At 41.2% G+C, this 65,058-nt stretch overlaps 4 protein-coding genes and 1 non-coding gene across 5 annotated transcripts; 4 read left to right on the top strand and 1 right to left on the bottom strand.

The window, feature by feature from the left end:
• Window positions 1–4,391: 4,391 nt before the first annotated feature.
• Window positions 4,392–8,820, top strand: LOC134284654 (uncharacterized; the record flags this gene model as incomplete). The annotated part of the gene is made up of 3 exons (XM_062843664.1): window positions 4,392–4,664; window positions 6,618–7,540; window positions 8,646–8,820. Coding segments are annotated over 3 exons (1,371 nt in total), but the record flags the coding sequence as incomplete, so codon positions are not given.
• A 6,643-nt stretch (window positions 8,821–15,463) lies between these two features.
• Window positions 15,464–23,100, top strand: LOC115267895 (sterol regulatory element-binding protein cleavage-activating protein). Its single transcript, XM_062843663.1, has 8 exons — window positions 15,464–15,870; window positions 15,972–16,146; window positions 16,318–17,106; window positions 17,335–19,110; window positions 19,175–19,343; window positions 22,166–22,495; window positions 22,556–22,762; window positions 22,897–23,100. Exons 1-8 carry the CDS (start codon window positions 15,479–15,481, stop codon window positions 23,076–23,078), a joined length of 4,020 nt encoding a protein of 1,339 aa, XP_062699647.1. The 5' UTR covers window positions 15,464–15,478; the 3' UTR covers window positions 23,079–23,100.
• Window positions 23,101–24,643: 1,543 nt separating this feature from the next.
• Window positions 24,644–25,389, bottom strand: LOC109408984 (UPF0587 protein GA18326). Its single transcript, XM_029854205.2, has 2 exons — window positions 25,049–25,389; window positions 24,644–24,983 (listed from the first exon to the last, which is right to left on the bottom strand). Exons 1-2 carry the CDS (start codon window positions 25,299–25,301, stop codon window positions 24,745–24,747), a joined length of 492 nt encoding a protein of 163 aa, XP_029710065.2. The 5' UTR covers window positions 25,302–25,389; the 3' UTR covers window positions 24,644–24,744.
• A 104-nt stretch (window positions 25,390–25,493) lies between these two features.
• Window positions 25,494–36,071, top strand: LOC109426484 (GDP-fucose protein O-fucosyltransferase 1). Its single transcript, XM_029854222.2, has 2 exons — window positions 25,494–25,724; window positions 34,691–36,071. The coding sequence occupies exons 1-2, from the start codon at window positions 25,616–25,618 to the stop codon at window positions 35,797–35,799; spliced, it is 1,218 nt and encodes a 405-aa protein (XP_029710082.2). The 5' UTR covers window positions 25,494–25,615; the 3' UTR covers window positions 35,800–36,071.
• Window positions 34,544–34,615, top strand: Trnae-uuc (transfer RNA glutamic acid (anticodon UUC)). The gene has a single exon. It is a non-coding gene; the product is annotated as a tRNA-Glu (tRNA).
• Window positions 36,072–65,058: the final 28,987 nt, after the last annotated feature.

Raw genomic sequence — 65,058 nt, 5'->3', positions numbered from 1 at the left:
AAGTACACAGCAAAAAATAATGCAACCCGTCCGCTGTAACTCAATCCGATGTACTAAATAATCAATGTAATCACGATTCCTATGTACGATTACTTCGTTTTGATGTAAAATCTTTTGTTCTTATGTGTACATCGTCCTGTGTAATATTCATGCAACCGACGGATTGATCTGGTTGCAGCAGTGCAGATGTAATATTACACAACAGTTTTTTCTGTGTAGTCAGAATTTTTGAAGTAATCCCGGGAGGAGCTCCTAGAAAAATCTCGGAGAAGTTTTTGGAGGAATGCCGAAAGAAGTTCTTGTAGGAATTCTGGAAGCATCTCAGAAAGAATTCCTTAAGAAATCCAAGAAAGAACTCCGGGAGGAATCTCGCATGAAATTCCTGAAAGGATCCCAGTCGGAATTTTGCAAACAGCTGAAGGAACCTCAAAAACAATTTCAGCTGGAGCTCCCTAAGAAAACGCAAAAGAGCATCCCAGAGTCCAAGAATCCTAGAGTCCTTCCTATAAATTTTCCGGAAGAAATTCCCGGAGTAGTCTCAGGAAACATTTCTGGGGTTGTCCTTGAAGGAATTCCTGGAGCAATCTTGGAAATAATGTCTAGATAAATTTCGGAAGAAGTTTTAAAGGAATTTGAGAATTCCTAAAGTACAGGGCTGTTACAAGTGGTGCGGTTTTTGCGTTTCGCGCGGATTTCGCGCGTTTTTACTAATTTTGGAGCGGATTTTGCGGAAATGGTTTATAAATCTACTTACATCAAACATTTGGGGACGAAGTTCAACACAATCAGAAAAAAACGAACATTTTCAAATTAGAATTATGGAATTTCGTGTTTGGGCAAAAACAATGTTTATAGTCAATAGCATGGAGTGATAGTTAAGTTGCATCGCACTAGAAGCTCAATTTGTTGAAACTTAGAAGATCATATTCTGAATTTCTTAGTCAAACTTTTGAAGTCATTTCTGCCTAAATCCTGAGATCAGTTTTTGGCTAAATTTTGGATGGAACTTACCTATAGAGCAATGCCTGACGTTCGAAAAAAAAAAAAAACACTGAAATGGCAAGATTCCTAAAATAGGTGTTTCTGAAAGCTTTTTTGTGGAATTTGAAAGAAAGACGTCTATCGGAAATTTTGAAGAAACATTTGGTTGAATTTTGTAGTCAAATCAAGAGTCAAATGTTACAGAATTCCATCAAGAAAACCATTTGTTTTGTAGACTGTGTGTATCGTAAGCAATCAATCTGATAGAATCTGATTGGTTTTCCGACACAAAATGTCCTGAGGACATTCTTGCTGAAATCTTCACTGAGGATGTGGTGTGCCCAGAAACATTTATCATAAATTTCTTATGATTTAATACTTTTCTGCATATCTTTTGTCTTAATGTTTAGAAAAGTTGCCAGGAAATACTTTTTTTTATAAATATCTTCCTTAGGAATAAAATTTACTGGTGATGTAATCAATAAATTGTTCTAGTAATTAGTTTATGCTAGTGTCGCACCTTGTATTACTGTGAATATTCAACAAAATAAGTTTCTGCAGAAAGTAATCCATGAAGTTTTCAAAAAGATTCTAAAATTTTTATTTCGGTCCCAAAACTTAGGTCAGATTACTTTTCAGGATTTCTACCATAATGTTGGTTATAAATTAAAATTATTTCAAAAGTTTCGCCAAGAATGCTCCTTTTTTGGGACTGCTTCAGAGAACAGGAACTTCCATTTTCGTAAAATAGCAGACACCCTGATTGATAAGCAACCAAAGAACTATTGATCCGAAACTTTATATTCCAATTAAAAAAAAAAAACTAGTCTGTTTTCAACATGTTCAAACTCTTGTTTGATGTATAAGTTGTCAATTAAATTCATGGTTTTGTATTGGTTAAAAATTGATTTATCAATAGAAAAGCTCTTCTTCTAAAGTGCAACAAAAGTCATGAATAGTTCATTTTATTTGGATCTTCTCTGAAAAATTCTGCCTTTTTAGAGTTTGAGTCATCAAAACCACATGTTTTTGCACTGGCGCGAATTTGATGACCTCGGCGCGGATTTCAAATTGCTTGGCGCGGATTTTGCGGTTTCCAAATCGACCCTTTTGTAACAGCCCTGAAAGTAGTTACAGAAGGTATTTCTTAAAAAATCCCAGAGAAAATCTCTGGACGAAACTTCCTGGAGGAATCCTGACAAGAGCTCTTGAAGGAATTCCAGGCGGAACCTTTTTAGGAATCTCAGTAGAAACTCCTAGAAGAACTCCAGGGGGAACTTCTTAAGGAATCCTAAATAAACTCCCGGAAGAATTTCATCAAGAACTCCCTGGGAAGGAGCCCTGAAACAAATTTGTAGGAAAAACCGCGAAGGATTTCTTGGAGAAATTTAAGATGGAATTATTAAGTTCGAATCGTGAACCTAGTTGTCGAAACGCCAAAGATTATCTTAGCAATTGCGACATGCAGTACTTGCGTTGGAATGGATGAAACATTTCGTTTCTAGTTTACCGTTTGGGTTTACCCTAGACACAAAGTCCAGTAAAAATTCAAGTTTTTCGCCACTTTTCTCCATGCTTGCAGGACTGTCCGTCATGAAAACTACTGATCTTGATCCGGTGGCGATGTTGTTCTTTTTCCAGCAATCTTTCTTCATGTGGTCGTATTTGCCACAGGCATGACATTTTGCGTTAAACTTGTTGCTTCATCCGATGGTCCCGATGGTCACAAGCACATGTAATAAGGGTTTCTTCGTAACTATGCATCCGATTCAACAGTTCTGATTCGTCGCTCAAAAACCGGGTTTTCATGAGCTCGTAGGTCAGTTCATTTTCTGGCAAGTAGGGTTTCGTAAGAGTCACACTCAATGCTGCAATAACATCGCTTTGTTCTAGTCTTGAACAAGTTACTCGGAGCTGTCGAATGAGGTACTCGATCTTCAGGAGGTGGGCGCGCATTGATGTTCATTTCTTAAACTGAAGACGCGCAATCTGCTCCCCGATCACAGTTTCCTTCCCGGCCAGCCTCTTAGCTTAGCAAATGTATTTTCCAGAACTTTCCTTATTTCCTTGGTCGTAGACCTGTCGTGGACACATCCAAGATGTTCGTCTGAAATGAGGCTCACCAACTACCTTGACCTTTCTGCTTCAACTTCGGTAGTTGGAACATCCTTTACCACTTCGTCCTAAACTTTCGATGCTTCGAGGTAAACTTGTACGCGGAAATATCGTAACCGCTTGCAGAGAATTGAGGAATTCCGTGGACGGATATTTCGTTTAAAATACATGAAAAGACACGATGGATGTTCTTATAAAAATATATCAATAGTATGAAACGAGCTCACCAAAATATCTTCTTCAATGTTTATTGATGATGTTTCAGTTTTTCTCGTTATTTTGTTAGAAACACTTTCCGCAGGTTTTTAAAATTAGTTTTAAGATTGATTTTGACTTTCAAGGAACAAAAAGAAGGCCAAAACGAACTTATTCAACATCTGTTGACGATATAAGTAGTGATTAAACGGGTGATGATATGATAATCCTAACATGGATACCACTATGACCAACTAGCGATTTAAAATGCAAAGTATCAAAGAGTTCTACAAATGAGCAGAGCCATCAAAATCAACAAAAGCAATGTGATTTGTGCATCTGAAATGTTTATGTAAATTTGTCATTGGATTCAATGATTCTCATTTAGGAATTATCAGTTTCGCCAGTTTCAAACCGATGAAGCCGTGATTGCATGAAGTTTTGTGAAGGCATTGTTTCACAAAAAAATCGGCCTTGCTGACTTTATTCAACCAGAGAAGAGAATTGTCGGACAAAAGTGGCACAAAACAAGCAACAGAGAATGTGCAGCGATTACTCTTTATCAAGGATGGGAGCACTCACTTGCAAAGACTTACACTCATTTGCTATTTCCTCAGCTTAGAAGCGTGTGAAAGAGAGAAAGTGCATTAAAGAACCCCTTGGAATTTTCTTGAAAGCAGTTTATTTTCTCGTTAGTTTTTGTTTTGAATATCTGGCAACAATGCTGTAACGAAAAATCAGAATAAAGTTAAACCTCGTAAACGGTTGTGTTCGATTCTTTCCTCTCGCGAAAACCATCCATTCTTCGGCTCGTGTTGAGCCAACTGAGCTATCGAAAAAACATTTTGGTCCGTTCTCCCGGATACCCGGAAGAATTGCGATGGTTATTGCGATCGAGCGGAAATTAGTGAGATTTGGTACCGAGTACCGAAATTGGCGCAAGGCCGAATAAAAGACGAAAGTGCGGAGCCCAAGGCTACTCGACCAGCGATTGCGGTGTGTCCGTGGCACGAGCAATTCGACGCCATTTTGTGAAATTGTTGGACACACGGAACGGAGATGGGCGGTACACTGTTCGTTTTCCGTTCAACGAATTTCAGCACACGCTAGGTGATTCGTACGAAACCGCAAGCAAATGTCTGGATAAGTTATTAATCGCATTGACGAAGGATCCACTGAAGAGAGAACAGTATTTCAGCTTCATGTCTGAATACCGTTCGTTGGGCCACATGGAAGAAGTGAGTGAGGACGACCGAAGCGGATACTACATTCCCCACCATGCCGTATACAAGGTCACGAGCTCCACCACGAAGATTCGCGTCGTCTTCGATGCTTCAGCAAGGACGACAACGGGAGTAGCATTGAACGACATCGTTTGTGTCGGACCGACAGTCCAGAGCGACTTGCAATCCATAATTTTGCGGTTTTGCTCTCATCCGATTGTCCTGACGGCGGACATACACTGCCGTTCAAAAGTTTGGGGTCACCGCCTCAAAAACATGTCATTTTTTTAGGCCCATATCTCCGCCAATTTGCGTCAGATTTCAAAACCCTAGGTTTCATTCAAAAGATAATAAGTCAAATAAGCTTTGAACATGATTTAAAAGAAACTTTTTCAAAAAAAATTTGTATGTAAACTTAACCCAAAGTTGTCAAATGTTCTAAAAAATGAATATAAACTTACGGCAGTGTCGCTGGGAATTGGGTCGACCAAATTTTAAGATGAGAGCGGTAATATGACCCATTTTCTATTAGCTTTCAACTGCTTTTTACAGAATTTAGCTAAAAAATCTAGAAAAAAAGTTATTAAGTAAATTAATCCTTGATGTCATCGACCAAAAGTTTGGGGTCACCCCTCAATATAATGTATCGGCCAAAAGTTTGGGGTCACTTTCGTAAAACATGGAAAAGTGATTTGGTGATATCTTCGTCATCTATAGTTCAATTTTAATTATTTTTGGCTCATTTCAAAGATAATTAACTAAATTTACGTTTGATGTCTTAAACTTAACGTATTTAACGATTTTTGTATATAAAAATGTTATGTAAAGTTAGCACATTTCACCACGCTTCAAAAATGAGGCAACTTTACGTTAAGTTTTACTATGTAAATTTCAACAAATATGTGTGGTTCAATGTCTATGCAGTAAGTATCATTCATTTTGTTCCAAATAAGCCAAGAAGAATTAAAATTGAATGAAAGTTGACAAAGATATCAACAAATCACTTTTCCATGTTTTACGAAAGTGACCCCAAACTTTTGGCCGATACATCATTTTGAGGGGTGACCCCAAACTTTTGGTCGATGACATCAAGGATTAATTTACTTAAAGACCGGTCCAGAAAGTATGGACGCAGAAAGAAAATACTCGCGTTTAAAAATTATTAATAACTAGTTATTTTTGAAGGCTGCATCCTGTTGATCAACCTATTCTCTCCACATTTGTGCGGCGGTTTATTCGATTCCAACAGTTTGTTTCAAAATACATAAACTTTCAGAGGAATACCGTCGAAAAAATGTGCACAAATGATGTACAGGGCTAAAAATGTCACTTTGGAAATGAGGAAAATATGGAGGGAATAAGTGAGAAAACCACGCAAGCAAGAATCAGGAAGCATGGTATGAAGAATATATTTTAGCATAAGCTAAAAAATTGAGTCAAAAACAAAGATCCTGTTAATCCTCGTTTGGGTATACGTATAATGAAGGCATTTGATCACAAGAAAAAACCTTCTAACTTACACAGAGTGGAATATGATAAAAAATGTTACCATTTAGAATTCCAATGTTCTTCGTGGCAAAGAACTTTTGAATGTTCCAACCCAAAGTAAGCAGAAACGGCCGAAACAAAGCCCAAAACAAGAAACATCGATCAGACCCAGACATCTGAAGACTAGGTGCGTCCATACTTTCTGGGGCAGTCTTTAATAACTTTTTTCTAGATTTTTTAGCTAAGTTCTGTAAAAAGCATTTGAAAGCTAATAGAAAATGGGTTATATTACCGCTCTCATCTTAAAATTTGGTCGACCCAATTTCCAGCGACACTGCCGTAAGTTTATATTCATTTTTTAGAAAATTTGGCAACTTTAGGTTAAGTTTACATACAAAATTTTTTGAAAAAGTTTCTTTTAAATCATGTTCAAAGTTTCTTTGACTTATTATCTTTTGAATGAAACCTAGGGTTTTGAAATCGGACGCAAATTGGCGGAGATATGGGCCTAAAAAAATTACATGTTTTTGAGGGGGTGACCCCAAACTTTTGAACGGGAGTGTACCTAAAATGTACCGCCAAATATTGCTTCACAAAGACGACCACAATTTTCAGAAAATACTCTGGGTGGATGACAGTGGCGTGCGCACGGTGTACAAATTGAGTACGGTGTCGTACGGAGTGGCTAGCTCCCCTTATCATGCAACGAGAACATTGATCCAGTTAGCAACAGACGAAGGCAAGACCTTTCCGCTCGCCGAGCAGGTGATTCGGCATGATAGCTATGTCGATGACTTTTTAACTGGGGGAAAAACTGTGAATGAAGTCGTCTCCATCTACAAGGAATTGTCAACGTTGCTGCAACTCGGTGGTTTTGGTGTCCACAAATTTTGCTCAAACGATCCGGCTGTACTGAGCGAAATTCCAGAAGAATTGCAAGAAACGTGCGTCAGTTTTGAGGACACAGGGATCAACAACACCATTCGAACACTTGGCTTGATTTGGAATCCACTGGAGGATTACTTCACGTTTTGTGTTCAGACAATCAACGATGAAATCTCGACTACGAAGCGAAAAGTCCTATCCGACATCGGACGATTGTTCGATCCTCTTGGGTTCCTTGGACCGATCATTACAGCAGCCAAGTTGGTGATGCAGGACATCTGGCGTGTTGGTTTGAACTGGGATGACGAGCTGCCAGAAGAAATTCAGCAGAAATGGATTCAGTTCCGGCGTCAGCTGCCGGTAGTGAACGAAATGCGCAAGCCACGATGTGTTATTCCCGGTGATGCGATCCGCATTAAACTACACGGTTATTCGGACGCCTCTAAACGAGCCTATGGAGCGGTCGTATATGCTAGATGCATCGCTGCAGACGGATCAATCAGTGTGAAACTGGTCGCGAGCAAGTCACGAGTTACCCCAATCAAACCGGTAACGATTCCTCGATTAGAATTGTGTGGCGCCAAGTTACTAGCAAAACTCGTGGAGAAAATCACCTCGACAATGAACGTCAAGTTCGACGACGTGACATTATGGTGCGACAGTTCAATTGGCTTCTTTAGCGCTTTTGAGATAATTATATATTCTAAATCTGCATGCCAAACTGAGCCGAAATCCAAATTTTCATGAATTTTGGTGCCCGGGAACCTATTTTAAAATCAGTTTGAAGTTTGTATGGGAGCGATTCGTCGATTCACCACTCGTCGCATTTTGTACTGGGCGGAGCTGTCAAACAGTTGCCCAGCTGTCAAAAGGTGATTTCAAAAAATCTCTTTGCAATTGATTTTAGGTACCAAAATAGTGTTCTAAATATCTGAAAAAAAATCATGGTGGCTCAGAAAAAGGCGCTCTTTCATATAAAATCTAAAAATCTATACATTTTTTTAAATTAAAAAACCCAATTGTTCTTTGCTGGCTCAAGAAGTCACCGTCGGCATTGAACCAATTTGTATCGAATCGAGTAGCAGCGGTCATCGAGATGACTTCAGGATATCGGTGGCAGTATGTTCAATCAGCAAACAACCCAGCCGATGTGATTTCAAGAGGAGCGTCACCTGTGGAACTGCTGAGCAACGAACTGTGGTGAAATGGTGCACCTAATCTTCAGCAAGCATCGCCAAGACCAGATGAATCTGAAACAATAGAAGAAATTCCGGAAATGAAAACTGCGACAGTGTTAACAACCGTAGAAAAACCAGCCTCCATAAGTCTGGATCGTGTAAGCAACTATCGGAAACTTCAGAGAGCCTGGGCCTACGTCCTAAGATTTATCGACTTGACTAAACACTAAAGGCGTGACGTCACTTCTATCAAGGCAGTCGAGATGACCAATGCAGAACGAGCGATATTTCTAGTGATTACACAGCAAGCGTTCGGCGACTTGAAGAAAAACCTACAGTCAGGATCATCAAAACGGCATAGTTATTCGAACTTGGCTCCGTTTATTGGACTCGATGGGCTCATCCGTGTAGGAGGACGATTGAAGTATTCAGCTATTCCCTACAACGGGAAGCATCAGGTATTACTACCGGAGCGACACTATGTAACAGAGGCATTAATCCGCAGACTACACGAAGAACATCACCATGTCGGTCAAGGAGGATTATTAGCGATTGTTCGTGAACGTTATTGACCTCTTAGGGCCAAATCAGCCATCAAACGGATCCTCTCGGGCTGCCAGATCTGTGCCAAACGTCGACCTACTTTCGGCAAGCAGATTATGGGCGACCTTCCGGAGCATCGTGTCACACCGGCACCCGTATTCTCGAAGGTTGGAGTAGACTATGCTGGACCCTTTCTACTGAAGCCTGAGTAAAGGCAATTAATTTTGAATTGGTGTCGAACCTGACTTCAGAAAACTTCATCGCTGCATTGCACCGTTTTCAAGCAGGCGTGGCATTCCGTCCGACATATTTTCTGACAATGGGACTTCATTTGTCGGGGCCAGCCATGAGCTGGCCGCTTTCAATAGCTTGTTCAATGATCAATTGCATCAGGGCAAGCTGGGTGAATTTTGCGCGACAAGGGGAATTACGTGGAGCTTCATCCCTCCAAGAAGTCCTCACTTCGGGGGCATATGGGAGGCAGGAGTCAAATCGCTCAAATATCACATGAAACGAATTATCGGCGAAACTCGATTGACGACGGAAGAAATGAACACTTTTCTGGCCCAAACTGAAGCGATTTTGAATTCTCGTCCTTTGAGTGCGATGTCAGAGGATCCTAGCGATATGGGAATTTTGACGCCTTCCAACTTCCTAATTGGGCGATCGGCGGTCGCCATTCCAGAACCATCATATGCCACCGAGAAGGTCAGTCGACTAAGTCGATGGCAGCATATCCAATTTATGCAACAGCACTTCTGGAACAGGTGGTCAAAGGAGTATTTGCACCACTTGCAGACTCGTCAAAAATGGCACGGTGAAGTTAAGCGGTTTGACATCGGAGCGTTGGTACTCTTGGTCGACGAAAACGTTCCCCCTCAGCAGTGGCGACGCGGAAGAATTGTGGCCACTCACCCAGGAAACGACGAAGCGGTACGAGTGGTTACTGTTCGGACGGCTACTGGCGAGTTCAAGCGAGCGGTTACTAAGATTGCTTTACTTCCATCTGTTGAGCCGTCTGCCTCAACGGGGGGTGTATGAAGGAGAGAAAGTGCATTGAAGAACCCCTTTGGAATTTTCTTGAAAGCAGTTTATTTTCTCGTTAGTTTTTGTTTTGAATATCTGGCAACAATGCTGTAACAAAAAATCAGGATAAAGTTAAACCTTGTAAACGACGGTTGTGTTCGATTCTTTTCTCTCGCGAAAACCATCCATTCTTCGGCTCGTGTTGAGCCAACTGAGCTATCGAAAAAACAGCGTGCTATCAAGGAATGATATATGGACGACTTTTAACTTGTGGTTTTGTTCAAAAATCAAAAAAAAAAACTCAAGTGAGTATTCTTATCCATGCTCTTTATCCCAACTGGTAACAGATAAAAACATTATCTCAAAAATATTTGTTGAAAACTCTTTGATGGTAGATCTTCAATAGTGTTGCAGTGTTTAGCGACACGAAGTTACCGCTCGAATATCACAATGCAAGGCTTAAAATTTCTTAAACTCGTGTTGTACGATCTTTATCCAATTCTGTTCAAGTTGGGAAAACCCTAGGTCACATTGGGTGGATTGTCACAACAAACACAGATTAAGGCATTGTCATTATTGTTGCGCGAAGGTTGAAATTTAATTCAGTGTATTCAACACTCTGATGGTAATAAAATAAGGAACTGCAGAAACTATATTTTTATCAATTGTCTCCCTCTTGTCTAGCAAATGAGTTGACACAAAACTTGAAGCATTATATTCAGTATATTGTTAACTGTGATTTTGCAAGCTATATACCATGTTTATCCTAATTATAATATGTATGCTAAACGTCCAATCATATTCAGAACTGACACTTATGTTCTAATTGAAATGCACACAATAGTCATATGGTTTCTGACGAATGATTCTCAGAAGACTCGCAGTCTATCAAAAATGTTGGCATTAAAACTACATACATGTGTGTCACAAGTATAGAAGAACAATACTTTCGCCTTGCAGCTTCTACTGCTTCATATTACCACATCCGAGGAGTTCAAATTGCATCAACCAGAACTCAAAGACCGGCCCGTACGGCCAAACGACTCATTGACCGTCTTTCGCTTGTTCGTTATCACTTATCGGTCACTTATATTTATAAGACACACTCACCAGTAAGGTAGCAAATCGCCACACCGGTGTGCGCAATCGTCCATACCTAGCGCGAGCAACCGCCTCGCTATAAGTATACAAAACAGACATAGCTTAGGGGTAAACATTCGAGTGAAATGCAATTTTGCGCGCATTCGAGACCAAATCCAAATAAGCTTTGCCGTCAGTAAAACGAGAGAGTATACGTAGTAGACGTAAAAAAGGGCTCGCGAGTGTGGCTTGTGTTTACAATGTTCAATAGATTTCATATATGTACGTCAAGAGGGTGTCGTAAATGTCATCAGTGCACAGTGCACAATGGTCCGAAAAGGAGAAACAAGTGTTTTCAGCCCCAACATTAAATTGTTTTTTTTATGCGCTGTCCAACTACGTGGACTCATTTTTGGCCATTTCAGACCCCCCTCCCCTTTGTAGGCTTTTGTCCATAACAAAAATTTTGAAAATTGTATGGACCGTAGACTAATAACACACTTATTGCTCTCCTAAGAGGAGTCTCCTTAGGCTATTAGTACATCCACAGACAAACAGACGTCTCACTCTACCCACTACCTGTTTCCTTTTTTAACGGACTTTTCAAATATTATATACTTCGCATATCTCTCGCTCATGGCGCTCGCATCGTTTTTGCTCCTGTTTGACGTTAGCCTACTATCGCCATCTACTCAGTGAGTTTGCGAAACACAGCGTAATTAGCATTGGGTGATTATACTTTGTTGCAAGTGATACGCCTGTTTGTCTGTGGTAGGGGTAGGCGGGGCAATATGGACACCCAGGGCAGAATGGACACCCTCAATATTTTGAAATATGCGAACTTTTTAGAACTTTTAATGAATGGAGAATATAGTCCATTTGTCTAAAACGTAGTTTCAGGAAAGAAACATTCGAAATTAAAATTATACTTGATTTTACACGAAAAAGTTGCGTCCTCCATTTTTTGTGCATGGAAATTATAATTTTCACACCATCTAAAATAAGATTTAGTAATTAATTTATTGCAGGTCGATTAAAACCTGATATTTTTAGAACACCTGCAAGTAGTTTTGCTGTATCTACATGCTTAACATGTTTATATTTTATTCTTTATATCAAAAATCAAGTTTGGAAATATCTTCTGCTGCCGGGGCAAAATGGACACTCACCTTTTTGAAAGAAGCGACAAGGGAAAAATATAACCTTAATCACAAACCAACCAAATTCTTCGATTTCAGTATATTTTCGGTTAAATGTTCTCTATAGTAGACATACGGTGAAACAAATTGGTCAAAAAACGACAGCAGGGGAAAATAGTTGTCCTAGGCACAGCTGTACATGCCGACAAAAACGAAGCTTTATCCAAAACAGCCTGAATTTAAATTAACTGAACAAAAATGAACTACTTCGGCATATTATTCATCCATGATAGTTGTTTTGTAACACACTTAAAATAAAGTACAGTATTCAGCTGTTCTATTTTCGGTAAAAGTTCAGATTACCGAATGTTCAGCAACATATTACCGAAGTTCGCCAAAAAATTACCGAACGTTCGGTAAACTCCACTGAATCATCGGTAATGTTTACCGAACGTTCGGTAAAAAAATAGCCGAACTTCGGTAAACTGTGCTGAACTTCGGTAATCCGAACTTTTACCGAAAATAGAACAGCCGAACAAGTGACTCTGAAATAAGTGTGAATGAAGTGACTTTACAGGTGTAAATAATGTACGAAATTCGTAAAAGCCTCATGGTGTCCATATTGCCCCATGGGGGTGTCCATTCTGCCCCGTATGCTTGAAGACGATCATGAAAAACTAACATTTTTCATAACATTTTTTGAAGTGGATAAATCATTTTTCTTCGTGAGCATTCTTATGCAATAGATGCTAAATAGACTTTAAAAGAATACATGTATCAAAAAACTAAACTTTTTTGACATCTTGCCAGGTAAAGTTGGCAAAAACCTTAGGGTGTCCATATTGCCCCGCCTACCCCTACATTATTTTCGTAACTTTGCTTTCTGGACCAATGTACCCTGCATCAAGGATGGGAACACTCACTTGCAAAGAGTTACACTCACTTGTATTTTTCTCAGCTCAGAAGCGTGCAATCAAAAAACGAAGTATGGACGACTTTTGCCCTGTGATTTTGTCTAAAAGTTTGCCGAATAGAGTAGAGGTCGCACACGCATACCGATTTCGTGATTGAACTGCGATGGCAACTCTCCGCGAGGTGAATGTAATTTACACTCACCTTGTGGAGAGTCGCTTTCACAGTTCTGTCACGACTTTGGGATTCGTGAGCGACCTTTACTCTATTCGACAAAATTTGAGACCAAACCACAAGGCAAAAGTCGTCCATACATCGTTTTTTGATTGCTCGCTTCTGAGCTGAGAAAATAGCAAGTGAGTGTAATTCTTTGCAAGTGAGTGTTCCCATCCCTGCCCTGCATAAGCCGCATGCACTGCGCATCAAATCTGGTTAAATCGTCGAGACTGGAGATAGACAGCCCCATCCTATATTAGGGAACTTGTCTATCAAGTACGATATAAGGAAGGAATACACAAGTGGGAAACTCACTATCGAATTACGATAAATGATCATTTTCCAACACAAATTGCAGTAATGCAACCTCCATAGCTCCATGCCTAGTAGTAGTAACACAACAAATCTTCTACAATCAACTCGTAAGTGGCATGCACGTACGCCAAAAAGTAATTCAAGATGTATATGGGGATCAACAGACCGACAGGTTTCTGCGGGATGTGTGAATGTTTGCCTTACTTCTGGCTCGTACCCACTTACCCACATTCCTGAAGTCCATACAATGTCGTCTCTATTCTATAATGGTTTTATTAAGTCAAGTTGATCATCGAAACTGGTTTTTGACGCGCATTATTTATTTGCATCTCAACCTGCTGAGCTCGGGTGACGAGACGGTCTCTGAAGTATGGTGGAACTGATAGTTTTTCTGGTCGTATTTGCCTCTTGATTACGCTTACTCATTAGAGCTGACTCGTGGGGGCTTTTCTGGCTGATACGTAATATTGTTGCACCAACTACATCCCGTGAGGCAGATTACTCATTTATAATGGTTGAATGGTTCCTGGAAATTTTCATTACATTTACTAGTGCGGAAGTGTTCTAAGTTCCGAGACAAAGATGGTCTCTTTTTATCCTTTTTTAAAGATATTTTTTGTCCAGGGCTAGTTTATCTCGGGACCCACGGTATTCCTTTACTCCCCGAAAGAAGAACTCACATTGTGTGAGTATGTATATCGAGAGTGGGATTCGAACAGGGGCCCCAGGTGTGATAATCACGGGCTTTAACTTCTTCACCAGGTCCGCTTCAGATATCCTTCAGAAGGTATTTGAATATTTCAAAGATGTTACATACTTGTTTACAGTTTTGCTACAGGATATATTCTTAAATCTTGGTGGGATATATCCTAGTAAAACTTATTCCGAAAGTGTGTCGTGCATCGTATGAAGAAACAAAGAGTTTCAGGCCTATCAGTTTGACGTCTTTTATCAAAAAATGGCTTAAAACGCATTGTTGATCGTCACATTCGTGATGTTCATATGGCCAACGTGCCTCTTCATGCTAGGTAACCTCCAAAAGATGTGCTTAATGGAGATGTCTGGAGCGTTCTCTCCAACTACCATGGTAGCGCTCGAAGTTCTCTTTGACGTTGCACATTCATCACACTTTATTATACTTGTTTACGTATCGTTCTCAAAGTATTTATTTTATTCAAAAAATAAAAATACGTCCCTAACCTTCAACGCACCTCTCGTTCGTTGTCCATCGTTTTTTCCGCCAAATTTTGCTGATTTCGAATAATGAACTTTCTTATCGCAAACTTCTACTATCTACTTCAACAAGCTATGCCGCTGCCGGTCGCTGGGCATTGCACGCGTCTTATCTCTGATAGTGAATTTGAATGTCAATGCCATGCCTCTCTAAGCCGTAAAATCGCGTTTTAGGGTGTTCTTGGTTCAATTGTTAGGAACGAGAATATGACAGACGTTCGCGTTCTGGGTTCGAGGTCAATTGAACGAAGGGTTCTGTATCCAAAAACACTGAACGTCATTTTTCTGAGTATATCCTTATTCCTTACTTAGGTCAATGCAATATAAGTTTAAAGGAATTCATAACTATATGATTTTTAGGGTGATTATACTTTCGAAAAAGAGTCAGTCAATGTTATAAGATGTAGAATATTTGATCACATTTATGAGAGCAGGTTTCATTCCAATTTGAAAGCATTGCCATGAGTAAAAAGAAGTCATGCTTCGAAACTCGGCTTTTGATCGTTTGTTTGCCCCATGATTCCCTAACACAGGTGTGCTTATCATAACGCGACGGTGATAAGGTTTAAGGTGTGAGGATCGTACTGATTTTTGTAGTGCTTCTGTCATGATGATTAAAGCTGTTATCCAACCTAACCAAATGAAAACGGTTTAAAACATATTCCAATGCAGAGTTTAAGCTTCAACTAAAATTTTTGTTCTTTCTGTAATTATAAACATTTTAAGACACATGTGATAAAACGAATACCTACATTGATTTTTTCTGGATTTTTTTTTATTAGTGAATTAAGACGTTTTTTTTAACTGCTCGGTATACATAATAAACCAATTCTGAAACCAACCCCAGTGTTTTGCTTATCTCATTTGTATTTTACCATTAATGATGATTCAACGGTTTCAAGTATGCTGAGTCACTCTGCCTTAGTTATGTTATATACAATATAGTATAATGCATAATCTCGTTTTCTGCTTTCATTCCAGTTTCCCTCTGCTGAACATTCCTCTTCCGGGAACGATTCCAACCAAAGTGATATTTCCCTACACTGAACAAATTGGCCATAATCTACACCTGACGAATATCAACGCCAGTGAATCCAGCTCATCGGATCTGTACAATCCTTTCAACTTCAATGGAAACAACTTATTCAACATTTACAACATCAGTCTGGAACCGCCATTTCCCTGGGCTCGAATAGATCCTTTGCTATACGTCCAGCAGATCATTATGCGTTCCAGCGTGGTCCCGTGGGAGGATGGTCTGCAGCTGATGGACGCCTATCGCGGGCCGCTGTACGAAGTATTCAAGCTGATTGAGATTATTCGGAATCACGAGGACGAAAGGTGAGACGTCGTCCGGCTGTTATCTCCTAACCGGTTATATGTGGTTGCTGTTGTGTAGAGGTGATAATTCGCAATCTTTTTTGGGTTCTTTTTTTTTTTAGCAAAACAACCTTGAGTCATCTGTGTTTGCACGTAGAGAATGTGAAACGCGCCTCGCAACAATTGCTATTTCCGGAGTACAACTGTTTGCTGCTGTCGCCTGCAAACCTGTGGCAACAGAATGTCCAAAATTTCAACAAGGATAGCAGTTTGCTGAATACGGTTTTCTTGAACCATGTAAGTGATGTGAGGCAGTATTAATGGATTCTAAAAATGCTTATGGTCTACTTAAGACAAGTTTTGTGCAGTATATTTTAGCTCATTTTACGTTTCTCTTCTTACATAATTCAACCTTTGTGATTAAGTCTTTCTCATGAGATCTTATTTTATTACTTCAACTCTTTATAGAATTTACAAAAATCAAAAGTATCCACATCTGAAATGCTGTTCGGGATAACGCTTCGAGACACCGGTGTCAAGCGGTATCCCACGCGAGTTCGCTCGCGGATCATCCAGTACGCCGTCACGTTAATCCTCCGTGAGAACAATCTCGCCTACATCAACTCTTTGAAGGAAAAACTTACCAAGACCTACCCACTGCATCAGCCAATTTCCCCTGAAGCGGAAACTCCCCAGCGAACGTCGCAAAATCCGCGGGATCAATCGTCCATCATGTACATATTCTATCCGGGAGAGTTCGATTGGAAGGAGTTCCTGCCGCAGTGCATTGCGATCGTGATGCTATTCTTGTACGTGTACTTCTCGGTGCGAAAGATAGACGAGATTCGATCGAGGATGGTGTTGGCATTCAGCGCTGTTTTCACCGTGTTGGGCAGTTTGACCATGTCTTTAGGAATGTGTTTCTTCTTTGGATTGACCATCAGTTTGCAGTCGAAGGGTGTCTATCCGTACTTGGTGATACTGGTGGGATTGGAGAACGTGTTGGTAATTACGAAGAGCGTTCTAACGACGGATAGCAATCTGGACGTGAAGATTCGCGTTGCACAGGGTCTCTCCCGAGAGGGATGGTCCATCACGAAGAATTTGTTGACAGAGATCACGATCCTGACGGTTGGCTTGTGCACGTTCGTTCCGGTGATCCAGGAGTTCTGCATTTTCGCGATAGTAGGATTGGTGTCGGATTTCTTCCTGCAGATGATGATTTTCTCTACGGTGTTGGCGTTGGATATTAAGCAGGTAAGATAAATTTTATCCACTTTTGCTAAATATTTGTCAAGTTGTTTTCATTTTTGTATGTATTTGAAACGCCTTAGCGTTACTCCGAATCATTTTCATCCGTCTTGTATTTTTAAGTAACTGATGGTTAATACTAGACATTATCTTCAGTAAAAAAAAAACATCAGAAAGATATAGATAATTAATCTTATGCGTTTTATTCTACACTTTTTTCCTAAAACGCATCAGGTGGAGTACAGTGCGGAGGTTCGACAGTTGCCGAAAATGTTATACTACAATAGTGACGCCCGTTTGAACGCAATGGAAGCCAAGCGAATCGGTGGACTAAGTCGATCGATGTCACACCCGAAACTGTCCGGACTGGATCAAGGTAGCGGTCACAAGAAGAACAGTCTGACTACGTCGGGTAACGGAAAAGACAAAAAAATACCAAAACGATTGAGGATCGTCAACTTCTGGGCACGGACTCGATTCTTCCAAAGGGGTTTCATGATTTGGATGGTTCTGTGGATATCGAATATCATCTACAATTCGGGTTTGATCGAGTTCATGATCGATAAGAATCTTTCGGCGCAACGTGCTGCCAGCGAGGCAAACAAAGTAGACATTCCAATGAATGACATGCATGATCTCAGATCGGCAGACGCCGCTCACATGAACTACAATCATTTCACCGAAGAAGAACTTCGCGGTGGCAACGATCGCATTTTGAACATAACCGAGCAGCTGAACCGACTGAAATATCCGGACTATGAAACCGTTTACCACCTGTCTAACTTTCATTGGTCGTCCATCCTGAAGCAGTACAATATATCTCTGTCGGGAAGGTACGTAACAGTGTTGCCATCGATCAAGTTGTCGCACGCAGTGAATCCTCAGGTCGCGTTGAAATTGCGAAATCCGGAGGAGAACACGCCCCATCACTTCCAATGGAAGGCACTAGCCGCCGCTTTGGACCCTCTGGATTTGAACGACGTTGACAATGGAGATACTCCTAGCATGAGTACCACGAATGCTCCCTTCTATCCCAAGACTCCGATGGAGATCCTTCTGAGTTGCATGCTTATCGCCGTCAGCATTTTCGTCGTGGCCTACACACTAATAATGTTGTACCGATGCATGTGCACACGGAACTATGCCGAATGGCGTGCCAGTTGGAACGAGAGTGAAACCGAAGAGCCCAAGCAAGAGCAACGCATCCTAGAGGGCGTTCCAATTCAGGTCAATGGCCACAAGCATCGTATCGAATGCGTAGTAACGGATGGCAATATGATAGCCAGTTCGTGCCTGCAGGGTCAAGTCAAAATCTGGGACGTAACCAATGGGGAACTGGTGGCCGAAATTCATCGTGTCAGCAATTTGGACATGCAGTGCAAGGAGCAGCGAACCTCCCCAAATTCATCGGTTATCGTACGAAGTGAACCAACCAGTGCAAACATTACCGGAGTCCAGGAAGTCTTCCCGGAACAACCACCAGCCAGTTCCGCACCCAAGCTGAAAAAGAAACTGCAGTTCAACTTTTCCAATCAGCATCAACTGATGGAGGCAGCTCTGTTCGACTTTGCCACCCAATATCAGCGACATTTCACCAGTGACCCCAGTGGCGGGCATCACCAGAAGCGGTTGAGCAATGGAGGATTGGATTTAAGTGACCATGGGTCGAAAGTGGACCTTCGGAATCGGTTCCAATCGAGCAACGCAGCCCAGTACTACGAGGCAGCGGTGAATCACCCCAGAAGCAATCGATCTCCTCCTCCTCCTCCGGCAGCTTCCAGTTATCAAAGGTCTCAAAGTGGCGAGGAGAATGACACTCGGAGAGACCTGCTGGTTTCGGAGTCACCAACAACGAGTGCCAGTGGTGTCGCAGGTGCCAGTGCAACCGTTCGGAAGAAAACCTATCAGCCGTCGCCGATATGGTGTTTAGACTTTTTGGATAATCTCATCGTGATTGGGTGCGCCGACGGGCGGCTGGAGTTTTGGGAGGGAACGACGGGTAATTTTAAGGTAGGAAGAGATGGGTATGCTCTGATCACTATGATGTATGATTGAACCTTTTTCTTTATTTCAGTGTATTTACGAAACAGAACATACCCTGAACAACGGGGTAACAAACATTAAACTAGCCGGAGATAAAGTGATTGCGGCGCGGTTGAGTGGTCGCATTGACTTCCTGCGGCTGGAAACGTATACCCAGGGTCGGCAGATCGACTGGGGATTTACGTCAGCGTATCGAAGAAGTAAGTTTTCCAGGTTCATTGACTTATAGCTACTTTTGAGGAAATTTTAGCAAATGTAAATGATTAGCTAAATGTTCTAACTAGTTTTGTGTTTCTTGAGTTTTCGGGAAATTGTTGTGGCAATCAGCGAATGTTATTGATGGATCCTATTTCACTGGTAAATATGTTATAGTCTGCGCATACTCAAGGCAAATGTTCCGGGAAAATATTTTAAACATATCTTGATACCTTGTTAGCTGAAAAGTAATATTACTCCAGCGCTGAGCGTATGCGTAGAGCACCAGTAGTAGGCGATGTTGTCATTAAAACAAGAACTTTTTTTAACTTCGAGGAAATTAAGTATCAGAGCGTAGCCATCGTTCATCAAATCTTTGAAGTGCTCCTTCCACCTAACTGCTACCATTATTTTGTCTGTCAGCCAATATCCTTCCCGGTCGTAGCACACGGCCGACACTGACGCAGTCTTATACCGCGCGTCATTGACAGTTGCATAAAACCTCCGCATATCTTTCCTATCCAATCCATGCTTTCCTTCGCCTCAGCAATTACAGTGCACTCTCTTCGTGCTGCTGTTCCTTGTTCCCTGCTACGGTGAATTCGGTTCTTTTCTGATCGGTTGTTGCGTCATCGTTGCTGAGCGATAACTATCATCGCTTCCCAAGCAACACACATGTCATATAAGAGTTACGGCAGCGCAAGTTTTTGTTGCATAGAACTCAATTTGACCTACGTCTATCATTGTATTAGCAGTATACTGAATATATTTTACAATAACTTATACACAGCCAAAACTAGCGCTGCCGTTACCCTTACATGCGTGTTATTTTTCTTGCGCTGTTGTCACTGCTTAATGTATAAACTCCCATGCTGTGCAGCAACCCCTGCGTTGGATATTGGCTTCTTTAGTGGTGTCGAAATAATTCCATATTCTGAATCAGCATGCCAAACTGAGCCGAAATCCAAATTTTCATGAATGTTGGTGCCCGGGAACCTATTTAAAAATCAGTTTGAAGTTTGTATGGGAGCGATTTGTCGAATCATCCCTCGTCGCATTTTGCACAGGACAGAGCTGTCAAACAGTTGCCCAGATGTCAAAAGGTGATTTCAAAAAGCTCTTTGATATTGATTTTAAGTACCAAAAAAAAGTTCAAAAAATCTGAAAAAAAAATCATAATGTCTCAGAAAAAGGTGCTGTTTCGTTTAAAATAACAAAATCGATACATATTTTATTAAATTTAAAAACCCAATCGAAACGCTGGAAACGCTGAATTATCGCGCCCGAATTTTTGCGGCTACAAGTTAATGTTCGGACCTCTGCAGGTCCTTACATTACGTCCGAAAAATGTCGCCCGTCGACCAGCACGTATCTGAGAGTAAGTGTCGCCAGTCGGATACCGCCAGGTGCGTTTTCGGATGTTATTGTGACTCCGATGACTATGCAGGCTTGATAATACTCTTCAAAATCGAAAGAGTTTTGCAACATGATCTGCAGCGGTATGTTGCTTCTGTGACGAACGAACCCCGAACAGTGAGGTAATAAAACCCGAGTGATGAAGAGGGGAACGAAAAATACTTACGATGATGATTCCGGGTAGAGGAGTGTGTTTTGAGTCTCGAGCTTTATTTGTATGGGAGTGGAAATCGCGAGTGCTTTTAGAGAATGAGTGGACGTGAGAAACACAACAAGCAATAGGAAGCAATCAGTGAAGTACTAGATTGAAAGTAGTGAGCTGGATTTTTGTATGGTGAGATGATTAATTCTCCGTTCCTGCAATGAAATGCTGCAAATAGCGTGGGTTATATGATTTCTTGCCTAATTTGATGCTGTTTGAGCAAAACTTTGGGTAACTGTGTTTTTGAAATTGCAAGAAATAAATAATACAACAACACAGTTACCCAAACTTTTGCTCAAACAGCATCAAATTAGGCAAGAAATCATATAACCCAAGCTGTTTGCAGCATTTCATTGCAGGAACGGAGAATTAATCATCTCACCATACAAAAATCCAGCTCACTACTTTCAATCTAGTACTTCACTGATTGCTTCCTATTGTGAGTGTTGAACGAACTCCTTGCTACGCGACAAGCTCGAGCTCGGAGCTGTTGAGGATTTGCGTTTTGATTTCTAAGTTTTATTTTCGCTCCTTACTGAATGACAAAATTGTCATCGTCTCCTCATTTCCTCGCGAGGGAGTTTCAGTCATGCCTGTTATTATGACATCTTGCTTTGGTTACTCTACGTACCTACGTTTATTAAGGCTCTTATACAACTCATGCCTTAAAACATCAGGCTTTTCTTTCGTTGGCACATACCTAGTGGCTGAATAAAAGAGACACGGACACCGTCTTCAGTCAGAGGGTGTACAGACTGAACGAAACTAACACTAGACAACGGACACGACACACATTACGAGCACCAGTCGATGCGAGGAAGAAACATTTCTTGCGAAAAGTTTCATCGCTCGGAGCGGGAATCGAACCCTTGTTGCTGAATAGACAGTATTTTGCCATTATTTTGCAGTTCACGAGCCAGGAGCCCTATACGTCCAGGTTCATTCAAAGTTCTCACGTTCCAAGACCAGGCTTTCCAATCGTTGTCCGCAATTAGGGTCTATTTCCGTTGCCACAATCCGTTGTTATTAATACATCATATTCAGCTTATTCCGTTTGTACGAAGTTCGTCGAAAATCAATGGTGGTCTAGAGCAACCAGGGGTAGTAGATGCTTAAGCTCGCCAAGAATCAAAACAGTTTGAGCAAATAGTTAATCTGTTACCGGAATGGGAAGTTAACACTTTTCTATAACATCTTTCTTTTTTTCAGCCCACGTTCGAACGGGTTCGGCAGGAAGTTTGGGAATGTTGCAGATAGGAGGTGCCCCGGCAGGGGAGGAGGAGCTCCGTTGTATTCTGGAGTTCCACCAGCAGGGGCACCGGATGCCGGTAACGTGCCTGGAAGTGGCAAGTGGCACCGTCATGACCGGCAGCCAGGACCACACCGTGAAGGTATTCCGTCTCGACAGCCACATGTTGCAGTTCACGCTGCACGGGCACTGCGGGCCGATATCGTGCTTGTTCATCGACCAATGGCAAGCCGGTATGGGCGCGTCCGGTTGTCAGGATGGTTTCCTTTGCGTGTGGGATTTGATAAGAGGTAGTATTGATAGCATAATCTTTTGAATGAAAATCTTCACGTTCTTTGAGTTTTTCGTAGGCGCCTGTGTGTACAAAATTGAAGCCCACGACGATTCGATAGTGGCACTCGCGTGTTCTCCCAGTTACGTGATTTCGCTTGGGTTGGACGAGCGGATACGAGTTTGGGATCGTTTCCAGGGACAACCGCTGACCATGATGACGGTAACGCATGTCTACTCGTCACTGGTCATGCTCACGCCTTCTCTCCTCGTGACGGCGAAGCCCGGTAAGTTTTTGGATTGTGTTGTTTTACCCAAATGGCATATTTTCTTAATGTTTGAATTCTAAATATGACTTTCTTTTGTCGGAGTAGTTTGAATTATTTCTTGATCACTCTAAACAATCACCCATCGATTTCAGGCACGCTGGTCGTGTGGGACGTCCGGACGGGGGAGATTGTCCGGGAGGTCAAATTGGATTGTTCCAATTCGCAGCTCAGCCCGAAGATTATGCTACCCGCGTGCGGTTCGGTGATCTGCGATTACGGAAATCAAATGAGAATTGTTCGCTTTCCACTGGTAGCGGCGGACAAGTGTGATTAAATCACTCCATTAAAAAACCAAACCACAAAAGACTTACACACAAACACCTAAAACTAAAGACAGAACATTACAAATGCTAGAATTCCTAATTCCGAGCAGAAGTAGTAAACCCAGCAAATGCAACTAAAGAGATATCATATTCGAGATAGTAGGTTTATTTGTAAATTTCACTAGCAGTAAGGACAGGAACATAATTTATTAAGCCGATAAGGTAACGCTAGCTTTACTATAGCTGATATATTTATTTGTTGCGCTTAGGTGATTTCGTTGTTAAAAAAGTTTGCTCAAATTATGCAATTCACATCAGGACAAGAAACAGCAATCGTGCAGCTCTCTAAGGCAGTGAAGTTTTGTTTTAATAAATTATCAATCACAAATAGCTGATGTCCGAGATTAAACTGTCCGATGAAGAAAAAATGCCCAGAACTAAAATAAACCATTAGGTGATTGATCTTAGGGTAAGCTTTTACAGTAAGATGGAACCAAACTACAACAGCACTCATTAAAATGTTAACATTTCTACAACAATGCAGTCACCCCATATACGGAGTAGATCATAGAGTTACGAAGTCACGCTGAGGAAATTATAGCTGAATGGTTTATCATGCATTGAATACATTTCCAGTAAAACAGCTACACAATACACATAGGGTCTTGTACCATTTGGGCAGGTGTACTTATTTTGGGCACTTGGCGCTAAAACTAAGTCAATTTCAAACCGATTGATTTGAAATCTTGTCCAGAGTTAGGCACGTACAGTATCTAACTCTGTACAAAAATTCAAATCAATCGGTTTGAATTTGACTTAGTTATAGCGACAAGTGCCCAAAATAGGTACACCTGCCCAAATGGTACAATACCCTACAACACAATCACACACTTTGTCGATACCTGCAACTGTTGAACGAGAAGGCCTTTACTGAAAGAAATGCAAACCCAAACAACATTATTGAACAATAATTTGTCAGTTTTAAATAAACTCGAAACAAACTTACAGTGATGTGGTGTCCAGTTGTAATATTCAAGTGTCCGAAATCCATTCGAGCTGAAAAATACTCCGTTTGTCATAAGGTTGTTTTTAATATGATACAGGGTGTTAGTTTCGTGAGTGTAAACTTGTTGTACCTATCTTTGAAAAATGCGTGATAAATTTCAATTCTTCAACCCCCCTTGTGTATTAGGGTCACTTTTGACCCACTGACGTATTTACACAACGTCAGCGAGCTGTTCCTAACTTGATGCATTAGGAAGGTTAGAGTTGTGCTCCCTGTTCCGCTCTATAATTTGTTCTTTGATACCAAACTTCGTCGTTTTCTTGTAATTTTGATTTAAACATTGTATTTCGGATAAAAAATTTACAAACACAAATGTCGCAGATATTTCAAAGATGAACAATGGGAAGTGAGACGCTTGTTTGTCTGTGGGGTATAGTTCTCCCATTTTCCATTTTACGCAATTGCTGTTTGTTACTAGTTTCTTCCCGAAATGGCAAATCTATGTAATAATGAATAAACTTACAAATTATGTAAAACGACCATATCTATGTAAATAAAATCAATGCAAAGTAAATTCAAACGATAGTTTATTGCCTTAGCTACATTTCAAAGTCGAACAAATGCATTTGGGTATCTTATCTCTATACTGAAACCCTCAAATAATATTCAGTCTACTTTTTCAATTTGACGAAATCCGACTCAAACTCGTACACCCCCACGGAGTTGTTATTCTTCTGATCGTACTCGACCCAATCGTCCTCGGACAGATCGATGTCCTCGAACTTTGGTCCGCCCTCGGTCGCCTTGGCAATCCAGCCCGCCCGCGGACTGAACGCAACCGGTTCCACGCCACGACAGTCGAAGGCAACGATCGTTTTCAGCTTACCGGAATCGTCCGCCGTGTAGGATGCTGTAAATAAGAAACGATCAAATAATCCCAATTTCACATCTGAGGCGAAGCCCACGAGACCTTACCATTGGTTCCCTCGACGATGTCGATGCTGTTCTCGCGGGAGCACATCCGGCACTTCATGTAGAAGTTGAATCCCTTGGGATTGCGGGTGTCCTCATTGACGTGTTCACCTTCGGTGATGTCGTGCCACTTGTCCGACTCTTCGCCGCAGTTGGTACACTTAATTTTCAGGAAGAACGCGTAATTCGGATGGCACGTTTTCAGCTCCTCAATGTTTTCGAGGGTGGCCTTGATCTGGAGACCAATTTTCACCATGATTTGTACTTAATTACTGGAAAAATTGCTGAAAATTTTCAAAGAAATGCCGGTTGACGAGTATTTTTGTTTTGATTCTTGCACAGAAACGTCACCACAACGACGAGCATTTTAGCATTGTAGCTACACTATCGCTCACCATCGGCACGCATTTGGCCACCCCTCGGCCTGAAACAAAAACGGCGCGAGAGACTTTGAGAGAGCGATGCTCGCTCACGGTTTTTTGTTTGTTTCAAACCGAAGTTTAGAAGTTGTTGATAGTGCCCGTTGTTTGCTTGTGATCCAAATCCCGGTGAAAAGTGGGTGGATTTTTCATGATGAAAATCGCGTTTTTCCTAGTTTTTCTCAGTGGTGCTTTCATCTCCAACGTGAATACCATCAGTGTGGATGAAAATGGATACATATTGTACTGTCCTTGCATGGGTAAGTGAAAGCCGAAAATTGGCAATTTTTGTTTGTTTTCGATTGAATTGCATGTTTGAGGTTAATGTCCTGTTTATGCTTCGTAGAGTACAGGGAGTACTGGAAATTCAGAACACTAAATCTTTGTACATTTTGCTATGTTACTTTATTTCGGTGAATAATTGATCACTAGGGTAATTCATGTATTTTGGACAGGCTGAGGACAACGTTGCAAACATTGTCCCTTAAATTCCTTAGAAACCAATTGAATATTTGTTTCCTTGACCTGAAGTTTCCTTGACCTGAAAAATAGTTTATAACTGCCAGGCTTACGTTAAATCTAATAAATACAATACAATACAATACAATACAATATTTTGCAAAGTTACCAATACGCTTATAAATGACTGTACTTTGCGTTCCTGGTGACAAAAATCCGAGCAAAAACCTTAACGAAAGCATTTTAGGATGAGAAAATCACAATTTCCAATCGCCTGTTAGAATTGCATTTTGGACACCGAATATATCTGGAGCTCGATTTGAATAGGTCGTATGTGCTTTTGTCGATATAAAATTCGATCAGTTTATTTTAGTTATTGTAGCGATATGGAAGATATTTTTGAGACTTTTAATGATGGAACGGAAAGCTTATTTTGTGAGGATTCTGCTGTATGTATCAACTTTGTTCAATTTCAACGGTTTTCGCTACAATAAGCGAATCAAACTGATCGAATTTTTAATCGACAAAAGCACATACGGCCTATTCAAATCGAGCTCCAGAATTGTTTTGGACACCCACAGGTATATATAATTTGGACAGGGCAATTATCTCAATGTTTAGCTATGAATACTGCTAGATCATGGAAGTAGCATAAATTAACAAATATTTTCTCGCAAATAATCGCATTTCTTCGCTTAACAGGCATCTATTTTGATAACTATAACAGTTTTTGTTAAAATCGAGAAAATATCGCCAGACCCACATAATTCGCCTCCAAGTATGCAATCGCACAGCATCTCCATGTAGTTCGTCAGATGACCAAAATATATTTACAGTAGAAAACTTGTATTTTTTTTTGGACATCATCTATTTTAAGTGTTCTAGATGAATGTCAAGTGCTTGGCTGCCTAATACTTCTTTATTGAACATTTTAAGGTGAATATTGTATGTGGCTGTGAAGTGTATGTCGTCTTGCATACTTGTGCATTTGGGGGGTTTTAGTGAAATAATTTACATGTTCGATAATTTTAAAGTAAATTCTTAATTGTTAAGCGTATTTTTAACGTAAGTCATCAGAATAGGGTCTGTTTGATCCAATAATCGTTATTGATAAGTATCTACTTTTATTAGCTCCTCGGAACAAGACATACATCGCCGTGCATGTCCAAATTACATACATACATTACATACATACATGTTTTTACCCTATTTTTGAATCAGTCACTATGCACTCACTCTTTCTAACGTATTTAACCCGAAGTTTTTTTTTCTGTTATAGATCACTATTTTAAATTATTTTGAACATCTTTTGCAATCCCTTATAATGAACTAATAAACGAATATACAAATTTGAGCAACATAAATTCAAATAGATATTGCACATAGACTATACCGAATAAGCAAGATGTTTTCAATATATTTTTCTTTTCAGTAGGTAGTTTCTCAAGGTTTCAATCGCAAGATTAGTGGGAAATAGTTTGACAAATCAGGCCAAACATGTCTAAAGGTCCTATCTGGTTTCCCTCTCTTTTGTTAATATCTCAGCTGTTTATTTGTATTATGATTGCCTCTTTGCATTGAACGATGATCAAAACATATGTCTTTTGATTTGTACTGTAAAAGTAGTTGAAAAGTGTAGGGTGGGGCGGGGTAAGATGGGTCGCGGGGCAAGATGGGTCAGTGCCATTTTCGGGCGCATTACTCATGTTTTGATTATGTTAATAATTTTGTTAGAAGACCAGCATGAATATACAAAAGTTTGTGGCATTAATTGAAAAATTATTCACTCTCATTGGAAATAAAATGGTTTTTAGCCATTTTTCTTATGTGATACATTCCATATAATCTCCATATAAACGGCCGCGGGGCAAGATGGGTCACCTTCAATTTTCAACGTATTTTTGGAGCATTCAAAAGTTATTTATTTTTTCAAGCGGAATGAACGCTCAAAATTATAACATAAAATTATGATAATTTTTTAGTGAAAACATCGATTTTCAAGTCGCCTTAGGCGGCGTCCACAAATTACGTAACGCTCTAGGGGGAGGGGGGGCGGTGGTACAGCCGAGCGTTACGGCCCATACAAAAAATTCAGGGTTTTCATACAAAAAAGCGTTACGGAGGGGGGAGGGGGGTCAAAAATTGTCTATTTCAGCGTTACGTAATAAATGGATGTTGCCTTAGGACCACTCAAATCGTATTTTTTTTATATTTCAAATAAATTTATAAAATGTTTACTAGTAGCTCTTGCTTACTCAGTATGGATATGGAGCATATATGAATGCGGAACAAATCTTATATTTTGACGTTTTTCGTTGAGAAAATGTGAATTACTTAAAAGGTGACCCATCTTGCCCCGCACTTTTTTCACGGCGCAAAATCGACCACTTTTTAAAACTGCTTGTTTAACATCATATTTTGTATTGAATGAACTTTTTAACGACTTTTAGCATAGCTAAGGGGCTGTCCATTAATTACGTAAGGGTTTATGGGGGGAGGGGAGGTTTGAAAAATCTTACGCGCCATACAAAAATATTTGGGTTCTCATACAAAAAAATCTTACAAGGGGGGATGGGGGTGTCGAAAAATCGTAAAATTTCCCTTACGTAATTAATGGACAGCCCCTAACTAATGTATTAAAGAGTAGCGGACGAATACAAACCAATACGATTTGTATTTACAAAGTTATGGTGATCCATCCTTAGGTGACCCATCTTGCCCCGCCACACCCTACCATTACATTGCAATAATTGAAAGAGAAAGTGAACAAAGAGAGCCCCCCAAGTGCAGCTGGACCTATTGAAATGTTTGGCCTGAAATATTCTTCCAATGTTTTCCAATGTAGAACGTGGTATAAGGAAATGTGGAAATGGGGAGTACTTCAAGATTTCTATTAGGAATACCTCAGTACATTTGGGAACCGACGGTTTTACCAGCTTCCTGACCTTTTATTTGTATAAACTATTTTTTTAAAAAAAGTTGTTAGTCCTTGACCTGGGTAAAAGCTAATGTAACTTACAGGTTTACTTTGAATAATAAATTACAATTATTATAAAATAAATTATAATAATCAGGAAAGGTAAAAGATGTATTGGAGTAAAACTTCCGGCAAAACGACGTGAATGCTGTATTTTATTGTAAATTATTATTACATACTCCGATTTTAAAACATCTAGAAGAACGCATCTTCTTAATTGTCTACACATTTTCTACGAAATTTAATATGATTATCTTTCATTAAGAAACTGAATAGTCCAGGTGACACTAAGTATTCAGCGTCTAGACGTCATTTCAGTATTCGGTGAAGTGGTAAAACAAATTTTTGTAAACTACATCTACCGACAAGGATTAAATGTCGGATGAAAGAGTATCACCATAGACTAGTTTCAAGACCTCGATGTTCCAAAGAAACCCATTAAATTTTGTGTGTCCAGTCCAGTCGAGTACCCAATAATATTCATTACCGTGTATTTTTTCCGTGTAAATTGCCTTTTGTGTAAATTATACTAAGCGTGACTGTGAAAAAAATAACTTGAATAACTTTTTCTGTATGAATTTCTTGCAGGATTTAGCAGAAAATTGATTGACTTTTAGCGTTGGTGAAAATCCCGCAGATGTCTTTCGTAGAATTCCTGAATGAATTATAACGGAATTCCTTGAGAAATTTCTGAGATAATATCTTTCATAATTCGTTAACAGTTCTTCAAGTGATCTGCTGACAAATTGTGCATACCTTTTGACAAGAGTTTTGTTTCATGAATACTACATAATGCTGTTTTTCTGTATTTTTACCAGGATTGTCCTTAGATAACAATTTTGAATGACCTCCTAAAATTACCCAAATAACAATGGTAACTGCATAACAGCTTATTCAATCAATATTTTCAAAATTAAGCTTAAGAGTAGTTTATTTAACCCTTATGTGGCCGACAGGGTACCCGGGTACCCAGCGTCCATTGAAAAAGCACGGTGTAGAAAAAAACAAAAAGTTTGTCGGACACATAACGGTTAACTGTTGTACGACTATAATGATTGTTGGGCAATCTACACTTTTTTTCCTGGGATATGCCCAAACCAAGGATGTTTTGAATCACTTGGAAATCGTCTGACCATTTCTCTAAAACTCATTTCAGATGCTTCATATGAAAATGTGATAGCATAGCATAGAATAGCATAGCATAGCCGACCGTACACATCCTGGGGTGGCTTCGATAGAGACGTTTAATGTGCCAGAAAAAGTTGCCTGGGACTTGACAAACCTTTCATTTAACGAACTCTCGACACCTGGCCAGGTCCTTACGATCAGCGGGGATGGGGAGGAAATGTTGATTAGATATCTACTCAGAATATGTCCAAGAACTTGGCCCACTTCATAGACATCTGGAGTTGAATATTGGATAGGGTTTGATGGGGTGCTTCCTTGGCGAAAAAGCGTATGAGAAATTGTCATTGTTTAAGGACAGACTTGTTTGAATCCCAAAATGGCAGCCACAATGGCCGACTTTGGCACCTACTCACGATTTCGAAAGCACAAATCTCTTCGTAAACAAAACCAGCGCACCTGAGGTTCTTATTTTAAGCTTATTACAAGTGAGCAAGAACGGAATAATGAAACGCACAGTTGTTTGAAGCTTAATTCTTGAGATTTGTGCGTCTGATGTTCTGATGCACTGTTGAAGCGGGATTTAAAGACGTTTGTCCTTAATCATTTACCTGGTTACCACTGAAAAGGTGAACATAAGCAGCGTCGACAAGACTGACGCAATCCTCCAAAAGTCGAGAGTTGTCCTGGCCTCGTCCTTGCGACTGCTCTCAGGCCTACGATGCTTCATATGAAAATGTCATGTTCAAAAAACTTTTAAGGTAGAGTTTTCCCATAATTATCACCAAAGATGGCGTATTACGAAATTATAGCACTTAGTCATATTACGACATTATGTACTCATACTAAACGATACAAAATTAGATCGCATTTCAATGTCGTAAATTAGGTATTTACAACATGGCGTCCTTGGTAATAATTGTAGGAAAATATTACCCCACAAGTTTGCCGAACATCACATTGCATTGTAATACAGTAGACGTTCGATAACTGCAACATGTTTACGTTTTACTTAGCGAATAAAATTCGATAACTGCAACGTCAGACAGGCGTCAACAACCCGTCAATTGACGTTAATTGAATGCAAAATTCATTCAAATGTTCATTTGGGCTAACCTGGCGCACCGTTTTGACGAATAGCGGTGCTATAACTGCAAAATTGTTGCACTTACCGGACTTGCAGTTAAAAATCATTGCATTTAAACCGTTTGCACCGACCTAACGTTTGCTGTAATAAGCATCTGAGTCAAATTAATTACCAGGTGAGCCAAAACATCCCAACAACTAGTCGGAGTTTTACGGCTGGGCTGTATCAGGCGCAATCGTACCAACATGTTTTCATTTGCATCAGTTTAGAACTGAGAAAGGATTAAACCATTTCTAAAATGGTTCCAATTCCAACGTTTAAATTTCATGTTGGGCGTTCATACATCTACGGCGTTTATTAAAAACGAATACTATTAGCACTTCTCATTTCTCGAAGTAAATGCTAAACTCATGTAACTGCTTGATGAATGAGAATTTATAATGATTCGATTGCATCTAAGACTGCTTAACCGGAATCATCAGATTTCATATGCGATAGCTATCCTGTAAATTCAAACTATTCTCCTGGAAGTTTGCGAAGAATCTGTCCGAAAATAAAGAAGAAATGACGACTGAAATAATGGGAATATCATCAAAAACTTTCAAAATACAATCATTTTCAAAGAACTTAGGAATTGTGTTAAATATTTCAAATTAACGTTGTTTTTTTCTTCCGGTAATTAATAAAAAAAAAATGGAATACGCCGGGAAATAGGATTACTTTGGGAGGTTTGTTTTCTTCTTCAAGAGTGGTTTTTGTCGGCCAAATTGCCTGTACCTTGGTTGTATAATTTAATTTGGTTGGAAAATAGGGTTTTCGACCCTATTCCAGGCACACTAGGTAAACTTTGAGTTTAACATGTTTCAAATAATCCCCATGACGAAGAGAATAAAATTGCCGAAAATGTATAAGTTCCTCTACTTAAGGAATTGTGCAATTATTTGCTTGATGAATTCTTGTAACTTAATCCCACAAATTGTATTTTGTAGTTCGCGAACATTTGCAAAAAAAAAAAAATGTTTCAGGAATACAAATTAACCTAAACAATTTCATTGCATTTGTCTATCTATCTAAAAGTTTCTCGTGGAATTTCAAAATAAATTCCTTAAAAAGCATCGTCAATCCTTTATACATAAACCACACTTTATTCAAGCAATAACTTCACAAACCTCGCCAATGATTCTTTAAATAATGTTAAAGTGATTATCTTTGGTTTCTCTCCTTTGGTTTGTCTACTATAGATTTCAAAAAGTCAGTTTAAAAACCTCTGAGTTCCTTCTAAAATTCATCTATCAATATTACAGGGAATTGGGCTCTTTAAGGGTATTCAGGGTATTGTTGCTAATTTATTTCCAATGTTAGCTGTAAAATCTATTTATTTTACAACTTTGGGCATAGCGCGTGAAAGGTTTTGCTCTTCACTAGAGTTTTCTCAAACAAATTCGTCTCACAATTTTTTAGCCTTCAGATTGTTATCTGCTAAAAGTTACTATTCAGTTACTTTTTTGCTATTTGTTAGTCACTATTGCGTCTCTATTTTTATAAACTTGGTAACTTAAGATGAAACATCAAGAAATGCCATTACAATTTTGCATACAAACTTTAGAGGCACAACTCTGACGAACGAAGCATCGAACCAAACCACACTTGTTTATCCTGGCTTTTCTCACTTGCAAAAAGAGACAACTTTTCTAAAGCGAGCCATTTGTTAACGACTTTTTAAGATTGGTGATCTTGAAAACGTGAGAGGGGTCCAAGTCGGCCACATTTGTATTCTATCCTCTGATGTTTCTCCTTAACCTATAAACAATTTTAAACTTCAGTTTTTGCTGCCAGTCCAGCCATGGTAAATCCTACAGTTTTTTTTTTTAACGAATTCAAGAAAAATATTCTATAACTTTTGTCACCGACTGTACATAGAATAATGATTTCAATGTTCCTTTCTTGTCCAACTTATGTTGACTCTAGTTGAACTCTTGTTGACTACTCTTGCCCACCTCATCTATATAATCTATATAAATAAAAATGGAATGGTGTTTGTATGTCACGAATAGGCTCGGGAACGGGCCAACGGATTTACACCATTCTTTCAGTGTTTCATTCGTGCAGGGCTCCGACGTGTTCGTACGAAAAAAATAATTGAAAAAATCGACCGGGAACGCACCGAAAACGAGAGAGTTTGAAATTCCATTTTGCGGGGCATTTTTCTACAGAGCTGTATGTCAAAAACACAGTAGGCAGGCAGAACGATGTTTGTCGGGACAGCTAGTCTATATATATAAAAATGAGTTTGACTTCCCTTTGAGGCAACAAAAGTCACGAACGGCTTAACCGATCAGAATGTATCTTGCATGGTTAGATTCGTATTCATGGTGGCTGTGTTTATATGTAGAAAAAAGTTAGGAAAATGAACTAAAAATTTAAGAAAATAAACAAAATGCTGATTTTTTATGACCTGGGAAGGAAATCAACACGATCGAAGTGAAACCAATCTAGAGTGCTGTGCTATTTTCAGCTCAACAGTTGTCAATCCACCACAAGACGGCAAGACAAAGTTTGCCGGGACAGCTAGTCTATATATATATAAATGAGTTTGAAGTTCCTTTGAGGCAACAAAACTCAAGAACGAATGAACTGATCAGCATGACTCTTGAACAGTTCAATTCGTATTCATGATGGCTGTGTTTATATGCAGAAAAAGTTACGAAAATTAACTTGAAAATCTATATATATAAAAATGAGTTTGAAGTTCCTTTGAGGCAACAAAACTCAAGAACGAATGAACTGATCAGCATGACTCTTGAACAGTTCAATTCGTATTCATGATGGCTGTGTTTATATGCAGAAAAAGTTACGAAAATTAACTAGAAAAGAAATAAAATTGATAAAGTACTGATTTTTCATGTGCTGGGAAGAAAGTCAATACGATCGAAATGAAATCAATCTAGAGTGCGTTGCTGCGACAACAGTTGTCAAATCATCACAGCGTGGCAAGACAAAGTTTGCCGGGCCAGCTAGTCCTAAAAGCCTAAAATAAAAGTACGATTTCGGAACTTGGGGTCAATTAAAACAATAATTATTAGAAAACAAAAATTGACAGCTCACATGATTTTTTGGGAGTGAATATGTACCTACTTTATACAAAACACAACGTTTTAGATTTAAAAAATGTTCGATTCCATGCTTTACTCACTTTTATTATTCTGCTATATCACCCCTCATGTACTTAATCTACACCAATATGTATCGCATCCCATCCGCACACTTTCAATTTCATCTCACATCTGCGCGCTTGAGGCACACCACTGACCACATGTTGCATGCCTGCCTATACCCTATCTCCCATTCACAGGTTCCGTTTCACAGACTAATCGTTTCATTAGTGCTATCGCTTTTGTTTGCTGGTGCTCTTTCGCTATTCTAACACAACTTCCCATATGGTCTAGTGGCTAGGATATCTGGCTTTCACCCAGAAGGCCCGGGTTCGATTCCCGGTATGGGAATTTTTTTTTAATACGGTTCCCATTGAATCTGATGTTTTCTTTCGTTTGCTCTTGTTCGTTTCGACACCGTTATAGGTCGCTTCGGTAACCAGGCCGATCATTTTCTGGGTGCGTTAGGTTTTGCTCACGGTTTGAATCGTACGCTGGTGCTTCCGCCGTGGGTTGAGTACCGGAAAGGAGCAGCGACCTCGGTGCAGGTACCGTTCGATACGTACTTCCAGGTGGCGCCCTTGAACGAGTACACTCGGGTGATAACGATGGAAAATTTCATGACAAATTTGGCGCCATCGTTGTGGCCACCAGCGGAACGCATTTCGTTCTGCTACACGGAGAGGATGGGTTTGGACGGAAGTGCGGGCGGAGGGTGCAATGCCAAAAGCGGTAATCCTTTTGGGCCGTTCTGGGATACGTTCGGGATCGATTTTGTGAAGTCGGAATTTTTTGGACCCAAGCTGAATTATGATGTCTATCACCACGATATGGCGAACAAATGGACTGAAAAATATCCCAGCGATAAGTGGCCCGTGATTGCATTCACAGGGGCACCTGCTAGCTTTCCCATTCAGAACGAAAATCGCGGACTGCACAAGTATCTGAAGTGGTCCGTTACCATTGAAAACGCAGCCCGTGACTTTATTAGGAACTCGCTACCTAAGGGGGCGTTCATGGGAATCCATTTGCGGAATGGAATCGATTGGATTAGAGCTTGTGATCACGTTAAGGAAAGCTCCAACCTGTTTTCCTCACCGCAGTGCCTCGGCTATCGGAATGAGAAGGGGACGCTCACGATGGAAATGTGTCTCCCGTCGCGGGACACAATAATCCGCCAGATCAAACGACAGATCAAAAACCACAAAGAAGCTTATAAGAATAATGACATCAAATCGGTGTTCGTTGCTTCCGATAATAACCACATGATTAACGACTTGGCCGACGCATTGAAGCGGATGGACATTACCGTGGTCAAATTACCCGAGGATAACCCCCATCTGGACCTGGCGATTCTCGGGATGTCCAATCACTTCATCGGGAATTGTGTGTCGTCCTATTCGGCTTTCGTCAAAAGAGAGCGCGACGCGAAGGGATTCCCGTCGACATTCTGGGCCTTCCCGGTAGAAAAACACATGTCCAAGTCGGCGAAGGCAGCTGCCGGTGGTGGATCGGTGACGCATGAAGAGCTGTGATTGTGTCTGCCAGTGAGGAGGATGCATACAGGCTGCTGCTGATCGACGACGATGATGAGATCATTGAAAGCAACAGAGGAGAATCAAGACAAATAAAGCAAAACAACAGACGGGGATGTCCCAAGGTTCCTTATACTTCGCGCCCGCGTCCGTCGCCGTGATGCACAAAATCTGTTTACTCTCATATTGGTAGACGTTGGTTGTTTTGATTCAAGCCGGTGTGGTAGCCAGCGTGTTCGCAATAATCTGTAGGTGAGGACTGTATCGTATATAAGCCGCATAATTCTAACTATGCGTTTTTTGATATCTTGATATCTTGATATAAACCATACTTTTTGCTTCGATCATATCATATTATTAGGGAAAATTCATATAGTACGTATATCGTTATCCGGACTTTCTGCACCCCCTCCCCCCTCTGTCACGCCTTTTTCATATACCTGATGCACGTTGTGTCACAATTTTCCCTTCTCTTTCTTTTGAATGTTGGGCATAATTTGTAAACGTTCTCTTATTCAAAATTCTTATTTCTTATTTTTCTTCTTATTATATTATAAACTTTGAACTCAGTAGAAGAAGGTTTTTCAAATAACAAAGATGTTCCCAAAAGCTCGATTCGATTTTTTTTTGTCAAATTTTCGCCAGAAGTTATTTCAGGTAGGGAAGTGGAATCTCGGCAGGGGTCGTATTTTGGGAACTTTTCTGCTATAACTCAGTCAATTCTGAACCAATTGACACAATTTTTGGAACGCGATGATATACGTATAGTATCTAGCCGTGTATGAAATTTCAAGTCAATTGGTTTGGAATTGACTGAGTTATAGCGAAGAGTGCCCAAAATACCGACCGCTGCCCAAGTGGTTCGCTACCCTATACCGTGAGGTAGCCTCGGAAGTTTTTCAAGAAATGCGATTTTTTTGTGTTTTTTAGAAACGTTTTAAGTTATTTCCAACATTTATCCTGAAATTTGGCAGGTTTGTTCGCTTCGTCATGAGGGGTTTTTGCCGGTCAAATTTCCTGAAATCTGGTCGTATAATTCAGCGTTGTTAGGAAAGATTTAAGGTGAACTCTGAGTTCAGCAGCTTTCAAAAAATTGACGAAGAGGATAAAACTGCCGAAAAAACACCTAGGGGAAACCCTATTTCGAAGAACTTGTACCGACTTTTAGAACCCTCTAAGCAGAATACCCTCTTCAAATGAGTGTAACCAGTTTTGTACATTTTAATTCCGCCCTTTTTTCAGTGGGTAACAGACACTGAGGAAGATTAAAAGTTGTAGTCTAAATACGCGTGTCTGTCAAAGGATAAGTAAGTACAACAGGGCGAAATTTAAAGGTGCAAAACTGATTACACTCATTCGAAGACTTTATAATAGTTTTTCTTAGCAGAGAGTTGGAGTTCTTCACGGCCTATTCTCGATACAGTCCTCATAGTTTGAATAGCTCTTTTCGGTTATTCTGGTGTCACTCGGTTCGAGCTAGTAGTAGCTACACACAACTCACACACAGTATCGTTTTTTTTTTCATCTACTCAAACGGCCTTGTTTGTGCCTTTTTGCTGACCGGTATTTTGCTGCACTGACCCACAAGAACTGGCAGTTTGTGTTTCCACTTCGGTTACCACCAGATCATAGGAATGCATCAACGTCAGAGTGAGGCAATTTTACACGACGCGAATGATTTTCGGCGGATGAATGAGCACGTAGGTTTTTTTTTCTCTACATTCTACACAATAGCAATGAAACTAATAGACTTAGAAAGTATTATTTAGTTTAATAAGGATGATTAAGTGTTTGACTGATGTAGTGACAAAAAACAAACCCCCCTCATTTGTGTCTTAATTATTATTAGTAAGAAGATATAATCTTTTTTGTAGTAACCTATGCGTTTTCTTGATATCCGAATTCCTATTAATTTGTAATTGTTTCCAATCTCTATAAAATTTGGAAATCTAGTTTTCATTCTACTGGTTGGTTTTCAATTAGTCTTTAGCAAGCCTAGGGGATTAGGTTCTACATCGTCAAAGACGGCGGATTTGAAAGGCTTTTAAATAATAACGGATTAGGTGTTAAAAGAATACGTAGTTGAATGGGAAATTTTGGGATTTTGGAGGATAGGAACACCGCAGCAACAATATTAAGGAAAAAAAATAGTATATTAGATTCTTTCGAATAGTTTTGGCGTTTCAGTCTTTTCGGGGTCAAAAACAACTAAATGTTTTCTTCTTCCAACGTTTCGATCCTTTTTGGATCTTCCTCAGGGAATCTGTAATTTATTATAGTCTTTTTCATAGGTTTTAACACTTTGGACTACACTTAACACATACCGAATGAAATTGTTGCTTTTTCGTCCAGTGGTAGTTTTTTAAAACTTTTAACCGTCATTTGTTGTTTTTTGCTGTGAAAGATTATTGTCAATTAAGGAATACCTTAATGTCACTGTCTACTTACAATTTGACTCTCACAACAGATAATCAAAACACTGAGAAGGGAATATCCAACACGAATTGCCACCAAAACAACAAATACGGTTGGCGCGTTACTACCACAGATAAAGGACAAGACACCCAATGACGAACAGAGTAATATAATATACAAAATCAACTGCGACAACTGTGATGGCTGCTACATTGGGATGACAACGACGAAGCTGAAAACGCGCATATCGGGACATCGCTCAAACGTACGCAGACTGACGACACTGAGAGAAGCAGGACACACCAATGCAGACGCAGCGATTATTAGTATTAGGGAAAAGACAGCGCTAGTAGACCACGCAGCAGAAAATGACCATGTTTTCAGACTTGACGATGTGAAGATATTAGATAGGACACAAAAACCATCAAATCTTCCCATTTTGGAAAGTTGTCACATATACAACACGCCACACACGGTAAACAAACGTACTGACACAGACAATCTGAACGTAGTCTACGCTGGTCTACTCCACTCTATCATGAACGTAAAAAGAACAAAATCAAACAACCAAAACAGACTGAATGTAAACATGACACAAACTGACGACACTGACACGACTGAAACCGAACACACAACGCACGAATAGAACAAACTAAAACTGTCATTTTGAAAATTGTACGTAAAGGTAGTGGATAGCGGTCCGGTTTCCGACCAACGAAAATATCTTTTTGAATTTGAAGGTTTTTCGGAACAGAAAAAACGGACAAATTGTAAGTAGACAGTGACATTAAGGTATTCCTTAATTGACAATAATCTTTCACAGCAAAAAACAACAAATGACGGTTAAAAGTTTTAAAAAACTACCACTGGACGAAAAAGCAACAATTTCATTCGGTATGTGTTAAGTGTAGTCCAAAGTGTTAAAACCTATGAAAAAGACTATAATAAATTACAGATTCCCTGAGGAAGATCCAAAAAGGATCGAAACGTTGGAAGAAGAAAACATTTAGTTGTTTTTGACCCCGAAAAGACTGAAACGCCAAAACTATTCGAAAGTCTTCAAAACAGTCGTCGTCAATATAGTATATATTAGATTCTTAAACACACAAATGGTGCAATCACATAATCTGAGCATAATACTTCTATTAAAATGACTTTTGGTTACATTTCAGTTGAAAAAGTGCTCAAGTTGCTATTAGGGTAGGACGGGGCAAGATGGCCACCCGGGGCAAGATGAGCACCCCTCCGTTTTACTACTTTTATGATGAATTTTGCCCAAACAACTTCATAATCCGTTAGAATAATGTTCATCCTGTTTGTAAACCTGATAAAAGGTACTTCATAATGAACGAATTAAAAATTATCGTCAAATTAGTCAATAGCATGGATTTTTAGCATTTTCTTATAAGAAATCATCAGAATAAAATAAGGTTTCTGTGTCAGAATCAAATTTTTACCATAATTCTGGTTATCAGCCAACATTACTAGCTTACTGCAAAGCATTTTAATTTACATTAGAAAATATTTTCCAAAAATAAACATTAAAATTTATTCAATTTTAGTTATTTACGTATAGTGGGGCAAGATGAGCACCCCTGATGGGAATATAGAAAATATTTTGAAATTATTGTAATCCACTCAATAGTGCCGAGCATAGGTTTCCGTAACCTCTGCAACTGTTTGGTTGCGTAAATTCTTAAAAATAAGCAACATAATAATCGTTTATTGTTTTTCGGGTCATTTTGTATAAAGTATTATAAAACCGCATTTTTTTTTGCAAAAATCGAAAAAAATTATAATTTTGGAATGTGATACCATAGCTATAAACAAGGTTCACTATATCAATCACTGTATGGCCAATTTATTGTTAAAATATTGGGATTTTAATGAAGTGCTCTTCTTGCCCCGTAGGGGTGCTCGTCTTGCCCCGTAGCATGTTCAAACTGACCATAAAACATCTTTTTTGTTTAGTTAAATAAATCATCCTTATTGTGAATTTTGAACACTCCCATGTTTATGGGTGATAGAAAACATGATATAGAAAAGAACTACGGAGAGGTACTTTGAAAAATTGTGTTAACTTTCAATAAACTCAACGTGATCCTTAGGGTGCTCATCTTGCCCCGCCCTACCCTACCGCAGCAATAGATATTACCACAATGAAAGAAACGATTGCCCTAGCTGGAAAAATACTCGGTGTTGAATTTACTTCTGGAAATCCTGTGTAAAGTGCTGTTTAGTGAAACAGTGTAAACAGTGTTTACAGTTCAGAAGAAATTTGTCAGCTTATCTTGATGCATGGGAAATTCCTTGCCGGAATCGGTCAAGAAACCGTTTTTCTTCGATCGCAGTACGCAGTTGCGAAGAAATGATAATTCAAATGGCAGTCACTGTAGAAAGTTTCTGTCAGGATTCGCTTAAGAAGTTTCTTGAGCGATTCCTTTCGAACACGAAACTGGGCTTAAATGTTCAAACTGATATTTAATGCAATTTGTGCGAACTAGACATGTGTGAAGAATCCTGAAAAATATAGTGACATGGATGACAAAACTATTTTAAACATAAATGATGAATTTAGGGCTTAAAAAATGTAAAGCGTGTTTCTGTTGCTTAATTTATCTGGAACTATTTCAATCAGTTTTTATTTTTAATCGGGTTTTCTAAGAATATTCTTAGTAAAATCTGAGTTATCTTGCAACAGATTTCGAAAATCCTTCAAGTGATTCTTTCTCAAGATTGTTTTTTTAGATTTTTCTTAAGATTGTTTTAACGCTCTGACATATTTTTCGTCCTAAAAGCGTTCTTAAAATTTCTCGTATTAAAATATTTGAGACTCAGTTAGATACTCTTTTGTGTTCCAACTTAAGCTCCTATCTCGCTACTCTCAATAATCGGGTAGTTTCGGTATGGTACTGAGACGATAGACGTTTTCAGGTTGCGCCAGTTAACTGAAGTGCCTTGACGACGATTTATTACTTCTTAGATCAGTTCAACTGTTATACACAAACGACATCACAGTATAGGGCACTGCATTGTTTTGATTTTGTATGCGATTTTGACGTTTCTTGGCCTTGTTGTTTACCAAATTTCTGTAAGAGTGAAAGAGAAGGAGAGAATTTCATGCAGTGCTCTATATTAGATCGCACAGACCGATCTTATTAATTCGAATATTATAGCTCTTCCTCCTTTAGATAACATTAATATAATTCAATTAAGTTCAAAATGACTTGCATCATTGACACCTTTGGCTATAGGGTCTTGAGCCTAACCTGCTTTTAACCGGGCTTCGCATTGAAGCCACTTGCTCACATTCACGATTTGATGTCGAAAAGGTTGTCACTAATTTGCTCATGGCTTGCCCAACAACAGTGTTCTGACATTTGCCCCTGCCATTTCCCAAGTAGTGACGATTTTTTCAGCCACTTTCAATGTAAGGTTTTTTTTTTTTATTTAGCAATCTCTGCTGCAATGCAACTTCCCTTACTTCGGCTACTAATCGATCTCTGATCGCCAGCTCCTTAAAGTCACCGAATGAACAAAATTCAGCTTGTAATTCAACGGATAAAACGAAGTCTTCTAAGGAATTGTCTGGCTGCTGTACGCGATTATTGAATTTAAAACGCTGAATTAAGTCGGATTCGGTTATGTCCAATTGAAGGTCCAATCTTGTTTTGAGCTTTGCGATCGTTTATTCATAATCCACTTCCGCGGTATTTGTATTAGGGTACAATAATCTGAGTTCTTTGTAGAGCACTGGGCCACCCAGTGGTTTTACGTGCATTTTGCTAAATGCATTTAGCTTCAAAAAAGAAGTCAAGTCGCTCCATCCACTCGGCAAATGAAATTCCCCTACGGTAGTAGCTCTCATAGCTAAAGTGGCCATGTTGAAATAATAGGTATTCACAATGAAACAATACTGCCCAGATAACCACTAAGCATTTGAATCAGCCGTACAGCAGCCGGTATTATGCATTTGAACTGCTTGAGATGTTTTCACTTGGGAGCAATCAGAATGCTTCTCAACTGCTCTTTGTGTGAAGAATTAGCATTAAGTTAAAATTCACAAATACAAAAAAACTAAAAAAAATCAACTGCTCTTTGAATGCTAAGAGCAAAGAGGTCGGGAGACATGTTATGCATTTGGCAACACATATTGTCTCTCTCTTGCAGAACTCATGCTTCTGTTTACAAATGTGTGCATCTGGTTTGTTATAAAATCACTCTTAGTTTTACACTAGAACCCGCACAATGTCTTCAAGTCCAAGCCGTGTTATTAAAAGATTAAAAGCTATTGTGTGCTATTGCAATTGAACAATGGCCTTCATCTTGTATTGATGAAACCGATTGACCGAGGCTACCAAAATCACTACCAAATGTTTCCACGCTGGCGATGTAACCAACAGTTTTTGTAGGTTGAATATTCAACCCAAAGTCTTCCTTTTTATCAATAAAATCAACTTCTTCGGTAGCATTTAATGATGAAATCATTAGCACCCGCGTTTCGCTGTAATCACTAAATCACTTTTTTTCTCTCGCCGCCAGCTTTTGTGTTACAACTTACGCTCTTATCTCGCTACTTACAATAATCGGGAAGTTTCGGTATGGTACAGAGACGATAGATGTTTTCAGGTTGAGCTCCAGAACTGAAGTGCCCTGACGACGATTTATTATTTCTTAGATCAGTTCAACTGCTATACACAAACGACATCACAGTATATTAGATCGCACAGGCCGATCTTATTATTTCGAATATTATAGTTACTTTTCCAGAATCCATCAATGATGAAGTTTTTCGAGAGAATCTTCGTGGCAAAATTCACAAATGTCGCCAATAATACTCTAGCTGTTTCGCCGAAAAGTGTTATATTTGCTGGAATTTTATCGGGAACTGTTGAGCTATTCCAGTGACCGTCTTAATTAGTGATAATATTAATATTATGTATATTGAAAATGTTAAAATTTCTTCCAGCACTTCAGGAAGACTGAAATTACCAGGACTTCTTCTTCTTCTCTATGGCTCTACGTCCCCACTGGGACTTGGCCTGCCTTGCTTCAACTTAGTGTTCATTGAGCATTTCCACAGTTATTATTTGAAGGGCTTTCTTTGCCTGCCATTGCATGAATTTGTATATTGTGAGGCATGTACAATAATACACTATGCCCAAAATTTAAAAAGTAATTAAAATTCAAACTTCGGTATAACGCATTGAAAATATTTTAAAAGGAAGTTCATTGCTGGTTTTTTAATCAATTTCAAGAAGTAGAATCCTAGAGAATTCTTAAAAAGATTTTCTCTTCTAATTTCTGTTAAATAAATCCTACCAGAGATTTTGGTTGAGTCCATGATGAATTTTATAAAGACAAAGAAGTCGAATGAATCTTAGATAGAAGAAATATGGCGATATTCCTTGGAAGAATTGCGGTCAAACATTCATTCGTCTGCTTATATACTAGTGGAATCTACCTAAAAATTGATACATTTATTGTTTAACCTTCCTTAGTCCCTAAAAAAGTGGGAAAAAGTCGAGAATTTGAAATGATTATCGGGAAAATTATTGTTGAGAGAAATTTGGTGAACATATTTGAATTTATACAACTCATCGATAATCTGGATAAGCAAGCTTAAATCAAATTATCAATTTAGATCCTGTACAACCTTGCTTCTAAAAATTTTGTAAATTTATCATGGAATTTGTTAAAAAATTAGAACTTCAGCAAACAATTTCATAAAGAATTAACCCTTACCTTCCCACAAACAATTTCATAAAGGATTAACCCTTACCTTCCCACGATTGTGAACGACTATTTCTATGTCAAGAAAGCGTTTCCGAAAAAAATGCTCGTACAAAACTTGTTATAATTTGGCCAAAGTTTTCGAAATCAACGTCATTAGTTCTTTGACTGTTTGTCGATAGTTGTACTATTGAAACGTGTGTTGGTAATTGGGTTTACCTGATGAGATTACAATTGTATTGTAAAAACTATTTCATCATATTTATTTAATTCCGTTTGTTTCGAGTTCGTCGAACATCGATGATGCTCTAGAGCAACCATGGGAAGTAGAGGCTAGAGGGTTAAATATTGCAAATCTGGGAACTCTGCTCAAAGTTTCAACAACGGAAGTTCTTCCAGTTATACCGGAAGTTTCACTTGAAGATCCTCTGTGAATATTTGTAGGGCCTCCTCCGCTTATATCCAGAAATTGTAGTACATTAATTGAATTGTAATTGTAATTGAACCACCGTGAATCCGTTGAGCAAATCCACCGTGAATTCCTCCAGCAATTCAAGCTCTAGTTGTGTAAGCAATAAATGCAACGAACCAAATGTAGTTAATCTGCACCCTCCCTTTATAATAGAAGTAGAAAGTGGTCGAAGTGTTAAACTAATTTATAGTACAAGGTTGTAGCAGCCAGTACGCAAAACATATTTGTTTGTTGTGATGTGAACTGCATTCACAAATCAAAACAAATTTGCTGCTCATAGGATCGAAGAATGGAAAACGCAAACCATCTATAGAAGGTCAGATGTCAACATCGAGCGGCGTTATGTACCTTCGTTCCATAAAAAGACATTCCTCGCTCGTCTCGTTCTTGTAGTGACTTATGGAGCCACCAACCACCAATAGAGCGTGTGAGTTAAACTTGCAATCGCAGCGTGCTCTCGTCGATCGCGATTCAATGCATCGACGCGGGAGGAAAAGAGAAATAAATAGCAAGTGGAAGTCTCTGCAAACCCCAACGCCGAGATGGTGTTGTGTATACCTTACCTATGTTGCAACAATCCTCCGCTTAAAGATCATGTTTCGGCCATTTACTCACTACTGCTTTAAAAGCATGCCACTTGGCCGAAAATACGAGATTGGAACCTACGTTTCGTACCAAGTGTTATGCAAATAAAGTTATAATCTTTCAAAGTCTTACGTCATGCATCAGTAGTGGCTGAATCGCGTAAACCCCACCTGAAGTCACATTTTTGCCACTAGGACGGTCGTTCACCGCTTCAAAAGCGCGCCATACAGTGTGGGCTTCGTGTGCTTGTATATAGGTGGCGGTGTGGTGGCGACACCAGTAGCGGATTTACCATCCGCACAAACTGGCGGCGACCCGACCAACAAAGACCTCCGATATTACTTTTATTGGTCGTAGGTACCTACCAAACTAAAACCACACCGATCTCTCACGCTCTCTCACACGGTTGAACCGCATAAAACTCAAGTCCACTCACCGCACGTCACCGTGGTTAAACCCCCACCGCGACAGAGGCGATGATGGTTCAATAAGCAAAAACAACACATGGGCATTCGATCCTAAAGAGACACCAACAATCCCCAGCAGCCAACCACCAAACCGTCTATGTCTCGCGATTCGATCAAAATCGAAATAGGGGAAATTACCTATTCTCGGCCGTTTTGTTCTCTTCGTCTTCGGGGGTTTTTTGAAACCTATTGAACTCAGAGTTGGTCTCAAATCCTTCCCAACTAAGGTGAATTATATGGCCAAGTTTCAGGCAATTTAGCTGACAAAAACCCCCCATGACGAAGAGAACAAACCTGCCGATAATACCCATTGTCACCCTATATTATACCTACCTAGCCAATATGCTGTGTATACAGACTCAAAAAACACCGATCTTTTGCTCCGATAATATCGATGAAGGTGTGGTTTGGGACGGTGGTGGAGCTGTACCGGTGCGGTGGGTGGTAGGGTGGTATGGCTCCCTCCTTCGTGGGTTCGATTTTGTATATGCCCGCGGAAATCGCATCAAGCTAAAATGAGTGGAAATCAAAGCTGCACACCAATTCATCGCCAACGAAAGCGTTAAAATAATCATACATCGTGCTGAGGGCTTCTGAGCCACTTTGGAGAAATGTAGACGTGACATATAAATCGAGTTATAATCGTGCAACGGAAATGAATATCCTCGGTGGAATTTGTTCAATCTTGTCTCTGATTCTTCATCCTCCGCACCCATGATTTCCGCGCTATTTATGTGTTTGTCGAAATACCCCTTCTACCTTTCAATTATTCTATGTACGCTTCGCAAGTGGTTTACGCCTTAATCGCTGCACAGTACACATGCACTGACCACCCCACTATGGGGCGGCTCCATACAAACAGGTGGTCAAAAATATTTTCGCGTCATTTTTATAATGTCTTGCTCCTATTCGTAGGGTTTATGCCTGAAAACATGGAAAACATGTTGAACAGGTTGTTTCAACACGACAGTTTAAAACAGCATGAAATTACAAGGGCATTGCCTACTTTTAGGCGTTTAAGGATTTCTGTTCCTATTTACAAAATGGATTCCAATTCGTAAAAACACGCTTCGCTAAGAGATCCAAAACCAGATTTAGACTGCACTATAATTGATCTGTTGAAGATCAAGTAGGCATTGGTGATCCCGACATAGTTTGACACGCAGTTTTTTATTTCACTTCTTGTTAAACCTCCAACCAAGTTAGATCAAATAAAGATTTGTTCCTTACGTATACCGAGATTCCCAATAGGCTATGGGCCCAGGACGGTAAAGACGCAGCGGTTAACGGAATCCCGCAGTTCCGGGGAGGACTTGGATTTCATAACTGGAGTTTCCGTGTGTGCGCTTACCTGGAAGCAATGGGAGTAGACCATACGTTGACGGAGGACCCTCCCGCGCAAGAAGCTTTGAAGGCCAAATTTGCAGAGGCGGATAAGAAGGCGAAATCCTTGCTGATCGGATTCCTCGCTGATGAGTGTCTCGAAGTTATACGGGAGAAGAAGTCGACCAAGGCTATGTGGACAAGCCTGCAAAACACGTTTGCGAAGAAGTCCTTGGGAACGCAGAACCTGGTGCGGAAGCAGTTGAGCCGTTTGAAGATGAAGGAAGGTTCGTCGATGCGTGAACACCTGGTGGCATTTGAAGACTTGATCCGCCAACTAAGTGTTGCTGGCGCCAAGCTGTCGGATGCGGATATGGTGGTATCACTGTTCGGAACGCTTCCAGATTCATACGACCCTCTCATCACGGCGCTTGAAAATCTGGGGGACGATGAAATAACGCTGGACCACGTGAAGCAGCGGCTGCTTGCGGAGGAGATGAAGCAACAAGAACGGCATCATGATCCATTTGAAGAGGTACCCACGGCGTTTTCTGGAGAAAAAGCGAGGCTCAAGCAGACGAAATTCGGTGGCCGGTGCCACAGGTGTGGAAAGAAAGGCCACATGAAAAAGGATTGCGAAGAAGTCAGTTCGGAATCAGCAGCGGCAAACAGGAAGGCGGTAAGTTTCATGATGGATCGGCACGGTGGTCAACGGCTCCAGCAAATTGACGTTCAGACTGGATTCCGGCGCGAGTGACCATGTAGTGAACGATTTGAAGGCATTTTCATCGGCAAGGCAACTGAGAACTCCGATCATTTTCGACATTGCGAAGGAAGAACAGACTCTCGAAGCGGAAGCGGTTGGCGTTATTGACGGTCAGAGTAATAGAGGAGTACCACTCAACGTTAACCAGGTGCTCTACGTTCCAGAGCTGCGGGAGAACTTGTTGTCGGTTAAGCGTTTGACGAAGGCTGGCGTTACCGTAATATTTGAGGGAAGCGTTGCTGTGTTGAAGAAAGGCAATATTGTGATTGCGACGGCATTGCTGAGAGGAAATCTCTATGAATTGGACATCAAGATATCAAATACCAAGCACTACGAGGATCAGGCAAGCGAGCCAGAGGGGAGAAATGATGTCCCGCATGATGGATATGAAGCTGAGAAGATTGAAGGCTGCATGGTTGATTGTCCGGATAAATTGAAACCCTCTTCCCGGCTTCCGGTGATGCAGTGTGACAGGCGTGTGCAACGATATCAAGATTGGCAAAACGAAGGAACCGGTGACAGAACCAAGAAAGGCATACGACGTGTTCAACAATCGAGCAGTGGTTTCCTCAAGAAAAGTGCTAATACGCAGCTACTCGAATCTTGGAAGACTAATGCAAACTCGACCGTGAAACTGCGCGGTGTATGCAACCGGAGAGGAGCCTATGACCTGTCCAAAGCTGTCGGATCAAGAGGGGGTGTTGAAGATCAAGTAGGCATTGGTGATCCCGACATAGTTTGACACACAGTTTTTCATTTCACTTCTTGTTAAACCTCCAACCAAGTTAGATCAAATAAAGATTTGTTCCTTACGTATACCGAGATTCCCAATATGATCTACCGATAAAAGTGGCCATGACGACCAAATGTTTCCTCAGAGGTATTTTATGGCCAATAGGGTGATTTTATAAAGCAATATCTCAATCATCGCCGACAACATGATTGGAATTGCAGAATAGCAGCTAGTAGCAGCCAAATTTTATTTCAATACCTCCCAGGGATCCTAAACAAAGACATAGAAATAGTCCCGAAGCGAAACTCAGCGAAACTTTTTTTTTGTATAGAACGGTTTGTATGGGATTTTTTTTAAATTTTTTGATGTGGCATCATTTAATAGTTTTACAATCAACATTTCTACGTCTGATGCGTCATTCGAAAGGCTTATGAGTAAGCCTTTAGAAACTACTTTAAATGTTTGACATTTTTCATTTAAGCCGAAGATATGCAAAGTTGAACATTTCATTAAGGACAATCGTCTTGAAATCCCGGTTCAACAGTGCATCAAAACTTCAGACGCACTAATCTCAAGAAGCAAGCTTCAAACAACAATGCATTTTATTATTCTGTTCTTGCTCACTTGTAATAAGCTTGAAATAAGAAGCTCAGTTGCGCTGGTTTTGTTTACGAAGAGATTTGTGCCCTCAAAATCGTGAGTAGGTGCCAAAGTCGGCCATTGTGGCGGCCATATTGGGATTCAAACAAGTCTGTCCTTAATTTTACCAAAAATTGGCAATGGTATCATTCTGCTGCCAATATCTCGATAAGTATAGGGATTAGCAAAATAATATTCTAAGGTTTACTGGTTCAAGTGGTCTAATTCCAACTACCGAACCTTAATCTCAAATTGAATTAAGTCAATTTTCGATTTTTGGCCACCTGAATCCCCTTAGTGCACCCTAAGGCACATCAACCTGAGAGTACTCTCCAGTCGCTTCACATTTCGGTTGACCACTAGCGCACTCGACCATGCAGCGGCGCCTTACGAGCAGCTTACGCTTGTTTGAGACTACTGGCGAGTTATTTGACATCATTTTCGACAATGTCATGACCACCATGCTTGTCCTTTTGCAAGCATATTCCACGTGGCTACCAAATTTTAGCTTGTCATCTATTATAACCCGCCTGTGGTGACCACTGCCTGCTGTTCGGACTTACCACTAACACCTCCGTATTGTGGGGCGCGAGTACCAGCTGTCTCGACCTCATCCAGTCTTCCTATCGCGTGCGCTGCTGTCAGCTACACTTCCTCAATTGACTCGCCGTATACTGCCGTGAATCGCATATCTGTCCCATATTTGCTGGATTTCCTATGCAAATGGCACAGATATGCGATTCATGGCAGTATACCAGGAGGGTAATATCAGCTTAAGCTTTACGCCCGGTAGAAGTGTGAGCCTCATTACGTCATCACACGCCGCGTTCCTAGGGGTCGCAGTACCGAGACCTTTCGGTGAGTACCGGTATTTCGGTACTGGGGTCTACAGTACCGGTAGCACCGGTGAAATACCGGTACTGGATTTTTTTTACTATAATGAAGATAAATCTATTTTGCACAGACAATCTACAATTTACCATTTGTGAATTCCGTTTTTAAGGGATGTCATAAAATCTAACCAGCAACTACTAAATTAAACAAAAAATATGGATAAATAAAATTAAATTTGTTATAAGAAACTTTTTTTGAAACTATTGTTTAGCTTTTGCGCAGTTTTACAGTCAGTACCATGGTAAGTCTAAATGAAACAGGAACAACTTTCCTTGTACCAAAATCAGATAGATCAGATAGATAGATGCCAGGTGAAGATAGAAAAAGATTTAACTAATATTTTCCTTGATGGTACGAATGAATTCTAAATACTGAAGAAATAACAAGAAATCCTATTCGAAGAGGACATTTTGCTTAGAGGGTTCGAAAAGTCGGTTAGAGGAAAACCGTAATCTAACAAGTTTTATTCTAAGCTTGCAAATCTTTTTAACGTTCAGTAAACTTATCATTGCTATGATATCCTGGATTTGCAGAAAGGTTGCATATATGGAATTTTTTTTGAATGTTGCACTTGGTTTTAAAGATTTTCGTTTATTTCTATTGCATATTGGCTATACTGCCCCCACTCGCATAACTGTCCCATATGAATAGGAATCCCAGCAAAGATGGGACTGTTATGCGAGTGGGGGCAGTATACTAATGACAGGATTTCATCATTTCAGGAGAGATTTCGCGGTACCGAAAGTACCGGTACCAAGGTTCAGTTAGTACCGGTATTTCGGTACCAAAAATTGGTCGGTAATACCGGTATTTTCGGTACCGGTACTACCGGTACTACATCCCTATTCCATTGTACCGGACCACCTTTATATGCACCCTATTCTGGAAGTAGCTTTCCAGTATCCGGCATAGGCTATCTGGAACTCCTTGGTCGTGTAAGCACCCTTGATATCGGCCCAGCGGACGCTATTTAATGCATTTTTAACTTCCAGCGTGACGACCGCGCAGTAACGGATTCCCGTTCGCTTCTTTTGGAGCGCTATCTCGGCCATTTTGGTTACAGCCACCCAGGCTCCAGAAGGTCACATCGATGATGGACTTTGCACCATTCCTACTGTAGGTCTGTTTGTCGCCTACGTTCGCTACATCCACGTTCAGTCTAGTCAAAGCTTCGAGTAGGGCCCAGTCTCTAGCGTTAATCGAGCGGCTCTACTCTACTCGACTACCCATGCATTTCTCCACCGATGACTATCGGACTCACCTACTAGAGCACTTGATCTAGCATAAATGAGAACTGGTGTAACTGTCACCTGGGAGAAGCTTTTGAATGATTCCAAACCTTATCGATAAACCGTATTTGTATATATAAAAAATGATCTAGGACTTCATGTATTGCAACCAGTAACATTACAAAACAATAGAAAAAATGTTATCATCCAGCAGTTTTAGGAACATGTAGGGCAAAATAGGGAAAATATCTTTCATTTATGCGCATGATAGCTTTTAGCTTCCAGTTACAACTAAAATTAATTTCAACGTTCCATTACATTATCTGCTTCTTATTAATACCTTTTAAATATAATTTTCTATGATAATAAGGCGAAATGGGGCAAATTGGAAAACTACTGAAGATGATTCTGGTGATATCAGATCTAGCGCTTTTTGTTTATGCACAAAAAAGTGAAATTCAAATCAGTAACATTAAAAATCCATTCATAATCATGTAAAATTCACAATTTCCAGCAGTTGTTGGGGCATATGGGGCAATATAGGCATTTTAAAGGATCTTTCATATATGTTTATAATTTCTAATAACTTCTAATTACACCTGCATCTGTTTTCAATGATCTACAGTCGTGTTAGTTGTTTGAAAATATCTTTTGATTCTCTTTTTGTATGAAAAAGGGCAAATGGGGCAAAATGGACCACTTTCCGTGCCGTGCGGTAAATAAATTTAGCACCAATCGATTTCTCGTATTTTTTTACGTACCGAAACCAGCGGCGTTAAAAGATCCGTTATTTGGGTCGATTTTCCCACTGTGCAGCGGTTCTCCATGTTTTCGCGCAATATGTACTCCGGTAGTTCTTCGTCGCAATTGCCCGGTCCTGGATGGCCACCATGAAACCTTCTGTTTCCGAGAAGACATTATCCCCGAACCAGCCACGCGTTTCAGTTGATGGGGGTCCGTCCCATTCAACTCCTTTTGCTCCACGCTACGATCTTGATCTCGTCAACGGTCTAGATGTCGCAGTTAAGCTGGTAATCCTCTTGCGCCAAATACAGGGCGCTGTAACCGTGATCAGCTTCATATACAGTGTGGTACATTTCATGATGGTTCTGGTTTTCTACGAAATATGCCCGCAACTACTGGATCTGGAGGGAGACATATAGTGCCCGGATATAGGTGACGCCATTTCCTTCTACTGCGCGTGGCAGGATGACTGTCTCGATGGATGACTTTGGATGACGCATGCGGTGCTTGGTGAACGCCACTCGTACTGCTCCTTCTAACGCCTCGAGGTCAGTCGTAGTTCACTTTACCACCCCTAAGCTGTAGGTCAACAGGGGCACAGCAAACGCGTTGATCGCCTTCATCTTGCTGCCGGCTGACAGAAATCAAAGAACAAAGTTGACACGATGCAAGAACTTGTCCTGCAGTTCTTTCTGAATTGCTGTGTGGCACATACTTTAAGTTACATGAAGCCGAGTTATTTGTACGCTTCGCCTTCAACCATATTTCGAATCTCCTCCTGTTCGTTGACGCGGAAACAGCTGTCGTCCACTAATTGACCCCGGCGATGGACATTTGTCAATGCCCAACTCCATCCGGATGCCATTGCTGAACACCGTCACAAGCTGCAACAGCTGATGCAGCCTTTGTACTGATTCCGCAAACAGCTTCAGGTCGTCCATAAAGAAGGTGTGGATTATGCTTGTGCTCCTTCCCCCATTTTTCAAGTGATAGCCATAGTTTCAGTGCTCTGCTGAGGGGGTTCATCGCAAGGCAGAATCATAGCGGACTAAAGGTATCGCCTTGAAATATCCCCCTCCTGATGCTGAGAGTTCTGGACCGCAACACAGCTGTTCCGTCGGTAATTTGTAGGGTCGTGCTCCACATCCCCATCCAGTGTACATCTCCACCCAAGTCTACACCTCAAGCAAACTTTAGTCGCGAAAGAACTGCATCACAGCATTTCAACGAATCTTTTTGCCTACTCATGGATTCAAACGTCGAAACTACATCAATTAGATCCCGCAAGTTTTGGTTGTTTTTTACCAGAGTTGCAAAGCATGTTTCTCCAGATGCAATACGTGAAATGGTGTCACATTCTCTACGACTGAACGATCAACCCAAAGTTGTCAGATTGGTGCCACGTTGGAGCAATCTCGAAAACCTGCGCTACCTCTCATTCAAGGTTGGAGTCGATTGGCAATACAAAGACCAAGCCGCTAAGGAGTCAACTTCGCCGTCAGGACTTCTATACAGGGAATTCTTCGTTACACCAACAAAGCTAACCATGAAAATGTTTGACATTTCTTGTTGTTTAACCTGAGCTCCCTCCTATTTATTAATATTATTATTATGACTGACACAACAACAACCGCCTTGAAATCGAATGACAGATGCTGCGTAATTATGGCATTTGCCGCATGGTGATGATCTGGTACGTTGTCGGGTGGCCGTCGATGAAGCTTAACCTAATTTACAGCTCTATTGTCCACTAGGACACTGCGTGAGCGATTGCAACTAAAAGTTGCACTCCACTTTATATAGCACCTAAATGTATTCATTCTACTATAGGGCACTGCACTGTTTTGATTTTGTATGGGACTTTGACGTTTCGTGGCCTTGTTGTTTACAAAATTTCTGTAAGAGTGAAAGAGAAGGAGAGATTTTCATGCAGTGCCCTATATCGAACTGGTTGCCTTCTCCTCTATCCATGGTAGGCTGTTGTTCCTTTTCCAGTCCGATTGGGGGTCCATTATAAATTCTGGAGCAACATTTGAAAAGGGCATACAAGCATTGGTAAACAATGACTTCACACGTCGCTCCTGAGCCTCCCTCAGCTTATTCACAAAAACTAAGACCGTTATCAGATAGAGCAAACATCGATCTTTCGGATAACGGTGTTCATTTGCGTGGGCGGGTTGCTGTTATGCCCTACGGAGCGATTTAAAAAAAAGACACAAGACCTCTTGGGCCCTTTTCAAATGTTGCTCCAGAATTGGCTTCTTTAGCGCTGAATCTGCATGTCAAACTGATGATCCGAAATCCAAATTAACATGAACTTTGGTTCTCGGGAACCTATGTATTTGAAAGTTTGTATGGTAGCGATTTGTCGAATCACCCCTCGTTGAATTTTGTACTGGGCGGAGCTGTCAAGCAGTTGTCCATCTGTCAAAAGGTGATTTCAAAAAATCTCTTTGAAATCGATTTTAGGTGCCAAAACAAAGTTCTAAAAATCTGAAATAAACATAGTGGCTCAGAAAAAGGTGATCTTTCGTATAAATTAAAAAAAAATCAATACATTTTTTTAAATTTAAAAACCCAATTGCCCGTTCGTCGATATCTAATTAGAGCTGTAAGCTCAGAAAAGGATCAGATGTCATTCGCTCTGGGACATAAGAGCAACTGACGAAAAATGGCTAGTGCCGGGGCGGGATCGAACCCATGACCGTCCGCTTATGAAGCGAACGTGTGACCACTGCGCCTCGATTTCGGCACTTTTTCATCTTTATCAATGAGATTTTTAATGCGGGGCTAGCTCATCTCGATTCTGGGATTGCAATTTGTAGGCATCATTCAAAACGGTGATAACTCGGAAGTTCTCACATTCCAGCTGGTCGCATATTTTATGAATAGGGTAGATTACCGCTTCCTTCCACTACTCCTGTATCGGTTTTCCAACCGTGGCAAACAGGTGACCAACTTTTCTAGATCCATCTTGATAAGTATACCTGCGATACAATCCTTACCAGCCGCTTCGTTGGTTTCAAGCTGATAATATACGCTTCCCTCAGCATACGAGTTGAATTATTTTCAATCCTCTACTGCACTGACGTATTCGTTTCCCCGTTGCTTTGGTGCCCGTGCTTATGTTTTTCACTCCGTCCAGGCGCTTAACAAAGTACTTCTTCCACATTTCAATTATCTCACGTCGGTCTGTCTTTTTTTTTGAAGCTTTTGCGAAATCCGTTGAGCTTCTGGTAGAACTTCCGTGTTTCATGAGAGAAGGACTCTGTAGTTCTTTTTCCTCATACTCCGCTTCTTTCATGAGTTTTTTTTTTTTTTCGCAAGAGACGGGTCTATTGTTTCCGCTTCTGATTATATTGTTCCACGTTCTGCTGCGTTCCATGCTGCAGCATTACCATATAACAAGGCTTGGTAATGAATTTTCGAACTGAACATTTCATATCATATTCATATCATATTTGAATCAAAATTTATTTTGAATTATTCAACTTTCTCTTGTCGCTTCTCCAGTGTGCTTCTCTTTATGCTCATGGTAAAATCTTTTCGCGTGCAGTAAAAAATCAATGAACTCTCCAGCTCCAAACCGCGGCGACGCATCCCAGCGGAGCAATCGAGCATAGTTGTGTTGTTGTAGAGAGGTATACACACGCCATCACCCACCTGAATCTTCGCGGTGGTTTTCAGCTGCTGCCGCCGCCGAATGTTGTTATGCTTTTCGGATGCGACGGACGACGATTTCCCTTCTCATTTGCTGTCTCTCATATTTCTAGCCCATCTCCCTCTCTTCTCTTGCGTGGTGCGATGCGATTTCTTTTGCAAAAGCATCTGCGCGCGTGATGGAAAACCCTAATGAAATAAATCGGTGGCAAACTGGTTCGGGTACACCAGCAAAGGAGTACGCCACCGACCGACAAGCGCGACCGCAGATAGACATTGCATTGCAGTGCACCGCACCACCACCCAAACATGCTTGTTGTTTGGAATCGAATATTTTTTTTTTTTTTTTTTTTTTTTAATTTCTTTGTATTTGTGAATTTTAACTTATTGCTAATTCTTCACACAGGAATCGAATATGCCGTGGCGGGTATTGAAGGAAAGACAAGGAAAAAAGACAGTTATGTAAATCTTTGCCGACGACGACGTTCACCACTTATTTTTTCGCTAAAGGCGTCATTAGAGATTGAAGGAGGGCATGTGAATAAAAAAAACATGGTCATATAATGCAAACCGAGAGAGCGTCCTAAAAAGTCACCCTTAATGCTACCGACTCGCCACGAAGATTCGTATGTTCAAGATAGAAAATTATGGACGCCTTTGTTTCGAAATCAAATCGCCTGAGACGAAGTAAAAGTACAGTAACGCCAGCGGATACCTTCGGGGAATTCATGTGGGTGTTGGATGTAGGTAATCGAATTGAAATAACTTCTGATTATCTTGAGATGATTATTTGTATTTTCAAACGTGTCAATCAGCGTCATTTATACGTCATTATTTAATATTGATTTTATTCAATACCATCGAATTTCATCTTCCGAAGTGACGCACGCGATGTCTTCTGCTTGTTTATAATAATGCTTCCTACGCTTGGAATACCGCAACAGTGTGACCACCATAAGCATCGAATAAAACAGCTTCAATCGCGCATTTCCCTTGATGTATTTTTAGCAAACCGAGTAATTTAGCACAATCTAGCGGGTGCATACAGCCACTATCGGATGTTCGATTCTCGTTAATGAGGTGATAGGTCAATGTCAATCTTTCACCGTCTGTGTAGATGCTCTCACAGTTGCTATTGGATGTGTCATCAGCGATTAATAATGTAGACTAGTCCAAAGCTCAGTAATCTTCGCAAGATTTTATTTACTCATAATCATTATCAATAAAAGATGCCCGCTGTGTTCCAAGTGTTTTGTAGCCAACCGGATCTGCGGCGAACATCAACTGGGTAATGTTATTATTCTTATCCTTACTTACCTTACCGGTCAGACTAAAGCCTGAGTATCCTCTGCTCTACGCAGGAGTCGTCTCCAGTCTACGCGGTCCATGGCTGTATGTCTCCAGTTCCGCACTCTGCGAAGGGTCCGCAAATCGGCCTCCACTTGATCGACCCACCTAGCCCGCTGCGCTCCACGTCTTCTTGTACGGGTCGGGTGACTCTCGAGAACCATTTTAGTTGGGTTGCTATTTATTTATTTATTTGGTTTAATCCAACTGACCCTTATAGGTCTTATTGAATATCTTAAAACAAATCTCTTAACCATATAAATACAAAAACTCACAAATATATCATTTCAACAGTAGTATACAAAAAGGTAGTAGACATTAACATAATAACAAACAGGCACTACATTCAGCATCATTTTCAATTTCACAATCATAATATGAAAACCATTCACGACTTAGTTTAACCGTTATGTGGCCGGCAAACTTTTTGCTTTTTTCTACACCGTGTATTTTAAATGGGTGCTGGGTACCCGGGTACCCTGCCGGCCACATAAGGGTTAAACGAGCACTATTTGAGCAATTACGTATGTGTCTGAGGCTTCCATGTTTCATTCACTCGATTTACAAACTCTCTATATCTTATTCCCTTGGGCCATGTTGATGGGCACATCGCTAGTGCCTCGTACTCAATAAAACTTTAAACGACACAAAATCTAACAGGCTAGTATTTTTTGTTTTTTTGGAACAAGCTTCACTATATCAGCACAGAACGCTAATGGGACCTTCAAAGAACGTGATACCATCATACTAATATCCCTTTCGGTAGCGTATTTGTCAATGTTGGTTAGGTACAACGAAAAATATTCAGGCGATTGGAGAAGCGATGACGACTGCTCCTCTGTTGTTGCGCTGAATGGGTGACAAAACGTCGAATGCCAAAACGTCGAAAGGACAAAACGTCGAAGGGACAAAACGTCGAAAGGACAAAACGTCGAAAAGTGTTTAAGTGTTCGTAGTTCAGTGAGGATTTTCAGAGATCCGGCTGACGACAGCTTTAGGCCGTCATCGTAGTCACGCTGAAGGAATTTGTGACGTGATGCTGAAAAATTGGAGAAGGTGCTACTGACAGTGTGCCACTCGCTGTGTTGCATTTGAACGCGTTCAATTTGCGTTGAAGTTCAAATACAGCACACTGCGATCAACCATATTTGAACATTGTTCAGTTCAAAATTTGGAACGCGCAGAATGCCAACATGGTACCCTGGTACCTGGTAAACTGAAATGGTCATGTTTTTGCCATTTTTCACCAATTCTAGCAAATTTGGGCTGATTCGATTCACAAAACCCACTCTCTACCGAGAGGGGGAACTGGTTCGATCACCGTGGATTGCAGAAAATCCGGATTTTGGTGCAAAATCTTAATGCCCGATGCCACAATGTCCCACTTCATTGTGGTGCATATTTTCACGCAACAACGCATGTATGCAGATGCGTCACAAAGTCCTAATAGAGCAGGACCATGGTCAGGTCAGGGCGGACACAGGATTTGATGGCACATACAAGCTCAGTTCATTTTTGGCTCGCGTTCAGTTCAAATACAACACTGGGTGCCAGTAGAAGAGACACCGAAAAAGTAGGGAATGGTCAAAATGGATAAAGACAGTGCTAATATTCCCTACCCGCGAAGAACTGGTCAAGACACATGCCGACCCTAAGGTGTTGTTTCAGGGAGTCTCAGGAAGGCTCACCTGTAAACTAGTTGGCTGGTACAAGTGAAAGCATGAGTTTCCCTAAAAAGAATAAAGAATTCACTATTTGCTCATTTTCGACATTTTGTCCATTCGACGTTTTGTCCCTTTCGACGTTTTGGCATTCGACCTTTTGGCATTCGACGTTTTGGCATTCGACGTTTTGTCTTTCGACGTTTTGTCCCTAAGCCTGTTGCGCTGGATAGGTCTTCATTCATCTCATGAGTTCCATCGAGCAGCAAATGCGATGATACGGGAGTGGAATGTAGAAATGGGGCAGCTACATCTTGTTTTTGGATCACGTGTGCGAAAGTGTTGGCGATTTCGGTCACAGCGCATTTGAGTTCGTTGATTTGGTCGTTAACTGATCGGGATGGTTGTGTGATATTCGTGTTCGTTGTTGCATCGGCATACATTCTATCTCGCATCTTATAGAAAAGAGCCATGCAGGCATCGCAGATCCAGATGATGTTACACGACAGGGCGCACAAGTCGGTTTCGGTGACGCCAACTCAGGCGGCATGAAACGTTTTGGCACATTTACCTTCGCAAACTGTAACCAGATCACTATTGTTGATAGAATTTGAGCACTTCTCGCAGGTTTTAGCCATTACGAATGTTGAACGATGCACACCATTTTTAGTAATTTGCGCAGAATACCCGATACAGTCTGTCTGAATTTGCACTTCAGTGAAATTTCCCGGCGCTTATATTCAATCACGTAAGATTCCTATCCGACATCCTGATGACGTGACCCGCCCACCGTAGCCTCCCGATTTTCGCGGTGTGGGCGATGGTTCGTTCTCTCAGGAGCGGATGCAGCTCGTGGTTCATTCGTCTTCTCCAAGTCCCGTCTTCCATCTGCACTCCGCCGTAGATGGTATACGCAACACTTTGAAAACTCCAAGGGCGCGTTGGTCCTCTGCACGTTGGATCCATGTCTCGTGCCCATAGAGGACTACCGGTCTAATCAGCGTTTTGTAGATAGTTATAACGGTTTTGGAGGCGAAGAACGCAGCGCGGGCGGTAATGCTGCAGCAAGAGACCCGACAGAACGTGGAACGTTACAAACAGAAGCGGAAACAGCAGCCCCGCCTATTTCTGGAGCAAAAGCGCCGCCTGGAAGAAGCAATGGAACTGCTGTACCGTTCCCAGGAAACACTGAAGTTCTATCAGAGGTGATCGAAACGTGGAAGCAGCACTTCGATCAGCACCTGAATGGCGTGGAGAACGTAGCCACGGGAAACCACGGCAACGGAGGAAACGACTACACCAGTGCAGCGGAGGGCGGAAATGAACCAATTCCCACGCTGAGGGAAGTTAGGGATGCCATTCATCATTTCAAAACTAACAAAGCAGCTGGTAAGGATGGTATCGCAGCTGAACTCATCAAGATGGGTCCAGAAAAGTTGGCCATCTGTCTGCACCGGATAGTCAGGATCTGGGAAACCGAACAGCTACCCGAGGAGGGGAAGGAAGGGGTAATTTGCCCCATTCATAAGAAAGGCGACCATTTGGAATGTGAGAACTTCACTATTCGCTATCACTATTTTAAATGCTGCCTACAAAGTGCTATCCCAGATCATCTTTCGTCGTCTGTCACCCAAAATAAATGAGTTCGTGAAAAGTTATCAAGCTGGCTTCATCGACGGCCGGTCGACAAGGGACCAGATTTTCACCGCACGGCAAATCCTCTAGAAATGCCGTGAATACCAGGTCCCAACGCATCACCTATTCATCGACTTCAAAGCGGCATACGACAGTATCGACCGCGCAGAGCTATGGAGAATCATGGACGAAAACGTCTTTTCTGGGAGGATGACTAGACTGATTAAAGCAACGATGGACGGTGTGCAAAACTGCGTAAGGATTCCGGGTGAACTATCCAGTTCATTCGAAACTCGTCGAGGACTGCGACAAGGTCACGGACTCTCATGCCTACTCTTCAACATCGCTCTGGAAGGTGTGATGCGACGAGCCGGGCTCAACAGTCGGGGAACGATTTTCACAAAAGCCGGTCAATTTGTGTGCTTTGCGGACGACATGGACATTTTTGCCAGAACATTTGGAACGGTGGCAGAGCTGTTCACCCGCCTGAAACGCGAAGCAGCAAAGGTCGGGCTGGTGATGAATGCGTCAAAAACAATCTACATGTTGGTAGGCGGAACCGAACACGACCGGATCCGTCTGAGTTGTTGTTGCGATAGACGGGGATACTTTCGAGGTGGTGGAGGAATTCGTCTACCTCGGATCCTTACTGACGGCTGACAACAACGTGAGTCGTGAAATTCGAAAATTCATCAGCAGAAGTCGGGCCTACTACGGGCTCCAGAAGAAGTTGCGGTCTAAAAAGATTCACCCACGCACCAAATGCACCATGTACAAATCGCTAATAAGACCGGTGGTCCTCTACGGGCATGAGACATGGATCATGCTCGAGGATGACCTGCAATAAGTTTTCGAGCGACGCGTGCTAAGGACGATCTTCGGCGGCCTGCAGGAGAACGGTGTGTGGCGGAGAAGGATGAACCACGAGCTCGCTGCACTTTGCGGCGAACCTAGCATCCAGAAGGTGGCCAAAGCCGGAAGGATACGATGGGCATGTTGCAAGAATGCCGGACAACAACCATGCAAAGTTGGTGTTCGCGACAGATCTGGTTGGCACAAGAAGGCGTGGAGCGCAGAGAGCACTATGGGCGGATCAGGTGGAACGTGATCTGGCGAGCATCGGGCGTGACCGAGGATGGAGAACGGCAGCCATGAACCGTGTATTATGGAGAAATATTGTTGATTCAGTTTTATCTTGAATTTGATGTTATACTAAATAAATGAATGAAAAATTAAGATAGTTAACTTCGTGTGACGGCGAACTTTGTTAGATCCTAGAGTTCTGCGGAGTACAAAGTAAGCTCGATTTCCTGCCATAATGCGTTTCTGAATTTCTCTGCTGGTGTCGTTGTCGGCGGTCACCAGTAAGCCCAAGTACATGAATTTTTCAACCGCCTCGATTACATCACCGTCAATAGAAATTCGGGATTACGGGCGGGGTGATTCCTCCCTGAAGCCCTTTGCCATCATGTACTTTGTGCTCGACACATTGATGCCTAATCCGATTCGCCTGGCTTCACTCTTTAATCGGATGTACGTTTCCGCCATCGTCTCAAATTTACGAGCTATAATATCAATATCATCAGCGAAACCAAGCAGCTGAACGGACTTCGCGAAAATCGTTCCACTTGTGTTTATCCCCGCTCTCCTTATTACACCTTCTAGGGATTCGTTGGTCAGTCGGTTTCCACGGTAGGGCGATGGAAGTGCGAGTGAAAAATCCGGGATCAGAATCGCGCTACAATATTCGTTGGTCAGTCGGTTTCCACGGTAGGGCGATGGAAGTGCGAGTGAAAAATCCGGGTTCAGAATCGCGCTACAATATTCGTTGGTCAGTCGGTTTTCTCGGTAGAGCCATGCAAGCGATAGTGTGGAATGCGGAATCAGATTAGCTTGAGAATTTTCGAATGGCTGACAATTTTCAGGTAAGAGTGATGGAAGTGCGAGTGGAAAATCCGGGATCAGAATCGCGCTACAATATTCGTTGGTCAGTCGGTTTCCACGGTAGGGCGATGGAAGTGCGAGTGAAAAATCCGGGTTCAGAATCGCGCTACAATATTCGTTGGTCAGTCGGTTTTCTCGATAGGGCGATGGAAGTGCGAGTGAAAAATCCGGGATCAGAATCGCGCTACAATATTCGTTGGTCAGTCGGTTTCCACGGTAGGGCGATGGAAGTGCGAGTGAAAAATCCGGGTTCAGAATCGCGCTACAATATTCGTTGGTCAGTCGGTTTTCTCGGTAGAGCCATGCAAGCGCGAGTGTGGAATGCGGAATCAGATTAGCTTGAGAATTTTCGAATGGCAGACAATTTTCAGGTAAGAGTGATGGAAGTGCGAGTGAAAAATCCGGGTTCAGAATCGCGCTACAATAATCGTAGATCAGTCGGTTTCCACGGTAGGGCGATGGAAACGCGAGCACGAAATCCGGGATCAGTGGTCATCGTGATCAAATAAATCATAATCGTGATGAAGACCGCGACGTGTATTTCCATATAACTAGTGGATCATATCACCTAACAGAGGTGGCTCCTAGATCCACACCTTACCCTACCCTACTAACCACCATTCCTTCCCGTGACAACTGTGGGGATGCTGTGGATTCCACGGTTTCTAGTAGCAACGGTTGTCGAGCTAACATTCCTTCCCTTTCCTGATGACCGTAAGGACGTGGCCAGCGCCGTTATTGACTTTAAATAGCTGAACTCTCCAATTGTGCACATTGAGAATGGTTAGCTAGTCCCAAGCTTTCACATTCATTGGCTCTCTGTGCAACTTCGATTGTTCTGGTCAATCACGGAGTAGCAACTACGATGTGTACGGTTATCTTTGCTTTGCTTTGCTTGCTTTGCTTTGCTCTCCTTATTACACCTTCTAGGCGATGTTGAACAGCGAGCACGAAAGACCATCACCTTGCCGTATCCCTATGCGAAACTCGAGAGTGTCCCTGATACTCGAACTACGCACATCACTCGAACCATCCTCGCCTTGATCAATCGTATCAGTTTATTCGGGAATCCGTATTCGTGCATAATCTGCCATAGCTGTTCTCGATCGATTGTATCATACGCCGATTTGAAATCCATAAACAAGTGATGTGAGGGCACGTTGTATTCACGGCATTTCTGCAACACCTGGCGGATGGCGACCATCTGATCCGTTGTAGCGCGTTTATCCATGAATCCAGCCTGATATTGCCCACAAACTCTCTACCGCTTCCAAACTTCTGGGAAAACTCCCTTGTCCAGGCAATTCTGCATAGCAGACCTAAACATCCCGGGAGCATCTTGCCGACTCACAATTTTGCAGCCAATTGGACAGCAATCCCCTAATTTTCCGGAGACAGTTTTACTCAGAGCAGAACTCTTCGCTGGTACTAGAACTGTAATCAGTTGCCCGTAACCTTGGAAGTAGACGCTGTAGTGAACAGCTCCTAACCAGGAGAGCAGTGAGTTCGCAATTACTTTTTCTTAAGTTTATGTCCGGGGCATTCATTAAGAAACATTTTCTTCCCTTCCATCGGACTAGTCTAATGGGCGTTGAATTTAAAGCGTTCATATATTTCACATGATCGGTATCGACGCGATCATTCGATCACCGCGTGTAAGCTTATCTCGCTGTGCTGTCCGTGTCGTCTCGTGTCGCGTTGTCATTAGGTGTATGTAGAGGTATTATGCTCCGAATCGAAAAGATGTCTATGGGATGTGGCTATTTTTGGAAAAGAGTGCTAATATCGGAATGTGATGACGACGCTGCGGGCTGCTTCGGCGTTGGCGGTCTCTTTTTTCCGTGGCGCAGCTGTGTTTCATCCAATCTATTTTAGGTCGGTAATTGCAAGCGGATTTGAACAGCGCGTTGGAGTACAAAATGGCCGTATACCTGCACAGTGCACACGATTTGACTAATCTGAGAAATATGCCAATGTGCAAAGCATCGACGAGCACCGCGGCCGCCGCCGGCGTGTCACCATTACACATAGGCGCGCATATTTATCATACGGCGGGTAAAGCGATGGCAGTTGGTCACGTACATACATCTTCCGTTGCGCTCTCAGGCCTCATCTGTCCCGCGGCGGCGGGTGTCTTATTCTGGGGCAAGCGCGGTGGGTGTGCAGATTAACCGTTAAATTTTAACCGGTATTTGCTTATGCCGCACGCTCATCGTCTTCTTTGCTACACACTTTGCCGCCTCTTCTGGAAGAGAGTTTGTTCGCTTATTATCATCGAGCGCGCCGCGTTGAACTGGCTTAGATTCCACACTCCGGCCGTTTGACGGCTACTGGATTGTGTGTGGCGATTTTATCCACACGCCTGTCGCTGATGTTGGAACCCGCGGATGCAACCTCTTTTTCCACCCATCAGGAGGCACTCTATTGAGGCCAGTTTAACCCTAGCAGTTGAGCATCATTGAAACGTTTTTGAAAGTGCCCACAAAACTCTACTTGCGATCCAGATGATGTTGACGGCGTCTTTTGTCTTCGCTGGTTGGACGCACTGGGTCGGATTGGAGCGAATCATCGTTTTTCCTGTGTGTCAGAACTTCCCTGTGCCTTAATTTCGAGTACAACAGGTTAGGAACCGTTCATAATCCACGCAGCTCATGTAGCTAGTATGCAACACTTACACATTTATTTAATTTGTTTAGCGTTACATTACAATTACATATAATGAAACTGAATCAACAACTCCTCGCCACAGTACTCGGTTCGTGGCTACAGCCCTCCATCCTCAGCTTCGTCCCAAATGTGCATTCTGCATATAGTAGTTTGCCTACCTTGTACGCTGCCCTCCAGGTCTCTTGCGAACACAAATTTGCAGGGTTGTTGTCCGGCATTCTCGCCACATGTTCATCGTATTCTTCTAGCTTCTGCTAGATTCGCCGCGCAGCGAGCTCGTAATTTATTCTTCGCAGCCGCACACCGTTCTCCTGAACATCGCTAAAGATGATGCTAAATACCCGG

This window comes from Aedes albopictus, unplaced genomic scaffold (genome assembly GCF_035046485.1).
Source record: "Aedes albopictus strain Foshan unplaced genomic scaffold, AalbF5 HiC_scaffold_42, whole genome shotgun sequence".
NCBI classification, from domain to species: domain Eukaryota; kingdom Metazoa; phylum Arthropoda; class Insecta; order Diptera; family Culicidae; genus Aedes; species Aedes albopictus.
The sequence above is the reverse complement of the archived record's forward strand: the minus strand, read 5'-3'. Positions and strand labels throughout refer to the sequence as shown.

Excerpts from the sequence above, each read along its gene's own strand:
- LOC115267895 (XM_062843663.1), top strand. The coding sequence starts at position 15,479 with ATGCATAATCTCGTTTTCTGCTTTCATTCCAGTTTCCCTCTGCTGAAC. Across the intron at positions 16,147-16,317 it reads ATACGGTTTTCTTGAACCAT|AATTTACAAAAATCAAAAGT; the intron begins GTAAGTGATGTG and ends AACTCTTTATAG. Across the intron at positions 22,496-22,555 it reads CGTGTGGGATTTGATAAGAG|GCGCCTGTGTGTACAAAATT; the intron begins GTAGTATTGATA and ends AGTTTTTCGTAG.
- LOC109408984 (XM_029854205.2), bottom strand. The coding sequence starts at position 25,301 with ATGGTGAAAATTGGTCTCCAGATCAAGGCCACCCTCGAAAACATTGAG. Across the intron at positions 24,984-25,048 it reads CATCGTCGAGGGAACCAATG|CATCCTACACGGCGGACGAT; the intron begins GTAAGGTCTCGT and ends TCTTATTTACAG.
- LOC109426484 (XM_029854222.2), top strand. The coding sequence starts at position 25,616 with ATGATGAAAATCGCGTTTTTCCTAGTTTTTCTCAGTGGTGCTTTCATC. Across the intron at positions 25,725-34,690 it reads ATTGTACTGTCCTTGCATGG|GTCGCTTCGGTAACCAGGCC; the intron begins GTAAGTGAAAGC and ends ACACCGTTATAG.